Consider the following 71,679-nt stretch of genomic DNA (forward strand, 5'->3'; position numbering starts at 1 on the left):
AGTTTTAAATTTTGACATTTTTGTTTGAAATATGAAGAAAGTAAATTGAGAAAATGGGATAAAAGACAAGGAAAAAAAATGAATGATGAAATCAAAATCTTGAAAGTGAAAATTAGTTTTTTTATTTCTTTATTTCTTTTCATTTAGGTCTTTCCTAATACATTTCTTGAATATTTCTTGGGGTGTGACATTCACATAGTCCATTTTACTTTTCACCCCTATTTCTAATGGTTTTAGGGTTTTTTTTTTTTTTTTTTCATTTGTGTGCCTTACCTTATACATTTCTTATACATCTCTACCCCACAATTCATTTCTCTTCTACATCCCTCCTTTTCCCAAACTTATTCACCTTTAGTGTAATTAGAGTAATGTTACGCAGACTAAATTTGCAAACTAAATTATGTGTCACTAATGAGCAATAAGCACGTCAATCTAAAATTAAGTAATAATCCAATCATCAACTTCTATGTCATTCAGTTTACAAAATTTAATTTACAAATTTAGTCTCCATAGCACTACCCACGTAATTAAATTGAAAATAGATAGGGTGTTAGGTTTTTATCAACGCCCGATGTTCGAAACTCTCGCATCCCCTAAATGATTGTAATAATTAGAATCATTTCCTCTCCCCTTAATAATAATAATTAAAAAAATAAAACAGTTATCAAACAGAGCTTAATTAATTTAGATAAATTGGTTATACTTCATGTCAATTGGTCTAATCAAAACCCTAACTGACATTGTTTTACAGTTACTTCACATGCCTTGGTATTCGTTGTCTGGTAAGTAAGTTATTAACATTTGTTATTATGTATGAATCCCCACATTGGAAAAAAGAGGGACCTAGGATGTGCTTGTAAGAGCAAGTTGGATTACTCTCTATATTATAAGCACATACAAGGTGACATGCCTTGATCCCGATGTTTGAAAGACAATGGGATGGCCACGTGCTGGCCGACACCAGAGGGTGACACAAGCCATTTAATTAATGCATATGCCGAGAACATGTAAAATATGCATATAAATTTCGTGCTGTAACCACGCGAGGTAAAATCAAAATACACACCTTAACGAAATAATAATAATAATAATAATAATAATAATAATAATAATAATAATAATAATAATAAGGTACTGATTACTGATAGAAGGAAAATATTCAACTGCAAACATTTAAAAAGTGATAATGCATGGACATGTTCAGAGCATACTACCAATTCAAAATACAAACGGAAGGGATATTAAAAAGTGCGATTACTAGAGATGTCCTATGTAGAGGGGAGGACACAAAGTCACTGATATGGGAATGCCTCGTAACTCGGCTAGTGTGCCGCATTCCTAGATCCTGAAGGGGGCGCAAAACAAAACATGAGTGGACCAAGTTTAATATAAATAATACTAAAATCAATTACCCTTCAAACGTACTAACTCCCAGCTTTAGAAAACTCATATAGCATAATAAGTAATAGGTTTTCCAGAAACCCTAGCATGCCATAAAACCTTCATAAAACATATATCATATATAGTGTGCTTAGTAATGGTATCATAAACTCCCAAAGGCACATCCATCGCCTGCTTGGAGGCACATACATAGCCCGTCTGAAGGCACATTCATCACTCGCCCAAAGGCACATTGTATGAATACCTACTAAGTAAGCATATAAAATCATGAACATAATCTATTCAAAATATATATCATTGGAGCTCAATAGCTAAAACACCATTTCATAAATCCATGTTCATAAATATTTTAGTAAATGTAAATTTGATAAAGCATGATATTTCATAAAGTGTAAATCTGATAACTCATAAACTTTTCATAAAACAGAGTCATAAAATCATGCTTTTCATGTATGCATTTCTAGTAATAAAATCATGCATTTTAGAAAGGGTCCACTCACAGTTACTCCATTACCAAAGTGCCATTCAACAATAAGGAAGACAAGATCATCTTTAATGACGCACCTAAGCACAAAAAGGACTAATTAGTAAACTTTAACAAGAAGATTGAACTTGAGTTCCCCCATACGCCGCCACACGGCGACGGCCCAGAAGACCATGAGCCATTGCACGTTCCAAGTTAGGTTGCCGGAAAAGTGACTGGCCGACGGTAGAGCATAATACCTCCGACGAGGTGCATGTGCTCCACTTGCAGCCTCACGCACTCGCGAGTGTGCCTTACTCGCGAGGCCTAAAACTTCTAGGCTCAACTTCCCGAGCTCTATTTGAGCTCGTTTCTCAACCATTTTCAATGTTTCAAAAGCCAAAATGAAGCTTGACACGAAAAGTGGTTGTCCTCATCGAAAATTTGGGGAAGTTTTCCCTATGAGTTTCCTACATCCAAAAGTTACCAAAACTTTTTAAAACTACTCCCAAACATACACCAAAATACGACCCAAGTTTTGGCCTATGTTTGAGGCTTACCTTCACCGGAAAAAGGCGAGAACTTACCAAAGAGATTTCATGAACAGTGGCAGTGCAAAGAAAATAGAGAGCTTGGGGGGTCTTCCTTCGTTTCTGGTTTCACAAGTGTGATGGTGAGGGTGGTTGTTGTCGTTGTTGTTGCTGTTGTCTGTGCGTGTGCCCTCAGGGAGGGCTAGTTTCAAAGAGAGCAGAGAGAGTTGAGAGAGAGATAAGATAATAGAGTTTAGAAAGAGAAGTGACAGAAAAATAGGAAGGGGGTCACACGGGAAAAAGGGTGGGCCAGAAGACAAGGGTATAGAAATGGGTCCTAGTGGCTCACAAATAAGACCACTAAAGACGAAACATGAAATATCTTCCAAACGTGAAATTACCGAAATACCCTCGATGTTTCGAAAATCGTAAAAATTTCATTCTAGCTCCAAATTCAAATTTCTTTGAGTACAAAAAGAATAAACTACGAAAATTAGTCATACGCGTCATGACGATATGGTCAACGAAAGTCAACGTTCATGCTACGAGGGTAATTTGGCAAATTCACACATTTAATAATATAAATACTTAAAAATTAAGCATGGGGTATCACAATCTACCCCCTTAAGAGAATTTTGTCCCTAAAATTTACTGCCTTAAGTAAACAGGTACGGATATTGATTTCTCATCAGTTCTTCTATTTCCCATGTCGCTTCCTCAATTGCTTGGTTCCTCCATAACACCTTTACCAACGGAATGCCATTATTTCTCAACACTTTATCCTGTCGGTCGATGATTACCACGGGCTCCTCAAAATAACTCATGTCCTAACTCACTTCTAACGATTGCGGTTGCAAAACATGAGATAGATCCGGTACGTACTTCCGTTACATGGAAACATGAAACACATTATGTATTTGCAACAATTCGGGTGGTAACTCCAATGTATAAGCAACATTGCCAATTCTCTCTATGATTCTGTAGGGGCCAACATGTCGAGGACTCAACTTTTCTCGCTTACTAAAGCGGACCACACCCTTCCAGGGGGACAATTTCAGAAATACAAGGTCACCAATTTCATACTCACGATCCTTAGAATTCGTTTAGCGATACTCTTGCATTAGCGGTGTCGACATTTTCTGGCCCCACCAAAACTCGTTCACCAACCTCAGTCTAACACAGTGGTGTCCTACACGGCCTTTCACACAGTGCTTCAAATGTGTCATACCGATGCTTAAGTGATAACTGTTATTATGTAATGAACCATCCCGAATTTTATGAAACACAGAATGTCAATAGCAATTTTGTAATTTCACTTTGGTTGGGATATTTGTAATTTCTCAGCCCACTTTCTCTTTTTCCCTCATTTTCTCTCCTTTTTTCTTCCCGTGAACCTCATCTCTCTCTCTCTTTTCTTTTCTCTCTCTCTCTTACCTTTGCATTATCCTCTCATCCTCGAGGCAGTGACTTTCACAAACAAACAACGCTAATGCCACCCTTTGAATGTCACGATCGCAAACCTTGGGCCAAGGTCCTAGAAACTCGACAGTGGCAGAGACCACGGTTCACCTTCCTCCTCGACGAACCCATGGTGATTTCTCGCCACCCCTGACGTAAGTAAGTCCCTAGAACCTCTTGGGTTATGTTTTAGGGTTAGATTAAGGTAGGTTTTAAGTCGTTTTCACTTGTTAGATGTAGAAACGGTGCGGGCAGCCTAAACGCAGTTTCCAGTAAGGGATATCGTGACTTCCAAGCCATTTTTCGGCTAACTCCGGCCATGACACATCTCCAAATTGGTATGAACCCCTTCTTCTCTGTCTAAGCTTCATTTCCATAATTAGAAGATCGAAAATGGTGAAAAAATGAGCTGAACGGAACTCTAGAGCCTCTGCCTAGATTCCAACCAACCCACAGCCTGAAATCGGGTCTGCTCAACCCGTAACCCAAAACCCGATCCAAAACTGAATCCAACCCAACAACCAGGCCCAAGCCAGCTACCCGGCCCAACCGCAGCAACCTAAAACCATACCCGACCTAGACTCGACCCAACCTAGATCCGGCCCAACCCAGATTCAACCCGACCTGGACCCAATGGAGTATTCTGTTAGGGAATATTCTCTGGAATATTTTGAATATCCTTAGAATATTCTTGCATTAACTCTTTGTTGAGTTTTACGAAATTTGCCCAGGAACCTTCTTAGGGTAATTTGACGCTCTGATTTCAAATCTGCGCTTTTTTTTTTTTCCAAATTCAATTGTTTTTGTAGGGTTTTACTTATTTGGTCCATTTATGTGCTTAGGTGATACTGTGAGTGGACCCCTTCCAAAATGCATGATTTTATTACTAGAAATGCATACATGAAAAGCATGATTTTATGGCTATGTTTTATGAAACATTTATGAGTAAATCAGATTTAAACTTTATGAGATATCATACTTTATTGAATTTATGTTTACTGAGATATTTATGAATATGATTTATGATATGATGTTTGAGTTATTAAGTTTTGATGAGATATATTTTGGAAAGATTATGTTCATGATTTTCTATACTTAGTGGATATTCATACTATGTGCCTACGGGCGAAGATTTATAAATGCCTTCGGGCAGGTGATGTAGGGCATACGGACAAATGATTTATTTATGTCTTCAGGCGGGTGATGTAGGGCCTACCGGCAAATGATTTATGTACGCTTTCGGGCAGGTGATGTAGGGCCTTTAGGTGAAAGATTTATATATGCCTTCAGGCGTGCGATGTGGGGCCTTTAGGCAATTGTGATACCACTACTAAGCACTTTATATATGATATATGTTTTATGAAAGTTTTATGGCATGCTAGGGTTTTTGGAAAACTTATTAGTTATTATGCTATATGAGTTTCTAAAACTAGGGGTTACTACTTTGAAGAATAACTGTTTTAGTATTACTTATATATAAACTTGGTCCACTCATGTTTTGTTTTGCGCCCCCTCAGGGCTTAGAATCGAGGCGTACAATTTGTCGAACTATTAGATTGACCATCTATCTAGGCAATGTTGTACAATAGTTGAGTATCCATAACATCGTGGAATGCTTTCCAAAACCTAGAGGTGAATCTTTGATCTTTGTCTGAAATAATGGTAACGAGTACACTGTGAAGTTTGACAATATTCTTGATAAACAGCTATGCTAGCTTCTCCAATGTATAATTTTGTTGAACTGGTAAGAAATGAGCAATCTTAGTCAGCCTATCCACAATTATCCAAATGCCATCAAACCTTAACCGCATGCTCGGTAATCCAAATATAAAATTCATAGTGATCTCCTCCCACTTCCAAGCTGGTATAGGGAGATTCTGCATCAGCCCTTCTGGTCTCTGTTTGTCAACTTTCACTTGTTTGCAAATTATATATCTCTTCACATACTCCTCTACATCCCGTTTCATCTCATACCAATAATAGAACGGACGAATAATATGGTATAATTTAATACTACCCGGGTGCATCGCATAAGGCGAAATGTGAGCCTAATTAAGGATTTCCTTTTTCACGACTTCATTGTTTTTGGGCATGAATACTCTATTTCCCATCATCAAAGCTCCATCTCTTCAAATCCTCAGATCTCGTCTCAACCCATTCTGCACTTGTTCTTTTAGGTCTGCACACTGTTAATTGTGTTCCTGAGCTTTCTGAACCAGATCCACCAATACAGATCTAATTTGAAAGATAGCCAACAATGCTCCATGTGGATATGGAGCCAACGCAAAGTCAGTTCCTCTGAGAGAAAACAATAGTTGAACATGGATAACTCGAAGAGAGGCAAACTGTCCATAGAATTTCCGACTAAGAACGTTTGCTACGACATTTGCATGATCAAGATGATACTCAATAGTGCAATCATAGTCACTAATGAGTTCCATCCACCTTCTCTATCTCAAGTTCAACTCCTTCTAGGTGAAAACATATTTCATGCTCTTGTGATCTGTAAAGATGTGGCACTTCTCGCCGTAAAGGTAATGTCGCCAGATTTTCAAAGCAAAGAATACTGCTCCAAGTTCCAGATCATGGGTGGGGTAATTTTTCTCATGAGGTTTGAGTTTCCTGGAAGTATAGGCGATGACTTTCCCATGTTGCATTAGAACACAACCCAAGCCTGACAAGGATGCAACATTTTAAATTTCAAACTCACGGCCATCGTCTGGAAGAGCAAGGACAAGGGCATGAGTAAGACGATGTTTAAACTCCTGGAAGCTTTCGCAATTTTCTTCCTACTCGAACTTGACTCATTTTTTAGTAAACTTAGTAAGAGGCAAGGCAATCATTGAGAAATCCTGCACAAATAGTCAGTAATAACCAGCTAGACCAAGAAAACTCTATACTTCTTTAACAACCTTTGGTTGCTCCCATGCTGCAACTGCAGAAATCTTCTGAGGGTCCACGCAAACTCCCTCAGCAGAAACCATATGCCTGAGAAAACTAATCTGGTCCAACCAAAATTGACACTTACTAAACTTTGCATACAACCGGTGCTTTCTCAACTTCTCCAACACTAACTTCAAATGTTTCGTATGCTCGACATTACTCTTGGAATAAATCAATATGTCATCGATAAATACAATTTGAAAACTCTATTCATTAAGTCCATAAAGGCTGCAAATGCATTCATTAATCCAAAAGGCATGACACGAAACTCATAATGTCTATATTGAGTGCGAAAAGCGGTCTTCGACACATCTTCATTCTGGATTAGCAGCTGATGATAACCTGAATGAAGATCGATCTTTGAGAATACCTGAGCACCCCTCAATTGATCAAACAAGTCGTCAATACGAGGTAGGGGATAACGGTTCTCATCAACCCATCATTCTTCCTCATAAACAGTACAAGAGCATCCCAGGAAGACATACTGGGTTGGATATAGTCTTTATCCACAAGCTCCTAAAGTTGAATATTTAACTCCCTTAATTCAGCTGGTGACATTCGGTATGGTGCTAAAGAAATAAGATTAGTACCTGAAATTAAGTCGATGGTGAATTCAATTTCCCTTGCAGACGATAACTCTAAATCTTCAAGAAAGACATCAGTGAATTCATTCACCACTGGCACATCCCCAACACACAGGGAAGGTTGACCATGCGAGACCACATGAGCCAAGTATCCAACATAACCCTTCTGTAACAACTTCTTTGTCCTGATGGAAGAAATAATACTATTTTACACTCAGCCTAAAATGTGATTGCTAGTTGTCCAGGCCGATCAAATGTCACAAGCTTCTATCTACAACTGATATGTGCATCGTGCTTAGATAGCCAATCCATTCCTAAAATGATATCAGACTCAACCAACTTAAAAGGAACCAAATTTGCCTCCAAAATTTCTCCCTCAACAATAATTAGGCAATCCCTAAATTCCCATTGTGCACAAAGTAAATCCCCATGGGTAATTGTATAAATATATCATAATTAAGCGGTGAAGATTGCGGGTTCACAACCCATGCAAATTGTGGAGATATGAATGAATATGTAGCACCCGGATCAATCAACACATGAGCCCAACGATCAAAAGCAAGTAACGTACAAGTGATTACTCTGGCATCCTGCTCTGCTTCCCGCTGCGTCATGGCATTGACACGTCCGTGAGCCTGTCGTTCCAAACCACTACTACGACCTCTAAGTACCCGAGTTACTACTTCTACCATAACCTGAACCAGAAATAGAACTTTCTGTTGGTCGTCTAGTAGGACAATTTCGGGTATAGTGTCCAGTGCCACCACAACTCAAACACGAGCCTATAACTGCAACGCATTTTCGCAAATGTCGCCTACGACAATGCGTACAATTTGAGATTGCTGGAGTAAAATGACTGGAAGTCTGTCTTGACATCTCATTGCCAGATCCCTTATTGGAAGATCTCGAACCCTGACCATGGCATTTGAATGAAAATGAGTGTCAAGGGCCGAAAGAAGAAGAAGAAGCAAAAAGCTTTCTCATGCTCCGAGATCGAAAACTTCGACCATGCTGAAACTGATTTCAAGGTGGATTCTAGGCAACTCGATTTCAACCTGACTGTTCAATCCTCAAAGCTGCCCGAATCATATCTTCATATGATGCATAAGTTTGTGGTGCCATAAGTTTGTGGATGTCACCATTCAGAACAATTTCGAGTTGAGACATCATCTCACGTGTGTTCCTAAAGACTGTGAGGTAATGTCTCGCCAATTGTCGAAAAGTACTATCCAGCTCAATAATCGACAAGTTACACTGGCGAAATTCTAAGAATTCATGTCTCTTTCTTAACTTGTATTACAGGCTCAAAAAGTGTTTCCCAAGTTTCCTGAAAACAGGCTAAGTCATCATCGAGTTAAGTGGCCGAGAGTCCTTCACTGATTTCCACCAAAATCTTGCATTACCCTGGAAAAAGTAACTTGCCGTATTCACCCACTCAGCTGCTGGGCAAGACATACTTTCCAGAGTGTCCTTCATCTTCTCAAGCCAATCCTCGGCCACCTCACAAGCACCAACAACATTCAAATCAGTAACACCATGAATCCAAGCAATTTCCATGTAAGTACGACTCTGCTCACTATTCCTAGGGAAAGCATGTCGCAGAGCGGATGTCAATTGCTAAATTCCACCCATCAAAGCAGTACAAGGCCAACGAGGCACATTCCCACCATGAGTATCCATGATTCTAATAAAAGGCAAAACAAGGTTTAGAAAGACGAAAGATTTCGTGATTGTGCAAGAAGAATTATGACTACCAAGTGGAATAGAATGAAATCCTAAGTATGCTATGATATTAATTTAACACACCTCGATCCTAGTGTTCGAATGACAACGGGATAACCACGTGCTAGCTGACACACGAGGATGACGCAAGTCATTTAATTAATGCATATGCCGAGAACATGTAAAACATGCATACAAATTTTGCGTCGTAACCACGCAAGGTAAAATCAAAATACACACCTTAATGAAATAATAATAATAAGGTACTGATCACTGATAGAAGGAAAATATTCAACTATGAATATTTAAAAAGAGATAATGTATGGACTTCAGAGCATACTACTAATTCGAAATACAAGCGGAAAGGATGTGAAAAAGTGCGATTACTAAGGATGTCCTACGAAGATGAAACGACACAAAGTCACTAATATGAGAATGCCTCGTAGCTCGGATCGTACGCCTCGTTCCTATGTCCTGAAGGGGGTGTAAAACAAAATATGAGTGGACCAAGTTTAATGTAAATAATACTAAAATCAATTACCTTTTAAACGTACTAACCCCCAGTTTTAGAAAACTCATGTAGCATAATAAGTAGTAGGTTTTCCGAAAACCTTAGCATGCCATAAAAACATCGTAAAACATATATCATATATAGTGTGCTTAGTAGTGGTATCATAATCGCCCGCCCGAAGGCACATACATCGCCCACCCGAAGGCACATACATCGCCCGCCTGAAGGCACATTCATCACTTGCAAAATGGCAAATTGTATGAATACCTACTAAGTAAGCACAGAAAATCATAAACATAATCTATTCAAAATATATATCATCGGAGCTCAATAACTTAAACACCATATCACAAATCCATGTTCATAAATATTTCAGTAAACGTAAATTCAATAAAGCATGATATTTCATAAAGCATAAATCCGATAACTCATAAACGTTTCATAAAACGTAGTCATAAAATCATGCTTTTCATGTATGCATTTCTAGTAATAAAAGCATGCATTTTAGAAGGGGTCAACTCCCAGTAACTCCGTTACTAAAGTGCCGTTAAATAATAGGGAGGACGGGATCACCTCTAATGACGCACTTAAGCACAAAAGAAGACTAATTAGTAAACCCTAACAAGATGATTAAATTTGGGAAAATGAACATTGTATTCGGATTCAAATGTCAAAAAACCTAAGGAGGGGGACCTCGAGTTCCCCCACGTGTTGTCGCACGCACCGCCACGGGGTGGTGACCCGAAAAGCCATGCACCGAGTTAGGTCACCGGAAAGTTAGCCGGAATAGTCGTTGGTGCCGTTGTCCACGTCTACGGAGCACACGTGCACCATACCTCTGGAAAGGCTTATGGGCTCCAGGTGCAGCATCACGCTCCAGAGAGTGCAGGTTGCCTGCTTTCTTCACGAGGCCTGAAACTGGCTGGTTTCTGGGCTCGATTTCCCGAGCTTCGTTCGAGCACGTTTCTCAACCATTTTGTATTTTTCAAAAGCCAAAATGAAGCTTGACACAAGGAGAAGAGATTCGTACCAATTTGGGACATAGTGGTGGCTGGAGTTGGCCAAAAAATGGCTGCAAAATGGCTGTCTTCGTCGAAAAGCTGATGGAAGTTTGCCCCATAAGTGTGCTCCGTCCAAAGTTACCAAAACTTCTTAAAACTAGTCCCAAACATACACCAAGACACGATCTACAAGTTTTAGACTAAGTTTGAGGCTTACCTTTGCCGGAAAAATGAGAGAACTCATTGGAGATATTTCATGAACAGTGACGGTGCAGAGAAAAAAGAGAGAGTTTGGGGGGTTATTTTTGTTTGTGTTCACAAGGGTGATGGTGGGGTTGTTATTGTCGTTGTTGTTGTTGTTGTTTGTGTGTGTCCCCTTGAGGAGGGCTGGTTTCAGAGAGAGTTTAGAGAGAGATAAAAGTGACAAAAAAAATAGGAAGAGGGGTCACACGGGAAAAAAGGAGGGTCGAGGGGCAAGGGTATAGAAGTGGGTCCCAGTGGCTCACACATGAAGACCACTAAAGAAGAAACATGAAATAGCTTCTAAACGTGAAATTACTGTAATACCCTCGACATTTTGAAAATCGTAAAACCTTTGTTCTTGCTCCAAATTCCAATTTTCTCGTGCCCAAATGTTCATGGCGTCAAGTAGAAAAAAAAATAAATTAAGAAAATTAGTCATACGCGCCACGACAAGATGGTCAATGAAAGTCAACGTTCATGTTACAAGGGCAATTTGGTAAATTCAATGACAAATACTTAAAAATTTAAGGACAGGGTATCACTTTTCCCCGATGTGGGATTCATACTCTTAACAGTTTTCAAAAGGTTTCTTTCTAACACATTTATAGAGTTTAACCTGATGGAAGATGTGCTTGCTAAGTCAAGGACAAGAAGTTCTCCGAGATCCATGAACTTTGGCGACTGTTTTTTATTTTTTTTTATTTTTTTTAATGTGTTGTGTGTTTTTAGTTAAGCTTTAATTAAACCTCTGTTTACTGATGAACATCCAATTTTTGATTGAGCTTTTATGGGAATTGCCAATGTGGGATTTTGCTATCTGAGTTGTAACTAGAAGTTTTAATTAACATAAAACTGAATGGTAGCAACCATTTGACTTTGTTCGAAAGAAACTTATATTCTATGGCCATTTGGGTGTCAGCTGCGATATTCGAAGTCAACAGGGCCTACACAACAACCAGGTTACACCAATTTAAACTGACAAAAAATGAGATAATAATGTATATTAAGTTTACATTTTTCTTTCCGTTTCACATTTAATTAGACTAACATGTCACAACAATTTAAACTAACAGACAACGAGTGATATTAAGATTAAGGTTTTTTAGCCAAAATAGTCATTGAGATTTGCATAACTCCTCACTTTGATCCCTGAGATTTGAAATTAATAGAAGTGGCCCCTGAGATTGTTCATCATCACTCATTTTGGTCATTCTGTGAAGAATTATGTTAAATAAGGATCAAAGTGATAAAAATACCCTCAATTTAACAAACAAAAGGCCAAAATGATTTGACAAAAAATTAAGGGTATTTTAGTCATTTTATTCTTATTTAATGAAGATTTTTCATGGAGTGATCAAAATGATTGATAATGGACAATTTCAAAGCCACTTCTATTGATTTCAAATCTCAAGGACCAAAGTAAGGAGTTATGCAAATCTCATATACCATTTTGGCTAAAAAGCCTAAGATTAAATCTACCCTAAATAAACTATATATTATTTAGAATGGACAATTTGTTAGTTAGTTAGAATGTAGTGGTGTTATTGTTATTGGTGGTGATACTTGTATATATACATGTTGTAAGATTATTTTTCATTATGGTATTAACTGCCTTCTGTCTCACAACCTGATCCAAACACGCTTCACTGCCTGTGATATTTTTCCCTCCTTTTTCCCGATTGCAATCGCGATCTCCAAACCCTAGCCTTGCGCATCAATGGCGGCTCCTACTTCCTCCTCCTCTGATTCTACCGCTCGTGTTCATCAACCTCCTCCGATGACTTTCTCTGTCACAATCACCCATCTGGCGACCTCCATCAAGATTCAAACATTGGATCGCTGATCCCAATTAAGCTCACCACCACAAACTATCTCACCTGGAGTGCTCTGTTTGCTCCAATTTTTTGTGGCTACAATCTCACCCGCATCGTTGATGGATCAGCACCTCCATCGCCTCAAATGCTACTGGATGATTCTGGTAATCGCACCTAGCTCATAAATCCAAAGTATGTTTCTTGGTACGAGAATGACCAAAATATACTCATCTGGATCAATTTTACACTGTCTGAAATCCTAATTCCTTACATTGTTATAGTTACCTCTTCTCGAGAACTTTGGGCAAAATTGGAATCAAGATTGGCTGCTGCATCTCAATCTCACATCCATGATCTCATATCTCATTTGCGTAACATTACCAAAGGTGAATCCACAACCGCTCAATTTTCCAACAAATTGAGGAAATTGCAAATGCCCTTGCGAGCGCTGGAGCTCCGGTGGATGATTTCGAGCTCATTTATGTCACACTTCATGGATTGCCATCATAGTATGACTCATTCGTCGATGCTATTCAATTTCGCATCAGATCGACTATGATTGATGAATTACATGGCCTTCTTATGAGCAAAGAAATTCAGTTGAAAAATCGCAAGAAATTGCCTCCCATTGTTCCTTTTCAAGCGTTTAATTCTTCTACATGTCTTCTTCCCACGTCACTATGCCTCCTCAGGTTTACAATGCTCGAAATAATTCCTCACATAATTTTTCCCAATGACGCTCTCAAAATTACTCTCAACATCGGGGCAATTCTTCAAACCCTAGAAATTTTCAAGGCATGGGTAATTTCAAAGGCAACTCTCAACGCAACAGTTATTAGCAGAACAATCAATGTCTTCCTCGTGGTGGTCGTTCTTTCTCAAATTTCTCTAGCCAAAAAGCTCCTTGTCAAATCTGCCACCAATATGATCATGAAGCTATTGACTGTCCACAAAGAATAAATCCAAGCTACATTCGCACTTCCTCTCATTCTGCCATGGTAGCTAACATTGGATCTTCTTCCTCTACCCCTATTTGGCTTGTCAATTCTAGCGCCAATTCACATATGACCAATAGCTACACAAATCTTCAAAATCCTAAGGCTTATCATGGTCCTGAACAAGTCTATATTGGTGATGGCAAAGGTTTGCCCATTTATCACTCTAGTTCTTCTACCTTAAATACTAGTAATCATTGTTTTCAGTTGAAAAATGTTCTTCATGTGCCTGATTTAAAGAAAAACTTGCTATCTGTAAATAAATTTCTTCTTAACAACTGGTGTTCCTTTTCACTTCACTATGAAGGATATTTCTTCGGGGAAGATGTTTTTTAGTGGACCAATTCGTGATGGCTTCTATCCATTTCATGCATCATTTATTATTACTGGTAATCAAAAATTGTTTGCTGCTGCTACAAAAGCTTCCAATGATCTTTGGCACAAAAGACTTAGCCATCCCTTTGCTAAAATCCTAAATAATTTGGTCTCAAATTCATGTATTTCTGTTTCTAATACTATGAATAACACTTTCTGTTCAGATTGTGCTGCAAGCAAAAGCTCTAAGCTTCTTTTTGTATCTGTCTCTTGTACTACAAGAAAGCCATTAGAGTTTCTTCACACAGATGTATGGGGACTAGCTCATGTTGCTTTTGTACATGGGTTTCAAAACTATGTGATATTTGTTGATGACTATACCAAGTACTCTTGGTTTTATCCATTGCAGTCTAAATATGATGTATTCTATACATTTGTTTAATTCAAAGCTATTATTGAAAATCAGTTGGGTACCAAAGTTATTTTTATTCGTTCAGACTCTAGTGGTGAATTCTTGAGCTCAAAGGTTTCTCAGTTTTTACTTCATCATGGTATTACACATCAACTCAGCTGCCCTCACACTCCAAAGCAAAATGGGTGTGTTGAGCGCAAGCATAGACACCTTGTTGACGGTTTCAAAGGTTCCACACAAGTATTGGGTTCATGTTTTCTCCACAGCCATTTACCTTATCAACTGCAACAAAAGTATCTCCTTGGGAATCTTTATGCAAGAAAGCTCTGGAGTATACTTTTCTCAAAGTCTTTGGTTGTAGCTGTTTTCCTTGATTAAAGCCTTACACTACTTCCAAGTTAGAACCAAAAAGCAAATACTGTGTTTTCTTGGGGTACAGTTTATATCACAAAGGGTATAAGTGTCTGGATCTTCTCTCCCAAATACTCTATATTTCCCGGCATGTTACATTTGATAAGAGCAATTTCCCTTTTCATAAACCATCACCTTCATTTTCCTCTCAACTTCTCTCTTTTTCATCATCACGAACTATCTCATCCAATCTCACATTTACTTTAGCTCACCCTTCTCTGCCACCATTAAACACCACACCTTATCTTCAAACCTCATCTTCTATCTCTTATTTACCGAATACTTCTTCATCTTTTTCTTCTCCACCATTGCCACCATTTACTACCAATATTCACCCAATGCAAACTCGATCCAAACTTGGAATATTCAAACCTAATTACATGCCACCAAACATCATATTCCCTCTCATCTCAATGTTGATTTTGTTCCTTCTACTTATCATCAAGCATCCAAATATGCTCACTGGAGGAAAGTCATGGAAGAAGAATTCAATGTTCTTCTCAACATTGGTACATGGTCCTTGATTCCCTCTTCTCCTTCTCATAACCTAGTAGGCTCCAAATGGGTATTTAGAATCAAGCGCAAGCCTGATGGTTCTATAGACAGGTACAACACACGGTTTGTTGCCAAGAGATTTCATCAACAATAAGGGTTAGATTACACTGAGACCTTCAGTCCCATTGCAAAACCTGTCACCATTCGACTTTTACTTATCTTGGTTGCTCAATATGATTGGTTTCTCAACCAACTTGATGTAAGCAATGTTTTTCTACACGGTACTCTCACATAATCTGTCTTCACGCAACAACCTCCAGGATTTAAGGACCCTACACAACCTAATTCCGTTTGATGGTTACATAAATCCTTGTATGGTCTCAAACAAGCTCATATAGCTTGGTATGAAAAGATAAATGGTGCATTACTTTCCTTGGGATTTGTTAGATCACAATCAGACCATTCCTTATTTGTCAAGAAAGATCCTCACTTGGTGTCCATTGTTGTCTATGTTGATGACATACTTGTCACTAGCCCTTCTTCTCAAGCTTGCAAGCATGTTATTGGTCAGTTGAGTGCTCTATTTCCAATCAAGGATCTTGGTCCCTTACACTACTTCCTTGTCATTGAGGTTAAGAGATCTTCCAAGGGCATTTTCATTTCTTAGACAAAATATATTTTGGATCTATTGCACAAGGCCAAAATGGAAGGTGCCAAACCGTGTGTTACCCCACTTAGTACATCCAAGCTTGATCATTCTTCTCCTTTCTTGGATAACCCCACTGAATATCGATCACTTGTTAGCACACTCCAATATCTCGCATAGACTCGGCCAGATCTTTCATTTGCAGTGAACCTTGTTTGTCAATTTATGCATTGTTCTCGAGTCTCTCATCTTTAAGCAGTCAAGAGAATTTTGAGGTATCTCAAAGGTTCAATTGAATGTGGTCTCTGGATTTCTAAAAGCTTTTCAACATCAAGTATTAATGCCTATTCTGATGCTGATTGGGCCGGCTGTGCTATTGAGCGCAAGTCCACTAGTGGTTTTTGTGTGTTTACGGGCAACTCCATTCTCAATTAAAGTGCTAAGAAGCAATCCACAATGGCAAGATATTCCACAGAGGCTGAATATAGGTCCTTGGCTAACACTGCTGCAGAACTAACTTGGATTTGCCAACTTCTTATTGACATTGGTTTTCAATTACCTTGTAAACCAAAGTTGTGGCGTGATAATATCTCAGCTATCTTTCTAGCCAAGAATCATATTTTCCATGCTTGCACTAAGCATGTTGAAATAGACTATCACTACATTCAGGAAAAAGTTTTGGCACATGAACTTTCTCTGCATTTTGTTTGTTCACAGGATCAAGTGGCTGACATTTGTACCAAAGCTCTGTCCAAGTCCAGATTTCTATTTCTCAGGGCCAAACTTGCTCTTCGTTATCTTCAGATCAGTTTGAAGGGGGATATTGTGGGTACAAACGTAAATGCAGATGTAAAAGATCTTACTTAGATATTTGACAGTTAGTTAGTTAGTTAGTTAGAATATAGTGGTACTATTGTTATTAGTGGTGATACTTGTATATTTACATGTTGTAAGATTATTTTCTAATCAATGAAAATATTATTTCTCATTAGTTATTACATGTGGGCATGTTAGATACAGACTTAATAAATAGTAAACCGTGCTTAGAAATTGTAAGTAATTTATATAATTATGTTCATTTAATTTGCAGTTGTATTTTCACAATAAGAAGTACGCATCAATGAGAGCCTTGTTTGACATAATGTAAAAAGAGAAGAGCTTTTGTGGAGAACTAACGATTGTGCCTCTCTTGGCTTAGGGTTGGGTACTATGGAGTTATAAATTAACCACATTCAATATGAGAAGGTGACACGCCCGACCCTGATATCCTCTAAATACCAAGGTAGGCACGTGTTGGCCGACACCCGAAGATGACGAAGCCATACTAACATGCAAGAGAGCAATGAAGAAAGAACGAACATAAATAAAACTCGTAAATTTAACTATAATGAATATGCAATTGTGGAACATGTTCATAGCATACAACTAATCCAGAACACTGTAGAACTAATATTATAAAAATATACGAACAAAGGAATGGGTCCTACACCTAGAGGACTCGAAGATACCGATGTGGGAGTGCCTTGACGCTGGGATTGTAGGCCTCAATTCTAAGTCCTGAGGGGGCGTAAAACAAAACATGAGTGGACCAAGTTTATATATAAGTAATGCTAAAACAATTATTTATCAACGTACTAACCCCCAGCTTTAGAAAACTCATATAGCATAAGTAGTAATAGGTTTTCCAAAAACCCTACCATGCCATAAAACCTTCATAAAACATATATCATATATAGCGTGCTTAATAGTGGTATCACAATCGCCATAAGGCGCTACATCGCCCGCCCGAAGGTCATATAAGTATCATTCGCCTGTAGGCACGCACTATAAATAACCACTAAGTAAGCACATAAAATCATGAACATAATCTTTCCAAAATATATCTCATCGAAGCTCAATAGCTCAAATATCATATCAATAAATCCATGTTCATAAATATCATAAACATAAATTCGATAAAGCATGATATTTCATAAAGCGTAAAATCTGATTTACTCATAAATGTTTCATAAAACGTAGTCATAAAATCATGTTTTTCATGTATGCATTTCTAGTAATAAAATCATGCATTTTGGAAGGGGTCCACTCACAGATACTCCGTCGTCGAAGAGTAATGCAATCTAAAGAAGACGGAAACGCCACTAACAAATGTAACTAAGCACATAAAGGGACCAATTAATAAAACTCTACTAAAATGATTGAATTTGAGAAAACGGAGGGCATATTTGGAATCAGGGCATCGAATTACCCTAAGAGAGGTCCCAGGCAAATTTCGTCAAAGTCAACACAGGAATATTCCATCCGGGTTGGGTCGGATCCAGTTCAAATTTGGGTCGGGTCAAAATTGGGTTTGGACCAGGTAGTTGGGTTAGGCTGGCTACGGATTGGGTTATGGGTTTGTGGGTTGGGTCGACCCGGTTTCAGGCTGGTTTCCACGAAGAAGAAAGTCGGAGCTTTCCAAGCTCTGTTCAACCCCAAATCTTAACTAAAACTAGTCATACAATATACCAAATTAAAGCCCAAGGAACAATGAAGAATATTATACCTATCTCGTGGCTAGAGTTAGCCAAAAAGCAGCCTGTAAGTTTCGGGTTCTCACCAGAATCTAGGGAAGTATCCTCGAACTGGTTTTTCGTTTCGACGTCCAAAACATGCACGAATGAGTTAGTCTTCAACAAGAGACGAGGGAAAGACTATTCAAAGGGTGTTTAGAACCTTACCCTCGTGTGGGAAGTCGAGAAACTCGTCAGAGACGATAATGAAAAGTAGGGTAGCCGTTGTCGAAGCATCGGGACTCCACGGTCGTGGCCTAGGTTCAAGGTCATGTCTGGGAAGGTCATAAGGTGGTGGTCGTTGTTGTTGTATGTGTGTATGCATATGTGTGTGGTGCTCGAGGGAGGAGAGGGTGCAAAAAGGGAGCTGAGAGAAAAGAAAAGAGAGAGATGAGGGAAGTCACAGGGAGTGGGATAGGGGAAGAGGGAGTGGGCCGGGGGACAAAGCCAAAAGGATGGGCCCCATTGGCACACCAAATAAGACCAAAAAGCAACCATGATAAAATATCTCCCAACCAAATTGAAATTACAAAATTGCCCTCGACATTTCGTAAAAAAATCCATGACGGGTCGTTACATAAGGACATGTGGAAAATATGCTCAATACGACGATTTTACTTTTGACATCGTGAGTAGACCAAATAATTACCCTAAGTGAATAAGACGTAGTCTACCATAAGATATTGAGATTTTATGCCACTAATAGACCATGGGCTCTCTGGACCACCTGTTATGTTATTGGGCCATACCCAGCCTAGTGGCGGCAGGGCACCAACTTTTTGGAGTCTTTCCTAAGATGTTTGGCGTTTTTGCTCTCTTACTAACAGAGGCCTTCAAGACTACTAGCTGGCAGGTCTGCGGCGAATGACTTGCATGATCAAGGATTGCCTAGTATGCTCTGCAGCCTCCCCTCCCAGGAGTAAACGTCACTTACTAAAAACTCTCTCAAGTTCTTTTTTTCTCTCTACTTCTTTTCTAACTTAGGCATCAGAGACCTTTTTTAGCGGACTTTCCCAAACCCTAAACAAAATTCGCATACACATATAGACACCTTTTATTTGTAGGCCAAGAAGAATACACAACCCTCTAATTGAGTTTTCAGGCATAATAGCCATTGATAATTAATATTTTGACCCAAATTTAAACAACCCATAATTAGTTATTAAGATCATAAACTATATTGGCCCAAATTTACCGAAGAGAGATGCTACTAGCACTCTAAAAAATTATTGTGCACTTCAATTTTTTATATTTAAAAACAAACACACTTACAAAGGGGTGCAAAATAACTTTCATTTTGATCTGAATTAAAAAATACTTAAGCATATGGAGATGCAGGGGATCGAACCCTGTACCTCCCGCATGCAAAGCGGGCGCTCTACCATTTGAGCTACATCCCCTTTTGGCTGAAGCATACCGGACATTATACTTGGTGGTGAATCAATCGGTGAATCAATCAAATCTCAGAGCCACACCTACATCCTTAGGACCCAAACACCCAAAAGGACAGACAAGTCCGCTGGGATCTTTTAGCTGACGTTGCGGTATACCTTTAACAGTGAATTCGTTTGGCCAAGCCAACCGACGCTTGTAAATATCCTATATGTGGACCAGTTGTATTATGGAAGCTTTGGTCTTGTATACAGTTGATGCAGAAATTAATAATGCTACTCAGTAACACAGTCAAATGATATTTCTTTTCATTAGTAAGTTTGAGATTTTAGATTCAATTTTTACCACATACGAATTTGAATTATATTACTGTTAGCCGATTGTGAGGTTAAATTCACCATCTCCTTAATGTAGATAAGATTATTTGTTCAAAAACCAAAATAAAAAAAATAAAAAATAAAAACTACAAATTTGAATGTCCTACTTTTGAAAGAAAAACAAAACTAGCAGCAATTCATGCAAGATCACAAGTCATAAGTAATTCAGGACAAGATTAGTTTGTTTGTTTGATAGTCATCAATCATGAACTATAATTCATAATTAATTCAGGACAAGATTAGTCACTATGTTTGACAGTCATCAGTCATAAATTATATTATTATGGGTCCTATCTTTTTGGGTCCAAATTATGTGTCCTATCAATTGATCAACTTCAACCTTGCTCAATTCAAAATTGCGAAGTTGAAATGTGGAAACTATATTCTTTTTTCTTTTTTTTTTTCGAAAAATGTAAATGTGGGTTTTATCCCAAGAGAGGAGATGTATAAGGGATGCACTATGGATCAGAAGTAGAGGCTTCAAGAAAATCTGTGTGGAGGGAGTCTCTAAGCTTGTGATAGATTCAATCTTAGGGTCTTGCAGTGTTCCTTGACATTTAAATTAAGTTGATAATTGAAGATATCAAAGACTTAGCCGTCTCTTTTGATTCCGTTTTCTGGGAGCAAGTTTATAGAGAAGCACACTTCATGGTAGATGCTATTACTAGTACTGGCTTTCAATTTAACAACCTTCATGTTTCGGATAGAACGTTACCAAATGTTGTTTATAAAACTTATTTCTTTGATTTTATAAGGACTGGTTGTGACCGAGGTCACTCTATTTAATATATATTTTTTAATTTTTTTTTTTAAATTCTTAGATTTTATGTCAATAATATTTTACATCTCGTCCATTAAAGAATTTTCTGGTACAAAAATGTAAAATGTTTATTATGAAGCATTTTACATCTCTCATTAAAGATGCTCTTAGATGAGTTGAGTTGACTAGGTAACTTTTCAACGTAACCTAATAACACCGTCATGTAGTGTTACATATTAATTATAATTATTTTGAGTACAAAGATATATTTTACATTAAGCGGATGGGGAGTAGGCTGAACCACACAGTGGACAACCTAATTTGGTATCGAATTCGCCATCTACGAGATTCAAACGAAGCAAACCTAAGATCTCTCCCTTATAAGTAAAGAGGAATATCATCAGATCGTAGTGTTGAATGACTAATTATAATTATTATACCATGTATATGTATTAATATTATAACAAGGAGAAATGGTCAGGAGACACTCTCTGAAGGTGGTAGAGAGTCTCATTTTTTTAGAGAAATGCTAAGGTGATTGTCTCAAAAGTGAGACTTTCTCTGGACTCTCTGTCACCTCATGTTTTTTTGCACAATATTTTATAATGTTGACATGAAAATTAACATTAAACTGTAAGATGATAGAGAATTCATGAAAATTCTTACTTTAAAAAAACCCCTTAACATTTCTCTTTCTCTTATAACATGTCTATTTATTAATGTCAACACGTATTTATCAAACTCTATACACCCTGTTTTCGCCAAAATTGCGCTTATGCGACTTTTTTCGCCCTAAATACTATTGCACTTCCTCTCCATTTTTTTCTTTCTCAAATCATCATATCTTATACGCTATGAGAATGATATTGAAAAAAAATGCTGTTACTGTCACATACCGTTAAAATTTATTAATTAGGGATTAATCAATGTAAAGTTGAATGAAAGTGAACGTAGGTGCCAAATTGTAACACAGTTTGAAGTTTGTGTGGTTAATTTTAATTTTTTTTTAAATTTATATAGTAATTATTACACAACATCAAAACAAAATTCCGCTGTTATATTGCCAATTTCCCATTGAATTATACATGAATTAGTTTTGTTTGTTGGATACTCTTCATCACATGTCAGATAAATTGAGTTTTTTTTTTTTTTGTTTATGATAAAAGAATACAACTGGTGACAAGTTACGGTTATCTACACATTCTGGATCCGGAGAGATTATGAGGAATTTTACTCTGCCTGTTGCCACAATCAAACAAACTTACCAACTCCAAAAATATTATTTAGTTTCGCTTTTTTTTTTTTGTCATTGACTCATTGGTCGGTTAAAATTAAGATCCCCACAACCCCACTCTCCTTAGCACAACTCCCCCTCCCACTCAGATATATACATATTTATATATGCCGACATCCCATCTTCTCTATCTCTCTCTCTCCCCAGTGCCCACTCACGGTAAAAAAGCCAAAGCAAAAGGCAAACACACAAGCGTATGCTTGCAAGCAAGGCACAGCGAAACGTGTTCACTCTTCAATCTCCATTACCGTTAAGAAACTAACAGAGAGAGACACTACTTTTTCGTTTTTAAGCTTAAGTTTACTGTATTTGTAGAAGTAGTAGTTGAGAAAGAGAGGCATGGAGATGGAGGGCATTGGAGGACTGAGGCATCTGTTTATGACAGTGTTTTTACATGGGTTTGCAAGCTTCATGGTGATTCCAGCCATAACTGATATCACCATGCTGGCTCTTTGCCCTGGTCAAGATGAGTGCTCCCTTGCCATTTACCTCTCTGGTTTTCAACAAGCGGTATGTACATGCATGTATCTTAATTTCTACTTCCATGTCCCTTAATTCCCTTTTTCATTTGATTAATTCCACAGATGATATCGAAGAGGAGCCATATAAAGTTTTGATTTTGATTTAGTTGTATTTATCAATATACTTGAAATTTTTCTATGCTCTTTCTCTCATGCATATCATGATATTTAGTTTAATCCGCCGATAATATCATAAAATTTCTTAGTTAATTTTATAGGTATGTTGCAAATTCATTTTATAATAATTATTCACTAAAAAAATAAGTGGAATCAGTTCCAGCAAGCACATTTAAGAATTTATATATTAAATAGTTAAAGTAATTACTAAGTACATTATGAAGAAGAAAAAGAAAAAGAAAAAGAAAAAAAAGCTCATACAAAGAGAACATCAACTTTTTGGTAGGGTTCAATGGATTCTAACTAGCTAGGAGTTTTCAACTTTACCTTGTTTAGGAAAAGAGTATATCAATTAAGTTACCCTTATTACTTTCACCTCCATTTTTACTATTTCAATAAAATAATTTTGTTGTTTTTATAGCGAGATTTTTATCTCAACTGATAAGTAAATCAGATGCGTGCACCATTTGAGCTAGAGTTTTATGCGTGGGTCTAACTGGATATAAGTAGCTAGATTTTATCTCAACTGCTCTAAACGTGTGTACGTGAACTGAAGCTTGCAAACCCTAAATAGATCTTCCCAACTAAACTTCATACCCACCAAACTGGCTATCCATGTCCATACGTTTCAGTATATTGTCGTTCGTACATTTAACCATTTGAGCGCATTAATTACTTTTAAGTATTACATGCAATTTAATCAGATACAAAACAAAAGAAGCGTCATCCGCACTTAATGTCCTAGCAACCAAACAATTCTCTGTCGCAATCCTAATGCTGCTGCAATTTTAATTTTTAGAGTACTACTTAGGACGTATGTGTATTTATATAATTTACTTTTTTAGATTTGAGTTCAATTGCAGTTTTATATTATATTTTTAAACATTTCAATCGGATACGTTAGTTATTATTTCACTTTAATTTCATGCAACATTTATAAAATTTGTTAAGTGATAACTTAATAACCATACATTTCACATTTGTACGAAGTGACTGCCAACTTGTACCACATGACCAAATCATTATGAAAAAAATATTTAATTACTAATAAATATTTAAATTCATTTAATATTTCATCGCACCACTGCCACTCCCTCGTCTGCTCAGCTACCCCTCTCTCTCCTCGGCTAATATCAAAACTTTTTTTTTTAATTTTAGATAACATTTCTATAAAAAAATATTTTCTATATATGGCATATTATTGACTACCACATCAACAAAAGAGTGGGAGTTAAAGATATTGTATAAAATTACAACTAAAATAGAAGTTTAAGTATAAACTTATAATATTTTAAAAATATTATATGAGATTATTTACGGATACGAAGGAATAATTTACTCACTTTATATGTATGGTCTTTTAAGGTCGGTATCATCTTGAATTGAGGAGTGAAGCGACGTATGTGTCTTAAATGTCCATGGTCATGCAAAGGTGGGCCTCCATCTTGAACTGAGGAGTAAAGCAATGGTAACAATTATAGATCACAACAATGCGTGGGAGTTATGTCCTCTTTAGTCGTTTAGTAGTACACTAGTTTATATGATTTTGATTCTCATATAAAGAAATTAAGTTGTATGAGTTTAATTTTTGCCACAATGTTTTTGTCATGTTGTGCGATTTTAATAGTTGTGAGAGTCATATTACGTAGAAATTAAATTACTAAGTTATAAAATTAAACAACGTAACTCACTTTTATGAGATTCAAATTTTTCAATCTACTATGCGAGTTTAATTCTAATTTATAGAAATCCAACTTAAAATTTAGTATGTAGAAATCCAACTCAAATTTCTTAACTCGCTGTAAAAGACCTTACTTGTTTTTGGCAAACAAGGTTATTGTTAATCGGACTGTCGATTACAAGATTCAGTGCAACATTTAGACAAAAGTGAACTTAATTAATAGTTCAAATACACAGTATTACAACACAAACGTGTGTCGTGCATATTTATAGTCTCTAAGATTAATTATACATAGTCGAATTAGTATTATATATGTGAGGAGATTTGGTGATAAACTAATGCGCATAAGCGTGTGTGTTGGATGCAGATAATAGGTTTGGGAACGGTGGTGATGACTCCACTAATTGGGAATTTGTCGGATGTGTATGGGAGGAAGTCTCTTCTCACGATCCCCATGACCCTCTCCATTGTCCCGCTAGGTTGGTATTCCACTAATTACTAATTCGTAATTGCATGTGTGTGGTTTCTCTGATTTTCTTCCTTTTTCTTTTGCTTGATGATAGCTATGTTTCTTTAGTGCAAGCCTTTTCTGCATGCGCCCACCACGTTTCATTTCACTTTCATACTTTAATTGTGGTACCAATATTATTAGACCCAAGAATGGTAATCGTGATGCCAATATTATTATTGGATCCAAAAATGTTAATCGTGGTACCAATATTATTGGACCCAAGAATGTTCCACCTTTTCACTATATTAATAATAACTACTCAGTTTGAATATATTGTTAAGCACAAAATTTATGTTTTAATGGTTGATATTAACAAATGAATACAAACATGCGACACAAGGTACGACTTTAATGAACTGATAATAGGATGTGATTTTTAAAGTTGTATTAAAATAGTTTTTGACATTTTCGAGAAGGATGATGATATTCACACGTTTTTTTTTTTTTTTAACCTTACACAAACTCTTCTCAGTTTTTCATCATCAAATTGAATGAATTGAAAAAAATCAAATGATAAAAATTAACAAAAAAAAAAAATGTGTGAAAAGAAAAGTACATAAATAACCATTTCAATATATTAGATAAGAAACTCGTACACATTTGTTTTGACTAGACTTTTTTCTTTCTTGTGGGGTGTAGGTATACTGGTCAAACTTCAATCCCTCAATTTTTCACTGTTTCGAATTGTGTTCTTCTTGTCCACTTTTGGTGGGCGGCGATGCTCTCTGACTTTTTAATTTCTTGTCTCCAAGTATTAATGTAGGTGAGAAGATAGCACTGATAATATGCCCTTTCTTTGTCTTCTTTTTTGGTAGCGATATTGGCGTATAGCAGGAAGACAAGCTTCTTTTATGCCTACTATGTGCTGAGGACAGTAACTGCCTTGGTAGGTGAAGGCAGCATCAACTGCCTCACCCTTGCTTATGTGGTATGTCTAAATATGCAGTCCCTAAAACCGCTTGTATTGTACTATTCAAGTAATTGATAACTTGAGTGTAATGTTGGTCTTAATTAATTGAGCAACTTCATATTTGAGAATCTAGCGCTTATTTAGTGGTATCAATAGTTCTAGTTTTACGTGTAGGGATCAAATTGTACTTAAATGGAGAGTGTTAGCTTCATATACATTGTTATCTTATTCTTTGACGTGTTAAGTTTTTCTAGAGTCAGTTAGTTGCCTAAAACAAACTATTGCATGATTAAACAAGTTAACTATATATGATGTATGATTAAACAAGTTATTGCATATTTGTTTTTCATTAGTTATGAGTCATGGCATACTTTGAGGAGGGGCATTAATTTGATCTCTCATTGCTAAAATGACGTATATAATTGCTGCATTAATTCCAGGCCGACAATGTTTCAGAGAGAGAACGAATATCTGCATTTGGAATTCTTGCTGGATTTACCTCAGCAGCATTTGTATGTGGAACCTTAGCAGCTCGTTTCCTCTCCACTGCTTTAACATTTCAGGTGTTCATTCCCAACCTGCACCAATAAGTCCTACTATACCTATTAATCTTCGTGATAATTCAAATAATTCAATTCTTGTTTATGTATGACTTAGGTTGCTGCCTTTGGATCAATGCTTTCAACTATCTACATGAGAATTTTTCTCAAGGAGAGCTTGACGGGCGATGATAGTACTTTGAGGCAGCCCATCTTGAAAGGAGGAGTACCAGAAGTTGTTGATGAAGGCGATGTCTACTCGCCGAAAACGATACAAGTATTTAAGAAAATTCCGTCTCCAGGAGATTTGATTTCCCTACTGAGGAGTAGGTAAGAGTTTTGTAAAATTTGTGTCAAATATCATCACATGTAGTAAAATCCCGTATCTTACTAAGATAACTTGTTAAACCCTGTGTGTTGCAGTAAGATTCTGTCACAAGCAGCAGTTGTTTCCTTCTTTCAGAGCCTGGCAGAGGGTGGCATGCAAGCTTCATTAATGGTACAATTTTATTTACCCTAATTTCCAACTTTCATAGTCTTTTTAGTTGCTCGAAACCCAAATTTTAACCTCAGTTTTTACCGTGCAGTATTTCTTAAAGGCTCGTTTCCACTTCAACAAGAATCAGTTTGCTGATCTAATGCTGATTATTGGGATATCGGGGACCATATCACAGGCTAGCAATACCCAACCTTCTGCTGCTACATTTCACACACACACACACACACACACACACACACACATGTACATATATTTATAATTATATATATATATATATGTACATGTATATTTATATACCTCTTATAAATAGATTCCTTAATTTTCTGTTTGTGACTTCTGCAGCTGCTTTTCATGCCAATGTTGGCAACTGCTATTGGAGAGGAAAAGTTGCTTCCAATTGGGCTCATAATGGGCAGTATGAATGTATGTGCCTTTGCTTCAACTCTTCCTTACGATCCTCTAATTGAATGTGTCACTGTCAAGTGTTAACTCATGATTTTGAGATCGTAACATAGGATTTTATTAAGATCAGTCGTCCATGCATGAGCGTGTGACTTATGAGCATAGGTCGAATGTGGTCCAATAATGATCTATGGTTAGAAATTACCCATGTGCACATGTGATTTATGACCAAATGTCGATTCCATAGTGACCTACAGTCATAAATCACACATGCGCACGTGAACTACAGATGACCTATAGCATAGCTCTCACTGTATATCGAATCATTGATTCAAAAACATTTCTGACTCTTAGATCTGGCCTTGTGCAGATGTTTCTTAACAGCATTTCATGGGCAGTTTGGGTAAATCCTCCATTGCTGAACTTGCCAACTTCCTTCAGTACTTGTTTCTTCACATATTTACGTTTCTTTTGTTTTATAAAGTCGTTGAAAGAGATGTTCAAATGTTGCAGGTTCCTTATGCTGCGACTCTGTTTTCTGTTTTTGGATTTTTAGTGCAGCCAAGTGTATGTTTTTGCTTTAATCTTGGTAAAAATCATTTTTCTCTATCTTAGTTGAAGAACTATGACGGACTGACGGTGAAAATTTTCTGACTCACAGATACGCAGCATCGCATCAAAACAAGTTGGACCCAATGATCAGGTAATTTACCAAGGACTTTAGTAGACTTGGGGCATGTAAGAAGCACTTTCCTCGTAAGCTCATTGCGTAGGAATTTTTATTAAAAACCTAAGTGCTTTCTGAAAAAGCACTTGGAAATGCTTCTACAAAACATTGCAATTTTTTTTTTTCTTTTTTTATCAAATATTTCAGAGGCGCTCATGTTCATACACGTTTTAATCGACTAATTTAAAAAGCAAAATTCATGTTCAGGGAAAGGCTCAAGGATGCATTTCAGGCATAAGCTCCTTTGCCAACATTGTTTCTCCATTAATTTTCAGTCCTCTGACAGGTATTCGTAGAATTTATCATTTATTATTTTTTACTTGTGATTTTTGGGTAGATAAATCCTGTAAATCCAAAATTTGACCAATTTGTCCTATTAAATATACATATATATCCAGCTTTATTCCTGTCTGAAGAAGCACCATTTTATTTCCCTGGCTTCAGTATTCTGTGCATTGGCCTTGCAACGGTAAGAATAATTCCCATGCATTTTCTTGACAAGTAGAATTTTTCATTTCATATTTTTATTTAATTTATTATTTATTTGTGCAGATGATTGCCTTCGTTCAGAGCCTAATGATAAGGGCTTCTCCTCACAAAACCAGCAACACCATCTGCGTGGAATCTCCCTAGTCAGAATTCAAATTATACAGAATTCTAACTTACAGCAATACCTTTTCTTCCCAGAAAAAATAAATACATAAAGTTTCATCTTATGGAGCCCTTTAATCCACACCAGAATCCTAAGAACAAGATAAAGCTTATGCCTGCCAGAATCTCAAAGCCAACGGGTGGCCGGAACCCGCATCGTCCGCCTTGACAGGGCGTAGTTAAAATCAGCCAGGTTACACGGTAAATGAGATGACGCAAACATATATATAGGTAAATTCAGTAAAAATCAGTTTGTACCCTGGTGTTCTTCTATATTTCTTTCTTTTGTGTATTGGTATTTATAACGTTACAAGATTATTATATACAAAATTTCAATTGCCCATTTTCTGCATGTCTGTACTAAATCATGCAACAAAAGTTTTGATCAGATAAATTTTCCACGAATGTAAATTCAGGAAATGATCTCTGTGCAAGATAAAACAGGAGCATAGAGCATTACATAACCAATCTTACAGGTGAAACTATTGTTATCCGCCACCAGAAAACTCGCCCAAACTGATTTCCGAAAGCAAGTACACGAACAAAGAAAAATTCTAGCTGGCAAAACTCTTTTGACAGTATATAATATATTCACCTCTATAGAACGAATTTCTATCAACTGTGGATGGAACTCTGTGCGGGAAAGGATTCAGTGATTGTGGCGTTTGTGCGGAGGCCTGGAGAGCGGTGATTCAACTCCCAGATGCAGGAAAATGAAGTGGGTTTGGGTGTTGAGGTTGCGCGAAGGATTGACCGGGCAACCATTGAGTGACATCATCTTGCAAAGTTGGTCAAGATGCTGATGGAAAAAGAGCAAGGTAAGAGGAGGAGAAAAGCCTGCTCAGTTAAAGAGGATGGAAGATCTCAACCAAGAAAAGGTTTATCCATTCGAAGAAGTAGATGTCGGAATGAAATCATTCGGATAAAAGGCAAAGAAACAATGCAATAAAAATAGAAAATAACTGAACACTAAACACCTTAAGTTCAAGACAGCACCCACAAGGGATTGCTCACGTTTAAATATATAGCGCAACAATTTGCAGCAGACAATCACACAACAGTATACTAAAAGCGATAAATTATTCCACAGTTTAAGAAGTCATTGAAAATTCAGGCATTGCATTTAGATTTGCACATTGTTCGACAATACTATACATAAGCTCCAAATAAGAGTCATCTTAATAAGCGTTTCTGCCGTTCAAACATCTCTTACTAAGCCGTAAATAATCTAGAGAATACAATGCTGAATTTTAGAAATGTGACATCAAGGATAAACCTAGACAGTGACATATACATGTGAAGACTAAGCAATGGTTCCAACATAATATCGCAGAATATACATACTCCTGAAGCAGTCAATCCACCTCATTGGATGGGAAGTATGTCATCATTAGCATCATCATCATCCATCTCCAGATACTTGAAGTTAACAGATTCCCATCCGTTACCTTTGTAATTAAAACCTGGACTCACATAGCACTTCATCTCATGAAACAGGTTCAAATTATCCACGAGCTTATGAAATGCATTGCATCCGCAACACTGCAGAACCAGGAGAAAACAAAACATAACAGTTAGGTTCTTATCAACCATATCTTTTCCTTCAGCCCAATACTCGATTAAACGCTCAATTCAACCACAATATAGTTTATTATCGAAAAATCTTGAATTACTTGTCCAAAGTCACCACCAAAAGATGCTCAGTAACGTATCATGTAGGTTTACCCCAAATTTGATACTCACCTCCCCGAATTGCATTGTTTAATGTTCTTAACCAAATCAATTTTTTCACCCTTACCTACCTAACTTTTCCCCATTTGAAATCATATCGAATACACAAAATAAGGACTTAGAAAATAGTCCGTCAATATGTAGCACCATGATTAAAGCATAATTTACTACCTGCACAAAGACGGTGCCGTCAGTGTAAGCATGGGGGTTAATAGCCCGCGTTGTCCTCTGCCCACAAATGTTACACGTAAAAGCCACAAGCATCCTCCGGCGAGGCGATTTTGTAAAGAGAGACCAGGGAAATGTGGAGACATTCTCTGTGCTTGACTCTGTCTGAACCCCAGCAGGGGCAGGAGGGCCTTCCATTCCAGAACCTGTAGTCCACCCTCTTCCTGTTGCCGCACCCATTACCAGTCCCATTGCCGCATCCTAACATCATGTTTTCGGCAAATCAATTTTCATTCAACACAAAATAAACAATCAATGCTTATACACAACAAAATAATCATCACCTCAATCACTTAGACAAGTTAGTTAATTATTAAATGCATAATTTTATGACAAAACACATAGATTTCGCATGAATATTTTGGTTTCTGATCATTCCCTGATCTCCTCCATCAATTTATCCAAACAAAATAAATGTTTCAAAAATAAAAGCTTATGCAATTGGGAGAGAGAGTACCTTGGAGAGTGGTGAGAGGGAGAGATGGCGATTGCTGAGAATCGGAAGGCGATTGATTTCTTTGGAATCCGATTTCGGATTGGACTCGTTCTCGTTTCCTGAAACCGAAAATCTCCATTCCGATGAGATAAAACAACAAATTCCCGTGTCTGGTTGCCGGAAAATCCAAGGAAACTCGGAATCTCAAACCACTCTCATAAAATTTCGATATTTCATTGATTATTGGCAACAAAACGAAGTATAAGAGGGAAATGGAAGGAAGATTTTACCTTTGGAGGCGAGCGCGAGTTGAAAGGGCCGTGAAGGGAGGGACTTTCGGGGGGAGAAAACGGACAAGGAAGAAGCGGACGACGTGATTGTAGGAGAAGCCGAGCTGATTAAGGCTTCCATGGGAATCTGCAGAAAGCAGCTGATTAAAGAATCTCAGACGAAGACGATGAAGATCGATGGCGACTCAGTGAGTCGAGTCGGAGGTTTGATAAAAGTCGTCGTTAAAAAATAAAATATCGCGGGAGTTACGTGGACGTGAGGATTTAGCATCCTTTAGCTCCTCCTGGGCTGGACCTGATGGTCTGTTTGGGTCAGGTTTTGTGTTAGAGTTGGAGGCCCAACGGGCTCATATGACATTTTAAATATCTAATTTCAAGTGTCAAACTTATTTAAACATTTGAGCTACAAGCGTTTTATTCGTTTTTTTATCTATTGATACAAATGATATTATAGAAGGGGATGTCAAACACATGACCTAGTTCTAAAGGAAATTTCTTTCGTCGCTCTTTCTTTTTCGGTTACACTCAACAAGAGCGGCCGTCACTAACTTTTTTTATTTCTTTGGTTTCTTAATGATAAGTCTTTAAATGTGATAGGGGTGTCCAAATAACTTATCGATATAATTCATCTGCTAAAATCTTTAGAGCTCGTTTGATGCTTAGGATTGAAATAAATTGGACAAACTCATAAAATTTAAGATATTGTTAAGTACAAGTGAATGATTTTCATTATGCGGAGGTTAAAACAGGATAGATATGAATAGAACATATCTCTTCTAATCTTACCATTGTGAAGAGAATTGAAATCGATAAGTTTTCCTTAATGAATAATCCATTGTCCACCTTCACAATTTTTTCATTTCTTCCTACAACCCAAATTATTCATCCCCATGGAATCCTAGACTCCGTACTAGACCTTAGTGTTGTTCACTCAAGATGGAAAAAGAAAATGATATCCACTCTTAAACTCTTTAAAGTGAGACACAAAAAGCATGCTTAGGAACGCTAGATTAATACAGAAAACAAATACATAATCTCCAAATTCATGCATAAATCGAAAATATTAGAAAACCACAAATGAATAAGAAAACATGAAATATAAGATAACCAGTAACATGAAAATTTCCAAAACAGAAAATTGATCCCCAATTATTTGCAATTACTCCCAACAATTCCTAGGCGTCATTGCCATCATAACTCAACTAAATAAATCATCCAAGCTAGCGACGGCTCCTTCATCTCCTAAAGAATCATCACTGTTGGGCTCAAATGTCAGTATTAGTTCTACAAGGTCCCGACCGGGAGATAAGTTCTCCCCGGTACGATCTAAGCTTGCACTCTGCCTTTGCAGTGAACATAGTTATCATGAACATGGTCATCTAAATCATCATCTTCGTCACCGTCATCATTGTCATTGTTGTCATCGTCATCGTCATCGTCGTCGTCATCATCATCATCATCATAAAAAATATCATCTTCGGAAATATATTCATCATCATCCTGACTAGCATACCACATTATTCAACTTTATAGACCATCCTGCAAAGTCCAAGAACCACCCGAATCACTAAGCGATATCGGGGGCTTAGAAAGACATATCAACTCTAATTCCCACTTGTAAGACCTGGTTTGGTACTGAGGTGATTCTGAAAAAAGCTGCTATCAAAAAAAGCTGGGAGCTGTTTTGTGTTTGGTAAACACTCAGCTTCAGCTTTTTTTTCACAGTTTTGGATGAAAAAAAAGCCAAAAACAAGAAGCTGCAAAACCAGCTTTGAAAAAAACCGGCTTTTTTTTCACATCTGTTTTACATAAAAGTTACCAAACACTCTAATACTGCCTTTTTTTTTTCAAAAGCACTTTTACAAAAAAGTTTACCAAACACTCTGCTGCTTTATTTCACAGCTGCTTATTCTCACAGTACAGCAGAAGCAGCTTTTTTTCAAAGCACAGCAATACCAAACCAGCCCTAAGTCACCAATCAAGTGGATGATCCATCCCATTTGTACTTGCATACATCAAAAAGTCGAGTATATTCATCAGCACTTGGCACTGCAAACAAATTTGAAACAAAACAAGCAAAAAAAAAGCCAAACATTTGAAAAAAAAGCACCAACAACGTCACCACCATGCATTAAGAACTGGATGGGCTTATCATGTAAGTTTGCTCATTGGCATCTGGAAAGACTCAACGAGCCATTACATTTTGAAAATTTTCAAGTCACAAAAATGCTACAAAAGGATTAACAGATCATTACAATCTGTAGAGCCTCCAATCAAGTCACTTGCTGAAAGGATCTCATCCTCTGTTACAGTATACCAATTTTCGGCTTGCGCAAGAACACGTAACATAAAAGAAAACATAAACCGTAAACCCTACTAAATAGGGCCTTATATGTAAGGCCTATGCCCTCTCAAATGGGGAATGGCAGAGCCTAGGCCTTACATTTTAGGCCCTATTTAAGATGGTTTGGGGTTTAGGCTTTTTTTAACTTCAGTTCTTGAAGTTAGTTTCTCTCGTCTTAAGACGTACAGAAATGAGTAAGCCCCGTAATTATCAACCTCGTTTTCTGATGCCATTTTAAAGTACAATAGCAAATACACAGCTGACTGGCCGGTGAAAACTTCATAAAACTGCTCCTATAACACAAATTTATGGCCAGATTACTCTGAGCAGTATCGAAGTTAACAAAACCCGAGACCCATTAGACTTTTCCATCTCTTGATGAGTACAAAAAACATTCTTGAACTCTCTGGATGCATTTCTGTATATCAACAACACCTTTAAGTTTGCTTCTCCCACGAGACCGCAGATCCTATCCAGAGGAGGGTAAAAGGAAAATACAGTATGTCAACTTCCACGGTTCTAGAGTAGATAGACAACATATTTACCGTACTTCACCGGTGAGGACTTGGCAGAGGTTAAATTAACAATGTACCCGCTCCTCACCTGTTTCCGTCACCGATCTCAAAATTATGTCAGTTACTCTGACTTGTACGCCAAATACGAAGAAACAGCAAGGTCTTGTTAAACATTACGGTAGCAACATGTATGCTTTCATATCCAGCAGATTGACACCTGAAAAAGTGTTCATACTATTCATCGAAGCTCATTGCGTCTGCATAACCCGATTCATACCCAGTTAGCCCACAGCTGTCTTTCCGGTCCGAGGTTCTGAGTAACTGACTTCATGCAATCAGCTCAGGAAATCCTCACAAATTGGAAGACTCAACTCGACTATAGGCTGCATGCTTTCTTACATTATTCTTTTCCATCATTAATCTCACATCTGCTGCATCATCCCATTGTCCAACATCAGCATACATATTGTATAACAGTACATATGGAGCTGAGCTTTCAGGTTCGAGTCTCGTTAATGCTTCAGCTGCAACACGGGCCAACTCTACATTGTTATGCACTCTACAAGCACCTAATAATGCTCCCCATACAGCCTTGTCTGGTTCAAATGGCATGCTATTGATCAAATCCATGGCCTCCGCAAGCTGCCCATTCCGGCCAATGTTGTCCACAAGGGAGGCATAGTGTTCAACACTTGGCTCAATGCCAAATTCACTAATCATGGATTTAAATTGGCTCCAGCCTTCTTCAACTAATCCTGCATGAGCACATGCATTCAACACTGCGATAAATGTTATATAAGTAGGCTGCACCTTTAACCTCTTCATCAAACTGAAAAGTTCCAAAGCCTCTGCAGCAAAACCATGAGATGCATAGCCTCCAATCATTGCATTCCAAGAGATCACATCTTTCTGCAGTTTCATTTCATCAAAAATAGTCTGTGCCTCTTTTATCGCACCACATCGCGAATACATTGTTATAAGGGAGTTGTTTATTGGCACATCTGCAATAACCGTCTTTGTCACCAGCTGATGAATCTGCATGCCAAGACTTAGATCCACCAACCCAGTACTCACACTGAGAACTGAAGACAAAGTGTGTCTATCAGGTTTCTCTCCTTCGAGTTGCATCCGAGAAAAGAGATTGACTGCTCCTACAAAGTCTTTATTTTTCTCATACCCTGCTATCATGGAGTTCCAAGTGACTAGGTTCTTTTGGGGCATCTTCTCAAAATAATCACAAGCCAGTTCTAAAGAACCGATTTGGGCATAGCCTAAGATCAATGAATTCCATGAGAGTGCATCAGGATTTGGCATTATACTAAAGAGGCTAGAGGCCTCTTTCATATCTGACACATGAACATAGCCACTGATCATGGTATTCCACGAAAAGGTGTCTCGTTCTACCATTTGGTCAAAAAGTTCCCTGGCAGAAACAACATTTCCAGTTTTCACATAGCACATAATCATCGAATTCCATGACACAACATTTCTCTCAAATCTCCCATTGCCCTCCTTTCCCTTCTTGTGTGAAAATGGGATTTGATCAAAAAGCTTTCGTGCCTCTTCAACCCGTCCTCTCTGACCATAACCTGCAATCAACGTATTATAAGCATGCACCAAATCTTCTCTTCCATCATCCTTATTCCCACACTCGATAATTATCCTCGCAGCTTCATCCAGTTTGCCATTCTGAATAAGCCCCGAAACAAGCGCACTAAGAGAAGCCCCATCTCGGTCTGGCATTCTCTCAAAGAACTCAATCGCATGCACAACGCCACCATTCTGTAAAAACCCAGTAATCATTGCATTCCAAGAAACAACACTCTGCTCCGGCATTCTATTAAAAAGGTCTAACGCCTCAGCCATTCTCCCGTTCTTAGCATACCCACTAATAATTGTGTTCCAAGAAACGCAATCCCTTTCTGGCATTTCATCAAACAAAATCCTCCCCTCCTCAATGTACCTACTCCCGCGACAAGATATATACCCCGATATCATCAAATTCCAGGTTACAACGTCTCTCTCAGGCATTTCGTCGAACAGCTTGCGCGCCTTCACCATCTCTCTGCGTTTTACGTACCCAGTAATCATTGAATTCCAAGTCACCACATTTCGTTGAGGCATTTGATCAAACACTTCCCTGGCTTGGGCTATGTGACCGGTTCGGATCAAATGGGAGATCCTTTTGTTCAATGCGAAGAAGTTTTTGCCGTCTCGGGTCTGAGTGGAACTTCTGGGTTTCGAAGTTGAGGCAAAACGAGAGGACTGTACGGACGCAGGATTGGATATGGGGATGGCGAGTGGACGAAGACGGAGACCTTGAGGCACAGTGATGAGTCGGAATACGACACCGTTTGCATTGCCGAGAATCATTCTCCGAATGAGAGTCATTGAAGGACAGCGTCACTCGAAAGTTATAACTTAATTGCATGAAAGCATTTGGCGCGTACAATTAAGAAAGCAAAATTTTTAAACAATGATGTAAGAGATACATACACTCGGTTGCACTTAAATTTTGTTATAGCGAACCGCTCGCGAGCAGCCTCCTCAAGGCTGTAACATGGCTACTGAGAGTCTTGTATAAGGTTGCCCTATGTGTCAACTCTCTCACACGCAACAGAAAAAGTCTTATATACAATGAGTAATATAAGTAAGGACGTGTTATATCACATAAAAGGGTGCAATTGCATTTTATGGTCTCAAGTTTGGATTCAATTGCAATCTCATACTTCATTTTCAAATATTAAAATGTCATACATAAACTTGTAATTTAGTTACAAATTACAATATCATATGTATGTTAGTCAAAATATTGATTTGGCTTTTAAGTGATGGTATGCCAACGACAACATTATTTTGCTTGTCAAGTTTGTGCCATGTGTACAAACACCCAACAAAAAAAAATTCTAATCGTTTATGTGTGCTTCCCATTTGCCCTAAACTTTAAAATTACAAATTTTAACAAAACAATTTTTTTTAAAGAAAAGTATATGAATCCCACTGCCTCAACTCGTCTGCACCCCTCCACAGTCCACACCCTCCCCGACAACAACTCCAACTTGATCGGTTACCTTCCCGAAGAAAAGTTATAACATTCAAACATCGACTATTTTTCGAAATTTGTCGAAATAATTAAGTAAAAAAAAAATATGAGAATTCACGCAAAGGACTTGTAGCTCGATTCAATCAAATGAAAAGCCCAATCAAATGATAAGCCCAGATGAGCCTCCACGCCATTCGCCATAACACAGCGCAGCGGGCACTGGGTCGCCGCTTTGGTATGCTGAGCCCCAGCCTAATGGAAACATTGGGAGGCATTGGCAGCGGACAACTGTCGTTTTCAATAGCATCGCCGTGGAAACACCACCAACCACGGCCGACGCCGCCATTAGCATCATCTGTCCAATGCGTACTTACCAAACAAGGCCAACGCTTTCTGACCAAGCTCGCAGCTAATGCCAGAGACCCCAAGTTCACAAACAAATTGATATCCAAATTCCTATCAAGTTCCCCAAAGTCCATTGCTCTCAGCACTCTCTCCTATCTTCTCTCTCCTGACTCCACTCCCCCCCATCTCTCCTCCCTTGCCTTCCCTGTAAGTTACACCCCTCCCTCTCTCTCTCTCTCTCTCTCTCTCTAAACTAAATCTTTTGCTATGTCTTAATTGGGTTTCCAACAAAATCCAATTATCCATTTGGGTTGGTTTTGTTTTCTCAGCATCCAAACAAGTAATTACTTTTCAGCTCTACAATTTCAGCTAAGTTTTTGAATTGGGTTTTTGCAGTTGTACTCAAAAATCACAGAAGAGTCTTGGTTTGAATGGAATCCCAAGTTGGTGGCATCCCTTGCTGCCCTGCTCGACAAGCAAGGCCTGCACAGCCAATCTGAAGCTCTAATCTCCGAAACCATATCCAAATTAGGATCCAGGGAACGGGAGCTTGCTCTTTTTCATTGCCAGTTGCTTGAATCACACTCTAAGCTAAGTTCAAAGCATGGATTTGATAGTACCTACAGTTACCTCCATCAGCTTCTTCGTAATTCTTCCTCTGTTTATGTTAAGCGCCGGGCTTTTGAATCGATGGTTGGGGGTTTATGCGCGATGGATCGACCACAGGAAGCAGACATTTTGATTGAGGAAATGATGGTTAAAGGACTCAAACCATCGGTTTTCGAGTTCAGGTCTGTAGTTTATGGGTATGGAAGATTAGGACTTTTTGAAGAAATGCTGAAAGTTGTGAAGAACATGGAGGACCAAGGGCTTGCTGTTGATACAATCTGTTCAAATATGGTTCTTTCGTCATATGGAGCTTATAGTGAGCTGGCTGCAATGGTTCTGTGGCTCCGAAAAATGAAAAATTTGAGGCTTCCTTTCTCTATTAGGACTTACAATTCAGTCTTGAATTCGTGCCCTACGATCATGGCAATGCTGCAAGATCCGAAGGATGTTCCGTGTTCGATTGAAGAACTCAATGGGGTTTTGAATGGTGATGAGGGTTTGGTGGTTAAAGAGTTGGTTGGATCAACGGTTTTGGAGGAGGTGATGGTGTGGGAGTCTTTGGAGGCTAAGTTGGATTTGCATGGTTTGCATTTGGGTTCGGCTTACTTGATAATGTTAGAGTGGTTTGAGGGAATGAGACACAGGTTTAACTGTGGGGAATGTGTGATCCCGGCAGAGGTTGTCATCGTTTGCGGGTTGGGGAAGCATAGCAGTGTTAGAGGGGAGTCGCCGGTTAAAGGTCTGGTTAAGGTGATGATGCATCGGATGGGAAGTCCGATGAGAATCGACAGGAAGAATGTTGGTTGTTTCATTGCCAAGGGGAGAGCTGTGAAGGACTGGTTATTTGCGAGTGATTGAGATAGAACTGTGTGATAAACCCGGCATGCTTGACATTGCCTAGAATGCGCTTTTTTGCGTTAGGTTTTCACCAAGGCTCGTTTAGGATTACTTTTGTGGATAACACTTTTACTTCTAAGTGCTGCTGCTAAAAGTACTTTCATTAAAAACAAATCCAAGGGGTTCCTAAAAAAGCACTTCAAGTGGTCCCTAAACGCTTTTATCCAGTTGAAAATCTAATCAAGCTTTTGATACAGAAATATTTACTCTAGAAATTACAGTCAATTACGTGTTTGCATCTACAAAAATTGGATAGCAAACTGGCATTTCCAGCTTCATCCAAAAATACCATCGAAGGAAAGTACATTTACAATGGAACATGTTACAAGCATGAAGTATACAAATTATCGGCAACATCTCCAAAACAACATCACATATGCAGAGAGTGCTTAATGCTTGTCCAATCCTAACCCCTCCACCACACAAAATGGCCATTGAGCAAGCAAGCCGTCAGCCGTCACGGTAAGGGTATGATACAGTGCACATTCATCAGTTCGAGTGGAAAAATTGTACAATTGAGGCCTCTTTTGATGGATCTACTGAACCATAAAGCCACAATACCACCCCAACAAATACTCTTTGTTTAATCTTTTGCTGTTGGCTAACTCTAGGGTTGTCATGAAGCGCAAACGCTTCGTTGATTCAACTCTAAATCAGAACCCTTGATCAATTACACTTCAAAACCAAGGCATCCACCAGATATACATCTTTCCAAGATTTTTGGGGCGACTGCTTCAGCTATTAATCTACGAGCCTGACCTTCTACAGCCAGTGGCAAAGATGGTGCCGCTCCGACACCAACTACTACTCCTTGCAACCTTGCCTCAATGTTACTGATTGCTCGCTGAAATGTTGATATTAGAACACCATTTAGTGTTCACAAACATGGATCACAAATGCAATTCTGAACTTAAAAAAAAAAAAAAAAAAAAAAAAAAAGACATCAAAACTTATCAATTCAGTTTAAACGTGCAATGGAACAGCATCACTACCATAAAAAATTCCTTGCTCCCTCCCAAGTCCCAACCCATTAATCTATTTCCACATTCATCAGTTAGATATTACTTTAAATTTCAGATTATAGATCAATACCAATGGGCATTGCATAAAGAAAATCTTTGCTCCCATTCTATCAGGTGGATATTGCTTATGAAAGACTAAGAAACACTACACTGGACCTAGAATGTAAATGCAATAATGATACAGGGTTATTCTGTCTTCTAGGGACAATTTAATCTAAGAAACGCTTTTTAGTCAACTTGCGACATGGTAGGCCTTGCGAAAATCCCAACTTAGATCTATTACGAAATGATAAATCAATGCCATTACTACCTTTACATTTAAAAAGAAAATATGACAGTTAAGGTAAACCTGTCACAACAACTTCAATAGAAGATAACGAAAGATTGAAACCTGTGTATGTGGATTCTGAACTTCTACTCCGCTGGACTTGTGAGATTTTGTCCATTCCACAAGAGGATCGTGGACGAAAGTTTCAACAACGCTCATTAAAGTCTCCCTATGCATCCTCAGTACTGAAACTGTGATTTCACAGACCCTCAAAAAGATTCCCTCATATCCAGTGACGCCCAAGCCATCAATCATATTCTGCAGGTGTCATAACAGTCGCCATGAAAATTAATAAGAAACAATTAAGATTGGAAATGATTATATTACAATCGTTAGTAGATGAAGTATTTATTGTGCTCAAACTAAAATATTCTAGTCATGTTAGATAATTTTGATAATCAACACATAATGACTTCTTTTATTTTCGGATACAGATATCTTCTTTATTTTCTTCTCGCAGATGGTACTCATCAACCAATAAATAAACAGCCTAATTAAATATAGTTATGCTTACTTTTTGGTCCAAAAAAAAAAGAAGAAAGTATCAGAAACTTGCCACAAGGAAAACAACATTTATGCATACGCTTCTCTCACCTAAGTCAGCCTGAAAGGCACCAGCTCAGGCTTCTCCAACTGCAAGCCTTTGTCAAATAAGCAACTGAAATCAACATGAACAGAGTCTCCCGTTGTAGAATAAAAAAGAATGTTTTCACCATGTCGATCACCCAGCCCTACAATATGGCCAACCATCGACAAAACTGCAGTGGTGTGTGCATAAGCAATCCGAACCCTATACCAAGCAGTTGGCTCAGAAAAAATGGTCAAGAACCATTTATGGAATACTGGGGGGAACATTGGAAGAATTTTGTCCTTCAGCATCACATCTTCTGGTATTTTACCTTGGCATTGGTCATAAATCCGTTTAATATAAGGATTTGTCTTTTGCCTATCAAAATTTCCACAGTTAATATATATGTCTTGAAGTATATGCCGAAGTCCACAAGTGTGAGGCACCCATTCTGTCATGCCACATTCCTCTGTCAAAGGAATTACCACAAAGGTGCGAATGTAGAGTTTCCTTAGACGGCTTTCTGGGTATTTAGACAGCAAACAGTTTATCATTGCAGTGAACTCCATCATGCGGGCATCTTTCCTGAGGTCATTGATAGGATTAAAAGCACACGACAAAGTAGCACACAAATGTCCTATTAATTTTCCTTATTAACAATAATATTTGTCAATTGTAGCATATGAAAATAAGAGTCTTTCCCGCAGAAGATTGTTTTATCTAACTACTTAAAATGTCACAAAAACTGGGCTGCTGTCCCTACTGACCAGCCACCGAAAAATAATTATTAGACTGACTTACACTTATCTAAAGTCTACGAAATTTTATATGCAGATACTAGACACACAGAGCTACACTCATACAAATTTTTGGGATTTTTGGAGTTGATTTGATATTTAAATTAAATCGAACAAAAACAAGACAGAGACAGATTTTTAAGTAGTTCACAAATTAAGAAAAACGAGTTAGGGGAATTGCCATCCACCACCAAATAATCATGCAAACATGTTATGTTTCATTTAAATTCCTTTCATTTTTAGATGAAGATGCTCAAGTTGGCTCAATGTTAGAACTCAACCTATTACTCTTTCTTATGTAGTATGTTAAGAGAATGACGTTTTCAACTTAACTTAGTCCCTAACATGCAATCTCGAATGGTGTGTTCATAGATTTAACAAGTAGAAATCATTAAGAACGAAAAGAATTTGAGTCATCACAAGGCATCGTAAGTACTAGCGTTGTCTTACTTATCCTAGAAATTGATTCACATGTTAATCGCAATTAACAAGTACTACTCTAGAACATATGTAGGTCCTCATTCGACAAGGGCAGGCACACACATATTCATAGCATTAGAATCCTAGATATGTTTACCAAGTATGCATCCATAGAAAACACAAAAAGAATTCATCAATGAGACAAGTAGTGAACCAATTTTCATCCATTCGTAAAAGTAATTCAAACGAAATGTCATAACAAACTTGCAATCATATTCGGGGCTTCAAAACAGCCCCTAACTACTAAAAATTAGTTACACATAATTCTCAAATTAAACCAAAAGAAAGACATGAGTTGAGAAGATAAAACCGAGAGAAGAGAATGCCAAGATTTCCTCCTTCCTTTCCTTCCTTCCCCAACGCAGCAGCCTTGCCTTTTTCCCTTGCTTTGCTTCTTTTTTTTTTTTTTCTCTCTTTTTTTCACACTTTTTCTCCCCCTTTGTTGCTGCAACTTGTAGGTCTTTTCTTCTTTTCTGCTGCCACAGTTTTTTCTCCATAACTCCCCCCACTAACAGCCATTTAGTGATTACAATAAGTGGGAGGAAATGCTAAAACAATTGTAACTCTTTGGGCAGCCTTTATGCCCATTACTCTTACTTAATTTTTCATTTCCTCTGATATTTGAATAGGTGTTAGCTGGCTTATTCTTGGCTGCATCAGTTTTGGCTGTTAGTTTTATGGGATTTATTGCTTTCAATGCTTTCTTGTCAGTTACAAACTGCTCAGCCTCCTGGGAACCTTTCAGTGTTTGAACGGCCATAACTTTTTCTAGAAAAATGATATTAACAATCCGTAAAATGCTCCAGAAAATAGACATCCGTAGCTTTCCAAGCATATAAGGCTCATTCTCTAATTCATTCTGAGCTGTCCGCAACTTGCTTCCAAAGTCAGCTGACCTGCACAGGCAGTTTTGACGAATTTATTACTTAACATTCCACTTGTGTTATTTTTCTTTTCTTTACTTGACAAATCCTACAAAACACAAAAACAAGGTAAATAACTCAAAAATATAAGGAACTAACTAAGAAAAGACAAGTGAATTTGATATAAAATATATATAAATATGAGCTTATCAATCATCCTTGGGATTGTAGAGGAGTGGGCGTTCAATGCCATCACTGCCTAATAAAACAATCTGAAATGCAAAAGAGGATGATTAAATATTACAAAGATGATGTGATGACATAAAAAATAGCCAGTTCACAGGACATGCCCAAGTGACAATAGGAAAAACTCAGATAACTCTCCGAAAATCTTCTCCAAATCCACAGTTTTTGCTCTTTACCACAAGTTATCTTAGAAATCTATCCGGTCATTATTGGACTCGGCATGTAATTTAGAAATGATTTCCAGATGGTGATTGGCGATTATAACTTTTTATTAAGTTTGAAAAAAGCGGGTGGGAGGGTTTGTTCTGCTATTTCGTAACTTTAAAAATCAATTCATAAGCATTAGGAGGACAAACCAGCATGCATAAGAAATTTGGTCGTATGATGCCTTTTCAATATATTCGCTGCTATGGCATACCACAGATTAATCAATTGAGTTACAAGTATGTTAAGATATAGAACCTACCTTTTTAGGCCGTTGAAGAGATGAAAGAATCTCAGCCTCATCACCGATTCCTGATATTGTAGGAAGATCAATTGCCGAAAAAATATCATATCTAAGTGAGTCACTGAGCTTCCCATCATATGTTGGTAGGCTAATAATTAGAGACTGCTGAATTGGCATGATAATTCCCAGTGGCATCATCCTCTTTTAAGGCACTAAATTCCATTGAGATATTACTTGCTTTTGCCTTTGACTGACCAGGATGGAAGCACAACTTAATTAAGTGATCAATCAGAGTTGCAAACCGAACAAATAGATTGCTGCCAGTATTTCCTTGGCTGAACCCTTTCCGTGCAGCCTGTAGGATTTCTGCAGCTGCCTCCTGCCTTGAAGGAACAGTCGACTTTGAAACTGCTGCCATAATCCAAAGCGCTTGTTGTGGGTATTGCCGGAGAACAGTTGTGATTATGTTTTTGACCAATCGAACAACTTCCTCATTCTGGTGGAAAATTCTGGAAACCAACTGTGGTAGTACTGTTAACCACTATTAATGTTGGCAAATCCTTCAAACATCCTTGCATGATTTTTATTACCTAAACAAAATAGAAAGGAACATAGAATGGAGAAACTAGAGTTTAAATGTAACTAAACAAATTTAAGTTCATCTTCGACATCCAATAGCTACCTTCTCATGAGTTTTTTTTAACTCTTTACTGGATGCAGTGCCACTTGTTAGATACATACTTCCAAAGGCAAACCATAGGGTTAACAATCTTGGAAGTGCTTGAAAGAGATTTTTGTGACCCTTAAAAAGCCCCTTTGCATAAAATAACAGTACATCAGGTACATAAGACCACCAAGGCTTCTCAGTGCTTAAATTTGGAAAACCAACAATCGCACTATTTGATGGCATTTTCCTTGCACCAAGTTCAATGTTTTCTTCCTGACATTTCCTGGCATCAGCAAGCAATTCCTCACAATACTTAGCACTGTAGAAATATCCTTCTCCCACCTGGGCTGCAGTTCCCTCACCCTTGTATAAAGACATAATACATCTTCTTTCTGCTTTTGCCTAGTGTGTTGGATCCACCTAGTATAGAGGAGTAGGGTCTTTGCAATATCTCGATTCTCATTCAAAGCTTGAGCATCACAAACTAAAAGTGGGTGGTTCAGTGGAACCAGTGAAAGACTAGTAATTGATGAAATTGCCTAGGAACCAACAATCTCTACAGGCATGTTCAGGAGAGACTGCTGCAACCGTGCAATGGCACCATCAGATCGCCGGGTGCTCCATAGAAGTTTAGCCTTCTCCAATGTGAACATTAGGTCCACCTGTAGCTTGAGCTTCTAGAATTGCCTGGATTGCTGTCTCAATATGACCAGCCATGCGGCAGAGCTTTGCATATTGAAGCCAGCAGTTCCCAACTTGAGCTCCCAGAGCACTGGCAGCAAAAACCAATCTGCAGAAGGCCAAAAGTGGCTGTCTTGCCCAGAGAGATGGCTGTGTAAACCTGAGACGATTTTCCAGTTCTCCCTCAATTGGGAGAACCATGATCACCCAGTTGGAATGATTTCTCCAAGAAAGACTCATCAACAAGAAGAGAGTGAAAGTCCTCAATCTCTCGTAGAAGGTGAAGTTTTACAACAAACGGGTAGGCCCGTACATAGGAATCCATGCCTGTAGCAGCAAGAGGAGCAATGAGCACTTGCTTTGAGAGGGCAATTTTTTCAGCAACTGAGAACTGATCCTTCTTCATCATTGCCTGGAGAATCTTTGCAACATCCATATCAAATAAGGCATTACTTTCAGAACTGCTACAAAGTAGACCCTCTTCATCAGCTCCACTAAGATACTCATGCATCAAATCCCACCTGCCAAGCCTCCATGCTGCCTGCACACCTTGCATGCACCCTGCAATTTGTAATCCCATAGATTTACGTAAACATGCAAAGCCAGAAAGGCCATCAGGCTCATCTAGGCAGCTGTATATTTCCATTAGGTATGAAATGTTTTCATCATCAAAGATGCCACTTTTATCAGATGCAGGGTTGAAAGAACCTGACTTTCCCCTCACATATGACTCAAAGTACATTAAAGACCTTGCATAAGCCTGGCACTGAAGGAGGCCCTGGCAAGGGTTACCTTAGGAATTGCTGACAACAGTTCTGAAACATATTTACATTGTACAAGGAGATGCTCCTGATCTGCAGAAGAGTTACAAGTTTGATCCTTTGTCTTTGATGCTAGTTGCTTAGAAGCCAATGATTGAGAAGCCTGGGAAAGAGCTAATTCTTGTTTAGTGTCATCCACCCATTGACCAAGATTATCAAGGAGAGGGAACACAGCTTGAATGCAAACTTCAATTTTCCCACCCTTCACTCCATGAGCTGCATCCCCACTATTATCAGATGCTGCAACACCAAGAACACGTAGGATTTCTTCTGTTATGCCATGACATGCCCCCTCTGTGCCATGACAAACAGCATTAAGAACCAGATATGGAAGCAGATAAATTTGCTGTCTGCATATCATGACACACTACACCTCGAAATGCATTGAAAATGCTGCTACAAGGACCAGTGGCATGTGAAGTCAACTTTCTTATCCAGGAGAATATCCATCTCCTGAATGACATAGATGGCCTGTAAATTGGGCCAACGAATGAAGAATCAGCAAAATTGGGAAGTTGAAACCTAGAGGTTAAGCAAGGGGCAATTATCTCTTTAACATAATTGGAGAATCTATCCCATAATCTTTGACCCCTTCTATTCATCTGAATGCTACCATCAGTACTCATAATCCCAGATGCAGCAACATTCAAAGGCTCTTTGCCCCTTGGAGTCTCTGATGTGGATGAATCAGCATTCTCATCTAATGAGGCCTCACAACCTGCAATCTTTAACAGTTCCTGTATAGCCAATGCAGCTGAGTCTTGAATTACAGTGTCAGGTGCAGCTCTAAAAGCCCTTGCAAGGTGCTTGTGAATTAAATCATGGATAAAGTCATCATCCGAGCATTCAATTTTAAAGCGTTGGTATGAAAATCCTTTCAGTTTAGCAGGGTCAACTGCACCCAGGGGCCCAAGGCAATCAGCACACACCAACTTCAGCTGCTGTCCAACTGCAGTCCTTGATTCTTCTGCGCATCCTCTTAGTAAGGATGTGATTAAAGAACTCAAAAGATCCATATCTGTACCACCTTCAGCAGTTATCAGAGATGTAAACTCATCCTGTTTAGGCTCAACAACTTGCTCAACTCGTAAACTACCATATATCTCACAGTTACGCTCTCATGATTCAAACCATCCACAACATCACACAATCGATCCTTCAATGTGATTGACCCTCGCACTTCTTGTATAGCCTTGTTCACTTCTGTTAGAGCTGAAACGCTGGGCAACGGAGGGAACTCACGTATATGCTGCTTTAGAACTACCCTGTTATTTGGCACAAGTTCTTCAAAATTTTTACCACTTTATCTAGATTATAGGATTTTCATCATGTCTCTCTAAAAAAGGAATAAGGGCAGCAAAAACTTGAGAGATTACATGTTTAGTGCTATCTGGTGATACTTTTACCAGCTGCACAATGAAAAAATGCAGCACAGAAAGACCCTCACTCTGGAGGGCTTCTTTACCAATAGCATGCATGAGAAGAACCATCAGTTTAGGAACTAAGTAGTAAGATGAGAACCCATCATTTTAATCAGCATCTCAATACTCTGTAAGGCTTGTTTATGCAGTAAAATGTCTTCTGCATGGAGCATCTTTCTGTCAATACTGTTAAGAAGGCCAACAAAATGACTCCTCAAAAAGCTTGGAAGATCTTCACCACCAGTCAGAACTCTAGCAACCTCTTTTATTATCTCAGGAACCCTTGCTAACCTGTAAGCATATATGAAACGTTAATACGTTGGCAGAATTCTTGCATCTGTTGCAGCACAGAAGAATTGTACTAGTACATATCCGTGCTACAGATATTCACAATCTCACTAGTTAGTAGCCTAAAGAAATTAAAATTTAAAGTATTAAAAGAATTCCTCAGGCATATCTGAGTGAAAAGAACATTATAACCAACAGGATGCACTTGCAAAAACAATGGGGGAGAGTACAACTTCATACCTTCTGTTTATCTCATCTGAATCACCTCCATCTAAAAAGCATATGAGTTCGTCCAAAAGGGCAGGTAATGCAGCTGCGAAGATTTCTTGTTTGTCAGAACCAGTCTGTGTGTGGTAAAACTGCAAAGCAACAACTAACTCTTGCGCATCTGCTCGATGGAGAGCAAAAGCTAGCACTTTTGGTAGCCAATTAACTATAAGAGGCACCAAATCAGTGTTTAAACACTTGGCCAGTTCATATAATGTTTCAAGTGCTTGATCATCATCCTGCTGAGACTCCACAAGTTTCGGAAGAACAACAGGAATCATTTTCCTGATAAGTTCTTCTGTTGCAATACCAAGAACAGATTCTGTAAACTCTTTGACCATAATTGGATGGCTAGACAGCCTCACAGATAAATAATCAAATAGTTCATTTCGAACATGAACAACTTTCCAAAGTATTAGTTCAAATCCTCCTTTAAGATGAAAGTAGCAAGATTTCTGTATCAACTTTGATGCCTTCAGTCTCACTGTCATGTGTTGATTATCAAGCTGATCAACCAACAATAAATGAGAAAACAAGAATAATTGACTGTAAATATCAACTCATTATTTCTGCTGTTGATTCCAAAAGAGTCTCAAAGATTTGGGGGTCTTTAGTTTCTGAAAAGGCTTGTTCTTTACTATTACTTGACGCATCCTCATCAGGAAATAAGCAACTCAAAAAAGAATCCTCAAGGAATGAACTAATCTGAGTGCAGAATGCATCTCTTACAGCCTTCTTACCATTAAGGAGTAAATATTCAACACACTTAATTCTTTCAAATCTAGACACAATCAGATTCCTTATGCTCCCGTGTACAAATATTCAGCAAATATTTTTCACACAAGATACTTGGACCTCTTCCGATGATTCATCGTAAAGAAGTTTGAGAAATAGAGACTGCAGATGGGCAAAATACAATCCAAACTAGTTTCTGTGTTGTGCATATCAGGCAGATGTATCACTTTTGAACATGACTCAGAATTGAGTTGAACGGTTTTGTCACACTTTGAACACCAGAATCCTTGCAGAAAATAATCCACTGTCTGGTTACGTTTCTCATTTTTCATATTTAAAACTAATTCACACCGACTTCTATTCATGCCATCTCCATCATTACAAGAACCATACAGGCATGACAAGAAACCAAGAGAAGAGGGAATAATGTTCTTAACCTTCTCACTTCTCTCTCCTCCAAATAACTGGCAAGTGTGAGAAAAATGTAATTTGAGGAACAGAAGAGTTAGTATAACCTTACTACTTCTACAATCACATCATCAGGACTCTAGAACTTATCATGCAAGCATAGCGTAAGCCAAAACTACAAATGCATTGCAAATAATTCCACTCCCAAATACCTCAGAATACCATTTCCATTTACGTAAGAATGTAAAAATTGCAAGTTTCCCTGCATATTGCCATCCATGATAACTCCTTTCTAATTGTGTGATATTTTTCAAGTAAGAAGATAAGTTTCATAATTTTCTCTTTTTTCGTCGATGAAGCCTCCAGTAACATTAATTATTAGATCCCATTTTCTATCCCCAGGTATTATCAATATATTCATACATTTAAGAACTTTGATTATATATATTACTAATAATGTATCTGAAAAATGCAAGAACAAATAAGTAAAAATTTAAATGTACTCTTACTCAACAAGCCTTCTTGATACATGTGGCAGCCAACTAATTCCAGACCACATGACAATCACAGGCATCGAGATTATAGCTTGAATAATAACTTCTTCAAATTCATCATGAAGGCCCAAATCCTGGACTTCAAGCTGAGTTTCGGTACTTGTTATATGACCAAGTTTGAATGCAACTTGAACAGGATACATTTACATTTCCACAGAGGATGAGGGTCAGGAACTACATGAGGATAGGTCCATGGAAGCTTTAGGACATATACAAGGTCTGCATCAACATTCTTATTTTTGAACCCTGTACTCTCCATCATTAAGGGGCCTGAATATAAACATAAAAATATTAACATTCACGACTATGGAATCACAACTTATGCATGGAACTCCAGTATTTAACAATTAAACCCCAGAGAATGGGGTACTAGTAAGAAGACAGACATAAGATAATCTAGTGCAGCAATAGCAACCATTTCCCAGCATCAGTGAAAGAGAACTATCAAATTTAACCTTGTCTTCTCTACTCTACATTTTAGTTTTTAAAAACAAATTGAAAACAGTCTAGGTAGTGATACTTTAAACTGGCATTTTCAATAACAAACACACATACTGGAGTTTCATATGGAAGATCTCAGTCACTAATGCATCTCTGAAATCAAGCCTCTTTCCTGATTTCAGAATGGGTGCCATTTATTATTCAAGAAGGTGCACAAAATGAGATGACCGAGACTCAGATACTCAGCATTTACCAAAAGACAACACCCAATGTACCTTCAGAAAAGATGAAAGAAAAGGAAGAAAGATCATAAAAGATTGCCAATTATCTTGAAATAATTTAAGAACCAAAACTGAGATAACACATCGATATGGCATAAACAAGACCATTCTTGAGGACCCATCTACTTACTATGCAAAAGCAGCATGCTGTGAATTCCTTCCAGGTAGATGGAAATATCAAGTGCAACCTGAAATTCCTTGCTTTGCCTACATAATATAACTCTCATTTAGGAGTAGGTGAAAATGAGTACGCTAATGAAAAGTCCACAATTCTAAACCAACATACCTGCTGTCATACCCAGGGCATCCATGCATACATCTGACAAAAGATGCTTAGTGACAGATTGGTCTCTGGATATCTACAGAAGGCAACGCAAAGCAAGCTAAGAGCTCTTAATGCAGCATCTGGTCTTAAAGAATCAGGATGGACACCAGGAGGTTTTACAAATTCCACAAAAGAAAGTAGCGACTTAAGCATATAATCTGCATAATTTTCTCTTTCACAAGCAACTGTATGAGTACGCTTGCATTTCCCCTGATAATTAGAATCCAAACTCATAATATCTTCATCTGCCTTTTGCCGTTTATTCTTGAAAGTATCCAAATCCTGTATGGGCCTTTTTTCTCCAACCCTCGAGTTTTCGTTTGATTTATCACTTAGTGATGATAAACTCTGACAGTTACAATTTGTAATTCTCCATCCAACAAGATTGGGACTAAGTACAGACTCTACAAGGAGAGCTACTTTTAGGCAATCTATCATCGAGAAGCAGGGTAAGGAGAGACTCTGGCCTCCAGATTTTTTTTTTTGGGAGAGGGGGGGGGGGGGGCACATTTTTGTAATCTGTATGTATACATTGCACAGTGCAACCTGAAATAGAAATTATTTTCAAGACCCTAGAACAAATCAATCCCCCAGATCTGTTACCCATACACAGGGCATGAATGGCTAAAAAGAATAAATAATTTTTCTCAAAGAAAGCAGATGAAACATGATTATTAACCTTAAGCTCCTGGCTTTTGGTTCTCCCCATTGAATGAGAAAATACATCTACTAAATCGGCAGCTGTTAGCTCAACAACATCTTCAGGCAATTACAGTGTAATGCATCAAGGCAACCACCCAAGGACGAATCATAAACGATGTTTCTGCAATGTAAGCCCAAGTTTTGGCATACCAAGGTAAAATTAGAATATAATACTGGATGTAAGGATTTCATTTATAAGTCTCATATACAACCAAAAAAAATTCCCCAAAAAGAAACTTATTATGCCACAAAGACCACTAATACATAATGATGACCAATAGCACTAATGACTCTTTCAACCATGCAGTACAGACCACATAAACGTGTGCAGGTTTGCAATACCTATCTATATATGATATCTACCACAGTACATCATGCATTACCTGTCTTTACACGTCTAAATTCATTTCTCTTCTGTTTCATGCATAATCAACTTGAAACCCAGTGCCGTGCAGACTGTCCCCAAACATCAAATCGTGTATAAACCCAACTCGGAGACAAGTGCTTCTCAAGCATTGAGAATTTTAATGGAAAATAGATCAGCAGTAAACTCAATAAGACCCTAAGAACCACAAGCGATGTTTCTATATGCATAAAAGAACATGAACTAATGAGAGAGGTCTACAACATGGTGATGTGATTTAAGGGGATCAAAAATTAATACTATAATACTAATCAATTTGACCAAAAATAGTTCATAATTGTAACATAAAGAGAAACATTGCTTTGAAAGTTCATTTAATTGGGTGACTTTCACTTTGCACTCTAATAAAATTCTAATAGCAAACAATCAAAGTTTTGAGCATTCAACCTGAACGCACGAAACCCCTCTTTGTCCTCCCTTAATATAGTTGATATCGATTGGATTATATTTTGATAAGGAAGGATGTCATAGTTTATCCCTGATCCAACAACACGTGCAAATTCAAAACATGCCTTGCATAAAATTCAGGTAGTTAGCATTCTACAGAATAAGGCTGCTTACATATATGAAACTGAATCAGCTTTGTAATATTTCTTTCAAGTCGCACTAAAACCATAAAATTGACTTTTACACTAAGAATGCCAGCATAAAGCAATCGATGCTCACCATCTGCAAATCAGCATCCCCATGACATAGGAGGGAACATGCGTCCCGAACAAAAGGCACATTAATTAGTCCTTCCACATACAGAGTTCCTTCGGTTAAGCATCTAACAACAATCTTTATCATCCAGGTTGCAAAAGGGTGCCACCTTGTTTTGCCCATAAGGCTAATCAAGACACCAATCCATCATCCGGTTTAGTACTTGCTGGAAGATCCCCAAGAGGATCGGGGTCATCAAAAATTCCATTGAAGGACTCACAAAAACACCTTAAAGTCAATTTAGTTGATTCCGTAATATTTAAAACTTGTTAAATACTCGAACTAAGCGATTAACATCTTGTTGAACATTGCATTCTTACCTCGAACAACAAGCATGGAATCAATAAAAAACTGACAGTAGGCATCCGTGCTCCAGTACGAAGTAGCGCTAAAAGTGGTCCAACAGTCTCAAATATTACCCCATGCCTAGAACTAAAACAACGGAAACTACTTTTGAGCATAAAATGCAACAAAAAGCAATCGAAATAACCACAATCACGTAATGTTTGCGCAGAATGAGCTCATTTTTCAATCCCCAAAGCTGTTTTCAATTTCCCAAACGAAGCAAAAGAAGCTGAAAAGCAATTAAAAGTTCGTGAATGAAAATTGAAGTCGCTTGCTTACCGGAACGAGGGCTCTGCCAAGAAAGGCAAGATGCGACCGATCAGAGGAAGAATTGCGGTGGCCTTTCCATGGTGGAAAACTCCGGGCAAATGCCTGGCAGTGATAACGATGAGCTTCAATACAGCTATCACTTCTCGCTCGTTCGCTGCAGACAGTGAAAAATTACGCTCAAAACGCCGTCGCATTGTACTTCACTAGAGAGAGAGAGAGAGATGAGGGGACGTGGGGTACCTGAGGGAGATGGAACGACGGAGGCGTGGAGGAGGTCGGGGAGGACGGCGCGGAATCGGTCACCAAATCGTCGTCGTAGCGGTTGTTAGGAGGGGTGGAGGGGGCCGCTATGCGTTCTCGGAGCTCGTGGACGAGGCTCGACAGGTTCGCCATTCCCATTCTCTCTCATGCCCTCTCTCTCTCTTCTTCCCTCTTAATTTCGTAGTGAACTACAGAGTAAAGGTACCCGCTTCACTCCCGCTCTGTCAGAAATCGGCCGCCTCCCTCTCCATTGGGCCCATTTCTGTATCTGAGTTGGGCCCAGCCCAAACTGATGACGTCACTTTCTTTTCAGTTTCAAGATGTCTTTTGTCACTCTTGCCTTGCCCTTGCCTTTGCTCCTCTAAAACGGGTGATATGCTCTTAGCAATGAAACTATTTATATCGTCTTCCTATCATAAAGGGAAAAAAAAAACTGACCATTTGCATTTAATAAAGTGAAATTTACGTGTTCACCTCAATTAGGCCTGGTTTGGTACTGAGGTGATTCTGAAAAAAGCTGGCATCAAAAAAAGCTGGGAGTTGTTTTTGTGTTTGGTAAACATTCAGCTTCAGCTTTTTTTCACAGTTTTGGATGAAAAAAAGCCAAAACCAAGAAGCTGCAAAACCCAGCTTTGAAAAACTGGCTTTTTTTCACATCTGTTTTACATAAAAGTTTACTAAACATTATAATACTGCTTTTTTTTTTCAAAAGCACTTTTACAAAAAAGTTTACTAAACACTCTGCTGCTTTATTTCACAGCTGCTTATTCTCACAGCATAGCAGAAGCAGCTTTTTTTCAAAGCACAGCAATACCAAACCAGCCCTTAGAGAGATGGCTCATAGGAGCATTTTTATCCGTTTTTGGAGGGCAAGGACAAAATCAATTAGATTGCCTTAGAATTATCTTTGTGCAAGTTCACCCGTTTGGGAAGTGGGAGGGCAAAAGCAAAGGCAATTACCATTCCCATATATATTTTTTATTTTTATGTTTTCTTGGCCGTATTCTCCACATGTCTATATTTTTCAAATACAGTCTAATTCTAATAAATTATTTTAAATACAACGAAAGATAATAGCATTGCAACAAACCTAAGGGAGATTGTAGAAAAAATAGATATTAAGTGTGGTATGGAGAATGAAGAATATAATTGGTTATTAATAGAATAAGGTTTGGTAATTTTATGGATTTTTACTGTTAGAATAATAATGTTAGAATAATATTGATTGTTGATTTTCAAAACTATTACCGTTGGATGTCTAGGATCTCACCACGTGGATGGATGACTGCAGAAAAAGCTACAAATATTTTTTTTTTCCCGTTGGAAATCCAACAACCGAGCTTTTGGATTCATAATGATCCGTTTGGCCTTGTGATGTACTAATGGGGGGCTGTGTCTCCTGCTGATCCAAGGGGCGCAAAACCGTGCAATGATTGCATGAGCAACCCAACGGGCTGCTGCCTTTACTCCATCAGCCCTCCATTTTTTACACCGGTGGACCGCTTTTTTATTAGGCCAAAGGCAATTCAACCCAATTGCCCTATCAATTAAATAATCAATGAAGATGTCCTAAAATGATCACTTGAATAGCATAAGTAGAATAACTCATAATTTTAGTTAAGGACCATTTGCATACGATGTTTTGATAAAGTGAAAATTTACATATTCGCATCAATTAGAAACATACAAAAGATAATCACTTTGGCCAAAGTATAATAACTCGAATTTTAGGCACTAGATTGCCAAAGTAGTTTAGCGACATGTAGAATTTGAATGTAGTCTATTTGAGGAAGGGTGGTAATTTTTTAATTTAATAAATAGATATGTAGTTGCATATATATATGTATAGATATATAGAGATGAAGATATTGAGAGAGATTGAGAGAGTAATACTAATAGCTTTAAGAAAAATCTGCAAAATCAAAGAGAAAAACTGAATGCAACTAACTTAGAGATCAACCCATCGAACCATATCAGATGGATATCATCCTCTCCGTTTCTCCACACGATCCTACTGCATCCGGATGACGTTGGTTCCTTCTGCTTCTCAACAAATTGCCAAGGGATGTAGAAGTCTCTATGTGCTTCTTGGCGAGATCAGATAAGTTTTCATGGACTGCTTTGTTTCCTCAATCGGCTTTAGTTGCCGTGTAAACAGAGGGAACCTGGCCAACCTGGCCAGTCATGCCAGGCATGGCACGGACGTTTATGTCAATTGGCAGAAGGCGGTACTGGATGTCAAGCTCCTGGAATATACGTACCATCTCTTCGACCAAGTAGCCTCGCCTTACCCACCTTTCTCCTATGTCCTGGAAGTTCATTCTATGTTGAGGCCAAATTGCAAACCTTACCCTGTTTAGTTCTTCTACATCCTTCATTATAAGCATTGGTGCTGGATACCAGTGCTCCTTCTTGTTCTCGATGTAACTGTAATCGCCAACCATAGGAAATAATTTAGTAACCAGACATTAAAGTTAGGAGTTGAGGTTTTCCGCATTTTTGCAAAACTAATACAATATTCTTAAGTACGGAGTGACAAATGATAATTCTGCATACCTGATTATTCTTTGCCTCATTAAAACAATCCTATCTGGCGGAGTTGATATGTGGATGCAGAACTCAATAGCATCTCCCGTGTCAGGACTACGATAGAAGTTAAATATGGGCAGCGTCGCGAGGATGCTGTTTGGGTACACGATTTTTGTGTTGTCATACCTTAAGAAAACTGTAGACAAGATGTTCATTTCTTCCACTACCATCTGAGAGTGATTGATAAACGAATTAGGCACCAAACATTAAAATGAAAAGAAAGGAAAAAAAAAAGTCTTAGCATGTGACACAGGTAAAGATAGAAATGTACCTGAACTCCGTCTATTTCGCACCGATCTCCCACATCAAAGGGGTGCCTCACGAATAAAAATATAACTGCTTCAAATACCGTCTTGCAGGTGTTACCAAAGACAAATGCCAAAACCACAAGCTGAGAACTCACAAACAAGAGAAATTTGGTGGTGGCAATTCCCAGCACAATAAGCCATATTACTACTATAACAATGGCAACTATTATGTTCACCATGCGATGAAGTGTATTCACAGCCGTTTTGGTATCATTCAGCGTCAAAGCAAGTGCTCTCCGTTCTCTGAAGGCATTGATCTGGAACCAATTCAGCACTGTACTTATCAAGCTAATCAAAACCACGTTCAGGCATTGTTTTGATGACATAGGGGTTTTAAACACTCTAACATGAAACTCTCCTGCGGAGTTGCATTCACGTTCATACATGAATTTGTTTAATGTCTATAATTATCTGCTGCATTGTTTATCAAAGATTAACTCCCTTTTTCTGTCTTCTACTATTTTGGAATTTTAAGTTGGTAAGCCGGGCAACGAAAGTAACTAAAACCAAAATTTAACAGGGTTTGTTTAAGATTCCTACACTTTAAACATGAAACTTACCACCCAATTTTTCAAGGCAGATTTGCTGATTCTTTTGTGCTCGGATGCCCCTTCAAAGAGACTCATAGTCTTCACAGCCTCGTCTTCTTCCATGAAACACATCAAATCCTCCAGGTAGATGAACCTACAAGAAAAATGGGTAAGTTGGATTCGCTCAAAAGATAGAATGTAAGGGAGACAAAAATCAAGACAAAATCAAGACAAATTAAAATGAGAAAACATATGGCATATAGCATCCTTTACACTCTAGGTTGTATCCTTATTTTTTATTTTCTCTCTTACTTCCTCGTCGACTTAGAAGCATCTCCTCGTTGACTTAGGAGCATCTCCTCGTTTCCCATTTTAATTTCCCAACTGAATTATCATCCATTGATATGTGTGGCACAAAACAGCCACCTAAATACAGATGGCATCTAGCACAAATCACGTGATATGAAGCAGTCAACTAACAGTAACATAACATAAATGTATATCTTCCGTACAACAGTTGGTGTTGAATATCTAAAACTAGAATTTTGGGAACTGGAGAAATAGTGAATAGTGAACACTGAACACGATGAACCAAAAACAGCTAACGGAATACACTACGCCTTCCAAATGTGAAGAGAACAATAATTGATCGAAAATCAAGTTCACACGAAGAAACAAATAGGAACCAAAGTTTAGAAACACTAGAACACGGTAAAACCAAGTAACAGTCCAGATCAAATCGTAAACCCGTGTGGTTATAATGAAGATGGGAAAGAATCGAAACTTACTTGGAACCACGCCTAGCCACATTCTGAAATATCTTTTTAGCAGCAGCCTTTGCCTCAACCTCACTCCTGATCTGGGTATCGGCCTCATCCTCACCAGTGGCATCCAGAATCTGCTCATCAAGTGTCGTAAGATGCCCCTTTCTAACTATATTCATCAGCCTCTTCATATTCCAAGCAGACACATTCTTGGGATTGAGCTTATGCAAGTGATCAATCGTGATCCCGGTCTCCTCTGCCCTCTTGGAAAGTGGCTTAGAATACTTGGTGCTCTTCCCAATAAGCCCGCTACTCGCAATCACCCTCTCACTCCTCATCGAATCACTCCCAATCACCCTCCCAATCCTCGGGGACGGGAATGCATTTGCCTTGAGGGCAGGAGGCATGGTAGCCCCAGCACTCTGCAGCTTCCTGACCTCATCCACCAACTTCTCCTCCTCCTCCTCCGCATTCTGTATCTCAACCAAAGGGCGCCCGGACAGCGTCTCAATCACATACTGATTAAAAAGAGCGTCCTGAATCCGATCAAAATACGAGTTCACATGGAACGATGAAGCTAACACCTTCACAATCAACGTCTTCACCAGCCACAGCAACACTCCAATCAAGAGACAAAGCAAGATTTTCGTCACATAGGCAAGCACCTCGCTCTTGGTCTCCCTCTCCACCTTCTTGTCAAACATGAAATGCCATGCGATTAGAACCAGGCCGAGCCAGAGGCAGTTCTGCACCGCCTTTCGGACTCCATATACGAAATACAAAATCCTCTTACGCAGATAGAAATTCCTCTCCACAAAAAACACCACGATCCTAATCCCCCAACCCGAAACTAATCTCCCGCAAATCAGAACCAAAATCAAGACCTCCCACTTCCACAATATCAATTTCCACAAGCTCTTCTGCCTCAAAACTGGAATCGTCAGCGTGCAAACCAGAGCCCCAATGATCAAAATCAAGCTTACCCATTGAAGCAGCGTCACTGCGTTGAACTTCGCCCTCTTGTACTTGTGCGGCACGTCCTCCTCCAGAAACGGGTCGTCGTCCTCGTCGTCGCCACCGCGGCTCAGCATACCGGACCTCATCAGACCCGATCTCGGGATCTGGCCTGAGCGCGGGATTCGGCTCGATTTGAAGTCTGGCTCCTCAGGCGGGTCGATTAGTCTGGACTTGGTCTTTATTCTCAGCAAATCGGACCTGTTCGCGAACGAAGGCTCTCTGCGGAATGAGGCGTTGGAAGTACAGCGGACAACGTCGTCCTGTCCGTTGCTCAACCTTCCGCTGCGGTGCCGCTCCTCGTCGCGGGACTCCCTGTATCGCCTCCGAACCGACTCGGTTTGCGGTGTATCGGGGAGGTCCGACGCCGGCGATTGGAACGAAACTTTTCGCGAGTCCATCGGACTCGGCAACTCGGCTAGCGGCGGCAAGTCGCGCTCGTTCTGCCGCAGCTCCTCCATATCCAAATCCATGTCAAGCGTCATGTCGCCGGAAGCTCTCTGCTTGTGCAGGAACTGCCCAATCAGCTTCGACGGCGGATCCTCCCCCGGCACCGTGGCCGTCTTCCCGCGCTGCACGAAATCAAAACTCTCGGCATTGCCGTCGTCGTTGCTGTCCCCGTTCCAGAAATCGATGCTGGACTCCCGCCAAATCTTGGCGCCATTTTTGGCGGGGTCCATGGTGGCCCTGGTGGAGGAATCAGCAGCCCTCGTCGATCTTGACAATGACTTCCCGCCGGTCGGACAAGTCGAGGTCAGTCATCGGCTGGCTGTGGTGGCGGTGGTCGTGATCTAATAGAATGGGGAGCTCCTCGTGGTTAGGGTCGTCTGCTCCGGCGGAGATCTTCCTCGTGTGCTTGGCAGAGCCATGGGATTTAAATGATTTCTTGATGGAGAAGTCCATTACACTACGACACTACTATTAATTATAATAAAAAATCTTCTGCTAATTAAAAATTAGTCTTTTTTCTGTTAAATTTAAGGGAAAAAAACAATAAAAAACTATAATGTGAGAGGAGTTGAAAAAAATTAGAGAGAGGTTTGAAATTTTGTATTTAAGAATTAGGGTTCGTAGTTCGTTGGAATTAGGTTAACGCGTGTACTGGTATTTGTATAACAAGACGAAGCTTCGGTTTTAAAGAGTTAATTAAGAGCATGGGAAGAGAGAGAGAGAGAGAGAGTGAAGCTGCAACAGAGAAACGTGTTGCCCGCTCTGCATGGGAATTAGTCCGGCTATATAGCAAATGACACTAAGTTGGGTGTTTAATTACTATTGTGCCATTATTGGTTTTCTTAGGGTAAAAAAAAAAAAATAACAACAACAAAAAAAAAAAAACCTTGAATTAGTATACATAAAAATTTGCCATTACTAAAAAATTGAATTACCATAGGCTAGTAGTAATGTTTTATTCATATCATAAGCATGTAAACAAATTAACCATATCGGGCAATATTAAAACTCATGCAAGGAAATTTTCTCGTACAAAAAAACTCACGAGAAAACAATGTTGATACAAGAAAGCTATGAATTGATGATGTTTGAATTTTACTTCGAAGAGCTCCTTGTTTGGATAGATGCAATTTATGTGTCAATTTAATAGATATAAAGTTTGAAAAGTTACCTAACAAATTAAATAAGTTTTATGAGGAATGATTTAGAGTTAGATCCCAAACTCAATCAATTAGTCACACCCTTTTTGGGTAAATTTTGTTAGTTTTACATTCCTATTACTCCCTAAAGTATGAGCAGAAAAAATAAGCATTTTACGCTAGTCAGTGGCGAAGGAGGTGCAGCCGTGTCTCCGGTCGTCGAAAAATGCCACTAAAACTCATAAATCCGACCATGTGCTATGCTGGTGCCCTGCAACAGTGCCTTTCCAGTTTTCCCTTTTGCTTCGACGCTGCGATCAGTTGGGATTTCTCTTTCTTTTTTTCTTTTTTTTTTTTGTGAAATAGCTATTCCAAAACGGCCTTGTCTTGGTCTTGGCTAAAAATGACACTTTATGAAATTGCGAATCCTTCTTCGAATGATATTATAAGAAACAATGCTTAAATATTTCTTCAAATATCTGGGTAGTCCTCCTTCGAATCCTTCTTTAAATATTCCGGAGTCCTCATTCGATTCCTCCTTTGAACATTCCGGGTAGTTTAAATCCTCCTTCGAACATTCCGGGTGGTTACATTTTTACTTTTAATTGGTCTTTCGTCATTGTGAGTCCATTGGGTGGAATCAACCTAGCTGAAAACATTTGCAGGAGCCAGTACATAAAAATTTTATTTATATTTTTCAAAAGTTTATTTGTATAAATGAATTATGATACCCAAAAAAAAAAGTTACTTTTATTATATTTCTTGTAAGAGATTTATTTGTAAATTTGGGCATGCCACACGAACAAGAAGGGCAAAATGGGAAATGTGCAGCACACTGACTCGAGCTTCGCGGGCTTAACTGGGGCGTTTACTTCTCTTCTTCTAATTACGTGGCGCTGTTCCATTCGGACCCCATAAAAAGCCCGCGAAATTTTTTTCAAACGACAAACGGTGACGCATTCGAACCCGCATCGACACAGTATACCCCAAACATCAATATTACGTGGCACGCATCTAACGGACTGTTTCTTCACCTCGGTGTAACAGTACAACTGTGCAACAATACGGCCGTAAAGTACGCGCTACGTGTCCGAAAACAAAGAGTCTACGGCAATGTTTGAATCGGTGGCAATTCCGCCGATCCTTCCCCTTATTTTTCTCTCATTTCTTGTTTTCCTCCTAGCCAATTTTCCAAGTTTCATTTGGCTTGGTTGCAATGGCAACATGGTGGTGGTTTGTTTAAATTCTAATCCGATCATGAGAAATGTCGTTTTTGAAAACCATCCACCTTCCTTATTTGTGATGGTGAGAGAAAAATGACAAATAAATAGAAATTTTGTTACGCATAAGTGGTCCTACTAATAGAATTTGAAACTTTTAACTCGAGTTTAAATTCTTAAGAATGTTTTTTTGGGTCACCAACTCTGCTTTAATGTACTTTTGATCTGAAAGTCAAAAGTACGTCAATGTCTCATGTAGTACTTAGGGTACATAGAAAGATATATTTTTTTTAGTACATTGATATTTTTACACTCAGGAGAATGAGAAGTTTGGCTAAGCCACATAATAGGCAGTCTAATTTGGTATCGAATTCATCATCCACGAGATTCGGGCCTAAGATCTCTCACTTCTAAGTGAAGAGGATTACCATAAGATCGTAGTACTGAGTCACATAAAAAAGGAGAATTAGTTTTATCACAATATGTGGTGGAATACATGTACGTATGGGCGTGTGTGGTCCAAATAACTAATTTAGGACCAAATTGAAAAAGAAAAACTGCTAATTCCTAAATGTTAGCAAGGTTTTGATTCGGGAATATTGATGTGAAAGAATATTCATAAAGCCTCTTTTTTTTTTTTTTTTCTTTTTTTTTTTCTTTTTTGGGGAAAACTATAAAGCCTTTTTTTTGGCGGATCAAGATCCTTTCCTAAGCAAATGGTGAGAATCCTCCTAACCAGGTCTATCGGGCTGTTCAAAGTTTATCCAACGGCTACAATTATTATAACTTTTAAAGAAACTCTTTGTTTGTAGCCATTGAATAAAATTTGAACGATCCGATAGACGTGATCAGGAGGATCCTCACCATTTGCTTAGGAGATGATCCTGATCATTTTTTGGCTACCCAAAAATAGAACTTCCTGTTTGCTTTTCAGTCGCCTTGAATTTTCATTACCCTTTGTAAAGAGGATAGTGAAAGCCAAAAAGGGATAAAGTGTCCCACTGCTAAGTGCTCTAAGCTCCTGTATATAGCAGGATTCTCATCATCTTTCTTTTCTTCTTACATTTTATTTTTTGTCTTATTGTCTCTATTAAAATATTAATATAGAATGTTAATGTGATTTAATTGTAACCGTTCAAGTATGAGAAGATGATGGAAGATGAGAGAGATTAGGAGGAGAGAGAATCTCCTCCCCGATATATTCCACACAAGTCTAGCATCATCTTTTTTTTTTTTCCTTCCTAAATTATAGGTTACTATGCCAGTGTACTTTCTTTATGCACGAGAGTTCGATACTCAATTTATAGTTTACCTTAGTTTAAAATAGAATTTCGTTGGCCACTTAATACTAGAGTTTAGTGGCATTCCTCTTCATTTGTAAGTGAGAGGCTTTAGGTTCGGTTATCGCCAAGGACAAATTTGAATTATATTATTGCTAGCCCATTGTAAGGCTTATATCTCCCACACCCCTTAGTGTATATAATATCATTTGTTCGCCACTTAATACTATAGTCTAGTGGTATTCCTCTTCACTTATAAGTGAGCAATCTTAGGTACGATTCTAACCAAAAACGAATTTTAACCACATTATTGCTAGCCTATTATGAGACTAAACCTACCTCATTCCCCCTTAGTGTAAATAATATCGTTTGTTAAAAAAAAAAAAAAAGAATTTTGTTAGTACCATAAAATAATACTTAGGAGGCTTAACCCAATTCCAGGCCCAACCGTGGTACTCCCATTTCGAACTAATTTAATCCTACTTAGGGGGGAGATTGAGCTGTAAATTTGGTTGACTTTGGCAGCCGGGTCCATTTCACAATCGGTATTAAACCTTAAAAGGCCCGTTTGGATTGCTAATAAGCACTTTTACTACAAGTGCCTCTATTGTAAGTACATTGAAAGGCCCTTCCCCAAAAAGCACTTCTACCTAAAAGCATTTCTTATGTTTTCTGCCAAAACAGCTTTTAGTGGTTGATTGTTTGAGACGTAGTCCCAAATAGATACTAAATTTACATTACATACGAGCGAAAATCTAAATCATATTACATACACTAATAAATATATTCAAAATCCCTTCCCTAAATAGCACTTCTACCTAAAAAATGCACTTCTACCTAAAAGAACTTCTAACTTTTCCTGCCAAAAGAGCTTTCCGTTAACAGTTTCTGCCAAAAGAGCTTTAAGTTAACTATTTCCAAATAAATTCTAAATCGTATTAAGTACAAGTAAAAATGTAATTGTATTACATACAAGTGAAAAGTAATGGAGTCACATTAATAAGATATTGTCATTGTTGTCCACTTTTGCATTGAAAGAAACTCACAACAACTATTGTCATTGTAAAACATCACCACAACATGTTCATCCAACCCATTACCATTACATTCAGAACTGCTGCTACGATATGAAATATTAAAAAGGCAGAAAGGCTCTAACGAGTTATCGGTTGGACGTAATACTGTACATGGTATATGTGAAATGGTTGGGGAACTCCCTGTACTGCACTAATTCCTTTTGATAGGTAAAAAACATCTGCTTGCCTTGGTTAGTGATGACCCCCGTCTCAGGATGGACAGAAATCCTCCCGATGATTTGTGTCGTTCCACTCCGTCATCAACCTGTTCAATAAACTTGGTTTAGTGGTCACCTTTGCTCATATTATACATGTTTTGCCAAGTAACTGCAACCAGAATGTATACCTCTTTGGCTAATGCCTGCAGAATCTCTATGATTTCTGAGAAATCAGGTCTTGATACTGGATCTTGCTGCCAGCATTTATCGAGCAGCTCGGCAAGCTTGGGAGGAGTATTCATTGGGATGGTCAGCCGTAAGCCCTGGAAAGACGGTAGGCAAACTTATACACAGTCCATCGTTTGAATAAAAGATGTACCACTCAAAGGGTTTATCATTTTCTCCCTGGGCGGGCACTAAGCCAGTCACACAAGTGGTTTCAGCTCCCAACGATTAATTAGTGATTAAGAGAACTAATCGTAGCTGAACAAGGGTAGAAGAATATGTCTCTGGTCACTAACTAAACAAAATTGTAGAATGATAGTGTACCTTTTGGGCAACTCCGACGGCTGCTTGTAATGGGGTCAAGTGTTCATATGGAAGCTGCCGATTTAAACCGAAGAAATCAGAAACAAGAGCAATAGTAAAAGAAATGATAAACTAAATGATGCTATCGACAAGCAATACCTTTCCAGTCAGTAACTCCAATAACACAACTCCAAAGCTAAAAATATCCGCCTTGTGATCATATGGCTTGTGTTCTATAACTTTCAATGGAAAAGAACTGTTGTAAGGAAATTAATGCCAACTAGAATTCATGTAATAGGAAAACACAGACACAGACTCATGGAGGAAATTTGGTAGCAAACAATGTATTAAAGGGCGGAGGTGTGGGCAAGGCGTTCCATGGATAGCCCCGCTTAGGCGTGAGGTGAAGCCTCACGGGACCTAAATTTTTGTGTATATAAAATATAATTCTTTGTAAAACAATTAATCAACAATAAAACAAGCAGCCAAGACTAAATTGAGATTAGAATACTAAAAAACTTAATTGAATTTTAAAACAATTGTGGTGTTCTGGAGAATTTTGAAAGAAATTGAAGTATAATATTGGGGTAACATTGAAATATGAGATTGCGATTGAGAATTTTGGATCTGAGGAATTGGGGAATTGTGGAATTGGGTGAACTGTGATTGGGAATGGGATGGGGAAGAAGGGGAATTGGGGGTTATATTTTTTTTTATTATAAATAAAATTAGACTTGGCCTTGTATTTTAAAAATAATTAAAAAAAATATTAGATTTGGTCAAACGACGTCGTTTTGGGCCAAGTCATTTGAAAAAAAGTTAAAAAACTTGGCCAAAATGACGTCGTTTTGAGCCAAGTCTGAGGGAAAAAAAAAAAAAGCCCTTTCTCTTCTTCACGGTCGTCTTCTTCGTGAAGACGCCGCTGCTGAAACTTGAGAAAAACCATCAGGCAGCTGCTGCAACATGGCCATCCTTTGACTTCGAGGTCCCCAGCAAATTTCAAGCAAGTTTTCGTCCACCTCAAACTGCCCTAAGGCGCGCCTCAACCGCCTAGGTGAGCCCCCACAACCCTAGGCGAGTTTTTCGCCGACTTCCACAAAACAAAGGCGGCAAGCCACCCGCCCAGCCTTCGAGGCCACCTAGGCATGCCCCAATGCGAGTATTTTAAAACACTGGTAACGAATAACCATTTTCTTAAACGTTGCTTTCATTTTCCACTACTACAAAACCATTTATTAGTGTTGCTATGATAACCGACAAGAAATGTACATTACTATCGGATTTTAAGCAAAATTCGACAGAAAATGGATGTAGTGGCAGATATAATAAGCGACAGAATTGCCAGCATCAGGAAATAAATTTTTCGACATAAAATATTCTAAAACCGACAGAAATTGTGTCAGATATAAACGACCGGATATATATTTATAATAAATAAATAAGAGAATTTCTATCGATAAAACCGACAGAAAGTACTAAACCTGCGGCCACTTGTGTCGGATATAACCGACATAGAATTTATTAATAGAAATAAATAAAATCATTCTTGTCGGTTAAAACTGACAGAAAATATATTAATAATAAAAAAAATATAAACCACTATGCATTTTCCATATCCCCTACACTTTCTGCATTTACCATCTGAAACCTCGCTAGAGCTCGATCTCGAAAACCTCAGGGTCCTTAAAGTCTTAGGCAAGGGAGCAATGGGCACTGTTTTCTTAGTCCACGACCCGTCATCTGACCCCTCTACCCGTCGCCCGTTCGCTCTCAAAGTTGTCGACAAGTTTGCCTTTCACTTCAAGCTAGAAGCCGACCGCCACGCCCGTTGGGAAATCCAGGTCCTGACCAGACTATCCAGCCTGAACCCTTTCCATCATGGGGTCGTTCGAGTCCGACGAGTTCATGGGATGGGCTGTTCCTTACTGCCCCGTATTTGAGGTGTCTCGAGCAGCATCAGCACCGTAATGCTATGCTAACCATTTTGAGCGACAACATCCACTCGTAGCACCACCACCAACAACATCCAATCCACTGAAACAAACAACACAAAATTATTCAAGTTTTTCAACCTCTCGCCCGAGTAACTACTAACTACTAACAAATTTTAGCAAGTTTATTTGTACCCACAGTTCTCCATATGAGAGACAGTGAGATAGAGACAGAGGGGGAGAGAGAAAGAGAGAGAGAGAGAGAGAGAGAGAGGAGAGTGTTACCAAAATTGGCTCCAGAATCTTCATTTTAAGCTCCGATAGAAGGCGCATAAGGCTCAATGGTGCAGGCAAACCAGCCTTTGCGCAAAGATCAATCAGCAATGGGAATGTGATCCCATCTTTCACAATCTTCCATAACTCTAAAACGAACCCATCTCTGTCAATGACATTTTAGGTTTCATAAACGAAGTCAATCGTTGGGGCAAATCTGTTTTTGTCCAAACATACCTGATAGGGCGAAGAACCGTCATTTTCCAAAGACCTATAAACATTCACAAAATGCCCCAAATTCTGAAACTTCAACACAACCCTTTCAACCTCTCTACCAGTATTGCCCCGATTTCGCAATATCTAACGCATAGTATATGAAAGCGAAATCGTTGAACCCGTCCTTTGATTGGCCAGCATACCCGAAAACGAATCGAAGCCAACAAAACCAGACTCTAAGAGCACAACTTGTACAACAATCACCAATAGCCTGTGATTGCTACGGTCGTCTCTTAACTCCTCCCTCTGTACCTTCTTCAAGAATTAGGTTTATGAACTTTGGTTGTAGGTGTTCGAACTGGAAGTAAATGAGGAGAAAAGAGAAGGAGAAGGAAATAAGGAGAGGAGAAAAGGGGGAAGGGAGAAGCATCGGCGTAAGGAAGAGATGGAGGGGTTTTATTTTGGACTTAGAGTCTTTTCTATTACTGTCAGTTAAAACCGACAGAAACATTTTTTTAAAATAAAAACCAACAGACAATTATCATTAATGTCGGTTATAACTGACAGAAAAAAAATAGCGGCAAAAATTCCCCCCAAAAATTTAAAAAAAATAAAATAATAATTGTTTGGTTTAATAAATAAATAAATAATATGTATTTAAATAGAATATGTTTTTAAAAATTAAATAAATAATTGTTTGGTTTAATAGATAATTTTCACACTTTTGGTTTAATAGATAATAATCCATGTAAAATATGCGATAAAAAAACAAAAAGAGAATTGTACGATGAAAATGTCATCACACAAACTAAATATTGTCTAATCAATACTTGAAAAACATAAATAAAAATTTAGCACAAATTTCTTTTCCCAGTTCAAAATTTAGGCAAATTTAACAAAGATATGTATTCTACGAAAATAGTTTTCATGATCTAACCATCAAACTTGTTTGTAGATACTACAAGATCGCATACGTAAAAAATCGTAAAAAACAAACATTCAAAAATTACGTAACGGAACAAAAGTTTTCGACGATTATAAACAAAAATTCACAATTTAATGGTTATTTTAGCTTCGATTTTAATAATTTTTTACAGCTCCACTCCTCGACCCTATAAGAATGTAATGTATAAATTTGATCTTCAATTTAAAATATTTACACTAGTGGATACCACAAAATCTTATTTTATACTTAATGGAAGTATAACATTAACTCTAAGTGTTTGTTTAATCTACCGTTTTGATGCGATACACATTCTATGAAGCGTTTTTCAATGATCCAACCGTCAAACTTGTTTGTACACACTCTGAGATCGCATACATAAAAAATCACAAAAAACAAACATTAAAAGATTAGGTAACAAAACAAAAGTTTTCGACGGTTATAAATGAAAAATCACAATTTAACGGTTACTTTAGCTTCGATTTTGATGATTTTTTTACAGCTACACTCCTCTACCCTATAAGAATGCATTAAATGAATTTGATCTTCAATTTAAAATATTTACAATAGTGGATACCGCAAAATCTTATTTTATACTTGATGAGGAAGTATAACATTAACTCCAAGTGTTTGTTTAATCTACCGTTTTGACTCGATATGCATTCTACGAAACTTTTTTCAATGATCTAACCGTCAAACTTATTTGTACACACTCTCAGATTGTATATGTAAAAAATCGTAAAAACAAACATTCAGATATTACGTAATGGAACAAAAGTTTTCGACAGTTATAAACGAAAAATCATAATTTAACGGTTATTTTAGCTTCGATTTTAATGATTTTTTACAGCTACACTCCTTGATCGTATAAGAATGCAATGAATAAATTTGATCTTCAATTTAAAATATTTACACTAGTAGATACCAAAAAATCTTATTTTATACTTAATGGAAGTATAACATTAACTCTTAAATGTTTATTTAATCTACCGTTTTGACGCGCTACACATTCTACGAAACGTTTTTCAATGATCTAACTGTCAAACTTGTTTGTACACATTATGAGATCACATACGTAAAAAATCACAAAAAACAAATATTCAGAGATTAGGTAACAAAACAAAAGTTTTCGATGGTTATAAACAAAAAATCACAATTTAACCATTATTTTAGCTCCGATTTTGATGATTTTTTACATCTACACTCCTCGACCCTATAAGAATGCATTGAACGAATTCGATCTTCAAGTTAAAATATTTACACTAGTGGATACCACAAAATCTTATTTTATACTTGATGGGAAATATAACATCAACTCTAAGTGTTGGTTTAATTTACCATTTTGATGCGATACGCATTCTACGAAACATTTTTCAACGATCCAACCGTTAAACTTGTTTGTACACACTCCAAGATCGCATAAAAAATCGCAAAAATTAAACATTCAGAGATTAGGTAACGAAAAAAAAGTTTTTGATGGTTATAAATAAAAAATCACAATTTAACGGTTATTTTAGCTTCGATTTTGATGATTGTTTACAACTACATTCCTCGATCCTATAAGAATGCAATGAATGAATTTGATCTTCAATTTAAAATATTTACATTAGTGGATAAATCTTATCTTATACTTAATGGAAGTATAACATTAACACTTAAGTGTTTGTTAAATCTATCAATTTGATAGGATATGCATTCTACGAAACTAGTTTCAACGATCCAAATGTTTGTATATACTCCGAGATAGCATGTGTAAAAAATCGCAAAAAAAAAAAAAAAAAAAAAATATTTAGAGATTATTCTGGCGGTCGTCCAAAATTTTGCTTTGTTCATGTCGGTTATATTCGACAGGGCCATGAGTGAATTTTTTTTTTTTAAACATGTGTTTATTTATTTTTAATCAATATAACATTTTAAAATAATAAAATCAAACATGATAGAGTACACCAGATGTTCATGTGTGTTTATGTGCCAGACAATGTGCTTTATGACGCATTGAAAAAAAATTGTTTGAATTTCTTTGTATCTTGTTGCTTGCCTGTGAGGGAGCATAATTCTTATTACAAAAATGATAGAGCTTCAGATTGTAGTCTGTTTTTATTATTCTCTCATAAAATTTATGGCTCTTGGGAATTGGGTTCATTAGGCTTTAGGGTCACGAGTGAAATTTTTTTTTTTTAAAAAAAAAATGTGTTTATTTATTTATTTTAATCAATATAAAATTTTAAAACAATAAAATTTTCATTTCTGTCAGTTATAACCGTCAGAATACTAAAATAATAACCGTCAGAAAGTAAAATAATAAAATAGTTAATTTCTGTCGGTTATAATCGCCACCATTAACTTAAAAACCGCCAGAATCTATAAAAAATATTTAAAAAAAAGATTAAAAATACCGTCGGTTATAACTAACATGATTTTGTTGATATCTGCCACTAAAAATCTGTTAGGACTTTATGTCGGATATAATTGACATAATTTTTCTAATATCCGCCATTAATTAAATGATCTGTCGGATATAATTTATCCGACATGATTTTTCTAATATCCGCCATTAATTAAATGATGTGTTGGATATAATTTATCTGACATGATTTTTCTAATATCCGCCACCATGATCCGCCACCTAAAGCTAATGTTGTAGTAGTGTTCAAGCGCACTCTTCAATAAGAACTTAAAAAAAAAAATGTTATCATATCATAAAATGTGATAAGTAGGAAGGGCATCTGGAGTTACAAAGAGAGCTGTGCGCATGAGAAACCCTAGGGTACAACCCAGATTAGTCTATAACTCCATGCTGACTACTTAATTGATGACAAAGGTTGCCAATTGCTCATCACTAAGGTTTACCCGCACAGATGCCAATTGGGCATTTAGTTTTTATATTTTAATATTAGGTGAAAACCAAATTATGTAGTCTAATAATCATCTTAGATAATGCTACAGAGGCTAAATTTTGTAAATAAAATTTTGAAAACTAAATGACATGGAAGTTGATGATAAGCGTCGTGCTCATTTTTATTGGTAAAACATCATTTAGTTTGCAAATTTTGTCTACAAATTTAGTTTCCCTAACAGTATCCATCAATCTCTCTCTTATTAGGCTATTGATTAGGACCAGAATAAATTTCATACACACTCCCACCGGACATATATTCTGCCATACGACGAGAACAAATCTTAAAAGAAAGGAACACTACAAGAAAAATGGGCTAAGAACACAATTGATTTGTGCCCTTCTCATTTTCATTGAGCACAAATACATAATTGTGCTTTATAAGGTCCATTGTACACCCAAATATTTCAATTGTGCCCTCTAACAAAAAAGCACATTAGTTTGTGTCACGTATTTGTGCCTACAAAGGTTTGAACACAAAATTTTGTGTCCAGCTTGCATGTGTCCTTTTAATGTCAGAGATAGATATTATTTTATTAATTTCCAAACACACAATAAAAGGGTTTTGTGCCCTCTAATTTAATATATTTAAATAAATATTATTTTTTTATCCTTTAGATTTACTTTTACTCTACTTAACGCCTCTCTCTCTCAAACTCTCCTTGTCCTTAGCCACCTTCCTTTCCCCCGCCCGTATCCTCTTT

General features: G+C 37.9%; 6 protein-coding genes, 1 non-coding gene and 1 pseudogene across 9 annotated transcripts; 2 read left to right on the forward strand and 6 right to left on the reverse strand.

The window, feature by feature from the left end:
• Window positions 1–19,823: 19,823 nt before the first annotated feature.
• Window positions 19,824–19,896, reverse strand: TRNAA-UGC. Its single transcript has one exon. It is a non-coding gene; the product is annotated as a tRNA-Ala (tRNA).
• A 2,533-nt stretch (window positions 19,897–22,429) lies between these two features.
• LOC125472459 (hippocampus abundant transcript 1 protein-like) lies at window positions 22,430–29,220 on the forward strand. Of its 3 annotated transcripts, none has more exons than XM_048573937.1 (15): window positions 22,693–22,829; window positions 24,323–24,425; window positions 25,006–25,117; window positions 25,965–26,077; window positions 26,500–26,622; window positions 26,717–26,928; window positions 27,022–27,097; window positions 27,186–27,272; window positions 27,440–27,520; window positions 27,870–27,902; window positions 28,013–28,066; window positions 28,161–28,202; window positions 28,434–28,512; window positions 28,625–28,695; window positions 28,779–29,220. In XM_048573937.1, exons 2-15 carry the CDS (start codon window positions 24,423–24,425, stop codon window positions 28,857–28,859), a joined length of 1,167 nt encoding a protein of 388 aa, XP_048429894.1. In that variant the 5' UTR covers window positions 22,693–22,829; window positions 24,323–24,422; the 3' UTR covers window positions 28,860–29,220. The 3 variants fall into 3 exon arrangements, with proteins under 3 accessions (XP_048429893.1, XP_048429894.1, XP_048429895.1); XM_048573938.1 differs by having other exon boundaries at window positions 24,323–24,389; XM_048573936.1 differs by lacking the exon at window positions 24,323–24,425 and having other exon boundaries at window positions 22,430–22,829.
• Window positions 29,221–29,976: 756 nt separating this feature from the next.
• On the reverse strand, window positions 29,977–31,713 carry LOC125472460. Its single transcript, XM_048573939.1, has 4 exons — window positions 31,563–31,713; window positions 31,294–31,391; window positions 30,780–31,037; window positions 29,977–30,419 (listed from the first exon to the last, which is right to left on the reverse strand). Exons 1-4 carry the CDS (start codon window positions 31,681–31,683, stop codon window positions 30,243–30,245), a joined length of 654 nt encoding a protein of 217 aa, XP_048429896.1. The 5' UTR covers window positions 31,684–31,713; the 3' UTR covers window positions 29,977–30,242.
• Window positions 31,714–34,113: 2,400 nt separating this feature from the next.
• On the reverse strand, window positions 34,114–37,003 carry LOC125472350 (pentatricopeptide repeat-containing protein At1g62260, mitochondrial). Its single transcript, XM_048573660.1, has 2 exons — window positions 34,510–37,003; window positions 34,114–34,375 (listed from the first exon to the last, which is right to left on the reverse strand). The coding sequence occupies exon 1, from the start codon at window positions 36,810–36,812 to the stop codon at window positions 34,773–34,775; it is 2,040 nt and encodes a 679-aa protein (XP_048429617.1). The 5' UTR covers window positions 36,813–37,003; the 3' UTR covers window positions 34,114–34,375; window positions 34,510–34,772.
• Window positions 37,004–37,626: 623 nt separating this feature from the next.
• On the forward strand, window positions 37,627–39,429 carry LOC125472406 (pentatricopeptide repeat-containing protein At2g17033). The gene is made up of 2 exons (XM_048573781.1): window positions 37,627–38,016; window positions 38,206–39,429. Exons 1-2 carry the CDS (start codon window positions 37,642–37,644, stop codon window positions 39,274–39,276), a joined length of 1,446 nt encoding a protein of 481 aa, XP_048429738.1. The 5' UTR covers window positions 37,627–37,641; the 3' UTR covers window positions 39,277–39,429.
• A 54-nt stretch (window positions 39,430–39,483) lies between these two features.
• Window positions 39,484–54,024, reverse strand: LOC125472407 (annotated as a pseudogene).
• A 1,474-nt stretch (window positions 54,025–55,498) lies between these two features.
• Window positions 55,499–59,986, reverse strand: LOC125472327 (mechanosensitive ion channel protein 6-like). Its single transcript, XM_048573608.1, is given in 6 exon segments — window positions 55,499–56,087; window positions 56,217–56,419; window positions 56,521–56,814; window positions 57,118–57,241; window positions 57,876–59,569; window positions 59,571–59,986. Coding segments are annotated over 6 exon segments (2,811 nt in total). The 5' UTR covers window positions 59,769–59,986; the 3' UTR covers window positions 55,499–55,789.
• Window positions 59,987–64,148: 4,162 nt separating this feature from the next.
• On the reverse strand, window positions 64,149–67,180 carry LOC125472436 (serine/threonine-protein kinase STY46-like). Its single transcript, XM_048573895.1, has 6 exons — window positions 67,158–67,180; window positions 66,697–66,750; window positions 64,876–64,972; window positions 64,738–64,791; window positions 64,377–64,511; window positions 64,149–64,295 (listed from the first exon to the last, which is right to left on the reverse strand). The coding sequence occupies exons 1-6, from the start codon at window positions 67,178–67,180 to the stop codon at window positions 64,182–64,184; spliced, it is 477 nt and encodes a 158-aa protein (XP_048429852.1). The 3' UTR covers window positions 64,149–64,181.
• Window positions 67,181–71,679: the final 4,499 nt, after the last annotated feature.

The sequence above is a fragment of a genome, unplaced genomic scaffold (genome assembly GCF_019419815.1).
Source record: "Pyrus x bretschneideri cultivar Hongxiangsu unplaced genomic scaffold, Pyrus_bretschneideri_v1 Contig7, whole genome shotgun sequence".
NCBI classification, from domain to species: Eukaryota; Viridiplantae; Streptophyta; class Magnoliopsida; order Rosales; family Rosaceae; genus Pyrus; species Pyrus x bretschneideri.

Excerpts from the sequence above, each read along its gene's own strand:
- LOC125472459 (XM_048573936.1), top strand. The coding sequence starts at position 22,659 with ATGGAGATGGAGGGCATTGGAGGACTGAGGCATCTGTTTATGACAGTG. Across the intron at positions 26,929-27,021 it reads ATTTCCCTACTGAGGAGTAG|TAAGATTCTGTCACAAGCAG; the intron begins GTAAGAGTTTTG and ends TGTGTGTTGCAG. Across the intron at positions 27,521-27,869 it reads TCATAATGGGCAGTATGAAT|ATGTTTCTTAACAGCATTTC; the intron begins GTATGTGCCTTT and ends GGCCTTGTGCAG.
- LOC125472460 (XM_048573939.1), bottom strand. The coding sequence starts at position 31,683 with ATGGAAGCCTTAATCAGCTCGGCTTCTCCTACAATCACGTCGTCCGCT. Across the intron at positions 31,392-31,562 it reads ACTCGCGCTCGCCTCCAAAG|GAAACGAGAACGAGTCCAAT; the intron begins GTAAAATCTTCC and ends TTTCGGTTTCAG. Across the intron at positions 31,038-31,293 it reads CCCTCTCACCACTCTCCAAG|GATGCGGCAATGGGACTGGT; the intron begins GTACTCTCTCTC and ends ACATGATGTTAG.
- LOC125472350 (XM_048573660.1), bottom strand. The coding sequence starts at position 36,812 with ATGACTCTCATTCGGAGAATGATTCTCGGCAATGCAAACGGTGTCGTA.
- LOC125472406 (XM_048573781.1), top strand. The coding sequence starts at position 37,642 with ATGAGCCTCCACGCCATTCGCCATAACACAGCGCAGCGGGCACTGGGT. Across the intron at positions 38,017-38,205 it reads TCTCCTCCCTTGCCTTCCCT|TTGTACTCAAAAATCACAGA; the intron begins GTAAGTTACACC and ends GGGTTTTTGCAG.
- LOC125472436 (XM_048573895.1), bottom strand. The coding sequence starts at position 67,180 with ATGACGGTTCTTCGCCCTATCAG. Across the intron at positions 64,792-64,875 it reads TGGAGTTACTGACTGGAAAG|CTTCCATATGAACACTTGAC; the intron begins GTATTGCTTGTC and ends TTAAATCGGCAG. Across the intron at positions 64,512-64,737 it reads CCGTCGGAGTTGCCCAAAAG|GGCTTACGGCTGACCATCCC; the intron begins GTACACTATCAT and ends CCGTCTTTCCAG.